General features: G+C 32.8%; 6 protein-coding genes across 7 annotated transcripts; 1 reads left to right on the top strand and 5 right to left on the bottom strand.

Moving 5' to 3' along the window:
* Nucleotides 1-4,836: 4,836 nt before the first annotated feature.
* LOC132066165 (uncharacterized) lies at nucleotides 4,837-5,712 on the bottom strand. The gene has a single exon (XM_059459531.1). The coding sequence runs from the start codon at nucleotides 5,710-5,712 to the stop codon at nucleotides 4,837-4,839; it is 876 nt and encodes a 291-aa protein (XP_059315514.1).
* A 27,735-nt stretch (nucleotides 5,713-33,447) lies between these two features.
* Nucleotides 33,448-34,225, bottom strand: LOC132066164 (serine/threonine-protein phosphatase 7 long form homolog). Its single transcript, XM_059459530.1, has 2 exons — nucleotides 33,798-34,225; nucleotides 33,448-33,711 (listed from the first exon to the last, which is right to left on the bottom strand). Exons 1-2 carry the CDS (start codon nucleotides 33,945-33,947, stop codon nucleotides 33,448-33,450), a joined length of 414 nt encoding a protein of 137 aa, XP_059315513.1. The 5' UTR covers nucleotides 33,948-34,225.
* Nucleotides 34,226-44,961: 10,736 nt separating this feature from the next.
* On the top strand, nucleotides 44,962-48,565 carry LOC132067671 (endonuclease 2). Of its 2 annotated transcripts, none has more exons than XR_009417200.1 (9): nucleotides 44,962-45,416; nucleotides 45,996-46,170; nucleotides 46,876-46,983; nucleotides 47,090-47,145; nucleotides 47,222-47,305; nucleotides 47,379-47,553; nucleotides 47,773-47,840; nucleotides 48,048-48,121; nucleotides 48,224-48,290. XR_009417200.1 is itself a non-coding variant. In XM_059460966.1 (9 exons), exons 1-9 carry the CDS (start codon nucleotides 45,303-45,305, stop codon nucleotides 48,316-48,318), a joined length of 867 nt encoding a protein of 288 aa, XP_059316949.1. In that variant the 5' UTR covers nucleotides 44,970-45,302; the 3' UTR covers nucleotides 48,319-48,565. The 2 variants fall into 2 exon arrangements, 1 of the variants encoding a protein (XP_059316949.1); XM_059460966.1 differs by having other exon boundaries at nucleotides 44,970-45,416; nucleotides 47,379-47,471; nucleotides 48,224-48,565.
* Nucleotides 48,566-49,948: 1,383 nt separating this feature from the next.
* On the bottom strand, nucleotides 49,949-52,867 carry LOC132066748 (heavy metal-associated isoprenylated plant protein 8-like). Its single transcript, XM_059459966.1, has 5 exons — nucleotides 52,821-52,867; nucleotides 52,549-52,729; nucleotides 51,298-51,473; nucleotides 51,094-51,181; nucleotides 49,949-50,363 (listed from the first exon to the last, which is right to left on the bottom strand). Exons 1-5 carry the CDS (start codon nucleotides 52,827-52,829, stop codon nucleotides 50,077-50,079), a joined length of 741 nt encoding a protein of 246 aa, XP_059315949.1. The 5' UTR covers nucleotides 52,830-52,867; the 3' UTR covers nucleotides 49,949-50,076.
* Nucleotides 52,868-59,370: 6,503 nt separating this feature from the next.
* On the bottom strand, nucleotides 59,371-62,268 carry LOC132067668 (universal stress protein A-like protein). Its single transcript, XM_059460964.1, has 4 exons — nucleotides 61,912-62,268; nucleotides 61,568-61,662; nucleotides 60,017-60,135; nucleotides 59,371-59,498 (listed from the first exon to the last, which is right to left on the bottom strand). The coding sequence occupies exons 1-4, from the start codon at nucleotides 62,120-62,122 to the stop codon at nucleotides 59,420-59,422; spliced, it is 504 nt and encodes a 167-aa protein (XP_059316947.1). The 5' UTR covers nucleotides 62,123-62,268; the 3' UTR covers nucleotides 59,371-59,419.
* A 2,172-nt stretch (nucleotides 62,269-64,440) lies between these two features.
* On the bottom strand, nucleotides 64,441-67,158 carry LOC132067670 (universal stress protein A-like protein). The gene is made up of 4 exons (XM_059460965.1): nucleotides 66,827-67,158; nucleotides 65,797-65,888; nucleotides 65,527-65,645; nucleotides 64,441-64,657 (listed from the first exon to the last, which is right to left on the bottom strand). Exons 1-4 carry the CDS (start codon nucleotides 66,981-66,983, stop codon nucleotides 64,579-64,581), a joined length of 447 nt encoding a protein of 148 aa, XP_059316948.1. The 5' UTR covers nucleotides 66,984-67,158; the 3' UTR covers nucleotides 64,441-64,578.
* Nucleotides 67,159-72,089: the final 4,931 nt, after the last annotated feature.

Raw genomic sequence — 72,089 nt, 5'->3', positions numbered from 1 at the left:
GTGCATGGGCAAATTTTGCCTTGCTTCATTTTTTTTTTTTTTTTATAACTGAACTGAGGTTCATTTTTTTTTATTTTTTATTTTTATAACTGAACTGAGGTTCGAACTCACAACCTTGGGGTATTAGGTGAATGGAAAAAAACTCAAAAGACCACCAATTTAAAGGACAAAAGTTAAAGATCACCCCAAATGAAGGGCAATTCGTTCAAAGAAAAGTTTGAATTGGCTTATTTTAGGTGTTTTTAAGCCAAAATAGTTTTTAAGCAGTTTTAGAGTGTTTGGGTAAAATAAAAAAGTGCTTTTAAGCACTTATTTCTAAGCCAAAACATTAAAAATAAGTCAAAAGTAATAAGTTAGAATTCCTAACTTATGACTTTTAGCTTATAAGTCATAAGCCCATTCAAACGGGCTCAAAGTAAGTGGACTGATAATGGGCCTAGCCCAATATCCTCTATTTGGGGAATTTGCGGTTCAGGCATTCTTAATTCTTTTAAGTGGGATACTTGCACAAATGACCTTTTTTTAAGCACAACCCAATAGTTCTTTACCTCCGCTTGCGTCGTGGGTAGGGGTGTCAAATGGGAGGGTTGGGTAGAAATTGGGCATGCCAAAATGAGCTGAATTTAAATAAGTAGGTCATTGACTAGCCCAAAAGTTACTTGGACTGAAACGGACTAAAACGGACTAAAAATCGAGTCATAACCCAAGCTACCCAATTCTTACTAAGTTTTTATTCTTTGTTTGAGTATTGAATAAGCAAATGTCTTTTTAAAAATATTTAAACAGTTTCTCTTGGGTCAATCTGTGTTGTATATCATCCCGTTTCTTAGATGGATTGAATTAAGAGGGTCAAAATGGGCTGAGTACCTTTCCAAACCTAAATGATTGGGCGGATCATGATTTTGTGGATTGATTTACCTTTCAAAAGTTAAACATTTGTTAAATTTGAAGTTTGACAAACCACCCACCTTAAATGTAAATCCACCGTTAGTTCAGGCATTTTTTTGCACGATTTCCAAAGGCGCCTGAATTTTTGTTCCTCGGATTTTAACTTAAAAAGATATTTACGGGTTCAACATGGAAAAAAAAAAAAAAACCTTCAAGTTCAAAAGTTATAAACTTGTTAAACTTTTTCCTGAATAGGCCTAATTTTGCTATGAAATTCTATCTTGTGGATTTTTTTACCCAGAACCTCGGGATATTTTAGATGAAGGCTAAAATTTAAAGACCAGCAATTTGAGAGACAAAAATTAAAAACCAGCCCCGAATAAGGCCAATCGTGCAAATTGTTCATCCAACTAAAGCAACAATATAGCCCATTACATAGTGGAAACAGAATTTATAGACTAGACTTACAACAAGGCCATATAGTCCAAATATCCCTTTTATCTTTCGATTTTTCTTTTTTCTTTTTGGTCAAAATAGAATTTCCTGAATAAATTTATTTAAACCCAACTTCGAAAGGATTAAGCTGAAATTTACTGGTATAATTCTAATTATATGCTTTGGAGAAGTATATTCTGGTCCTTATCAATTCCTCCAACTTTTTCTATTTCTTTCTTGTTTTTTAGGTGTTTGATATTGGAAACTCATTTACCCGACTAGTTCGGATTCATATATAGATAGGACATTAAGTATATAAAGTACCCTATCACCAAAAGGTATTCATTCTAAATGCTTAAACTTAAAACTTCTAATTTAAGGTAGAAAAATCTCAATTATTCTGTCACACTCGTTCGTGGTTTTAATTAACTCCTATATCAAGGTAGTCTTTCACGTGTAAAATGAATCTCGAAAATTCATGCATTTAGTACTGTGACTGTAAATCAACTTCTAAGCAGCATGTTATCAATTAGAGAGTCAGAATTTTTCGAATTTTTCATTTTAAAAGGGATGAAAATGTACAGAAATAAACGCACGAAAAGGTGAAACGAATTTACATATAAATATACTGATACATAAAAACTTTTTCATTTATGTTGTGTAATCTTTTTTACCAAAGAGGTATTGACAAGGATGACTCTGTTACTGCACGTGACGAAATGACAAATAGTGAATCAAAACGATTAAGGCTGTTTGGTTTGCGGACTGAGTTATTCTGGGATTATAGTTTTGAGATTATAATTTTTGGACTAATTTATCTCACCTGAAAGGTGTTATAAAATAACATCAAGTTTGATAGAATATGGTGGGATATTCATGATTAATTTTGACAAGTTTAATTAAAGATATAAATTTACACCTTCAATCAAATGAAATATAAATTAATCTCAAACTTAATCCTAACTTCTAAGATATCTCACCTTACCCCTGAACCCAATGACCCAATTTAATTGAATGAGAAAAAAAGAGGGGCAGCAATTTGACTCGGAAAGCTAAAGTTTTAGTTCAAAAAATTCGTCAAACTTCAATATCTCATCATTGATTGAATGACAAAAAAGAGGGGCGGAAATTTGACAGGAAAAGCTAAAGTTTTAGTTGGGAAAAAGCTACAATCAATAACGAGAAAAAGCTTTGAAATCTATTGTCCCTTACGTACAAGCAGTTATTTCTGATTACTTTTTTTTCTAAAACTTCCACGCAATTAAATGTGTTCAACTTAAGTTTGCCTCGAAATGGATTTTAGGCCTAACTCAACCCTAAAAACTAGCTCATTAAAGGAGAATTATCCAAGTACGTATAAAGAGACCCTATACCTTTTAACCTATCTTAACACCCCACCTCACGCCCAGAACTGGACATCTGGCGTGTGGACAATTTTAATATAATTGGGCGGGCCTAAATCTGACATCATGTAAAAAAATGAATCTTAGACCTAACTCAACCCCAAAAACTAACTCATGAGAGGAGGATTGTCAAGTTCATATAAGAAGATCATGTACCCTTTACTCATCGACATGGAATTCTTAACAGTCTCGGTGCTCAACGGAGTAGTAGTATTTTGTTCGAGTTAAAGTTTTATACACTAATAATATAAAATTATTAAATTATGTACTCATATTAAGTAAAATCGAAGTCATGTTTATATATAAGATCTAAGAAAAGGACCAACAATCAACAATAATCCAACGTTGGAATTACTAACAAAACTGTACTTTTCCTACTTCAACCAAAGCAAGGCCCACTGATGAAATGCTCCACTTAATGCCTCATTTTTTGTTGTTGTTTGCCATCCTATGTATTTATTGTGAGTTGAGACAAATGGATTGTCTGGTTGATGTTGATGAATATTATGGATGACAGCTAAATTCATGTACGAAAAGCATGCGCCCACATATGATTTCTGTTATTAATTGGAATTGTTGTTATCACACATTTTGGTTTGTACAAGCCATGCTGAAAAAGATTGATGTCTATTCGATTGCCATGACTAATATCAACTCTCTTTAGAGGCGAATTCAGAATTTGATATCTGTTAGAATCAAATCTTTTGCCCTTAATCGAACGTTTGAATTTGAAATTAGAACTAGAGAATAAAAAAATAAAATTTGAAAATTTGACAGGAAGTGCTTCACCTTTATATTGATTCAAACAAATATTCTTTTTTCTAGTTTACCATTTAGGTTAAGTTTATATTTTTAAATATTGTGCAGATATAACTTTTAAAAAATTACCTTCTGGACAATGTTAGACTCAGATCTAATATTTAACCTTACAGATAAAATATTAGACAACACAATTTACAAAGTTTAGACTGTGATCTAACATTTTTCTCATAACGTTTTTAGTTTGCTTAAAAAGAATCTTTACATTGTGATCTAAAAAGTCCACAAGTTACAAAACAAAATTTTAACTAGGATTATCCACTACATAGCCGTCTCAAAAAGGACAACCAACAAAAAATTCTATCCTCTTTAATGAGCCAGTGGATTAATCGAACCAATAAATTCTGAATGATTACTTAAAAAAAAAAATTATTTCTTCTTGGCAGAATAAAGGACATGGTCTTGCTTGCTCTTGCATATTTCTACTAGGTTTTATATGATTTTAGAGGGCAATACTTAGACACGTTGAGTTTTGATTTTAAACTTGAGATGCTCAGAAGTCAGAACCAACATAATTTTCTCTTAACAATTCTCAGTAACCATGTGAATTGTCAAACCGGTGTCGTAAAATTGCGATTAACATGACTATTTAAACTAGCTGAGCTGTCTATAAATATTTAATAATGACAAAAGGACCTCTTATTTAATTAATCAAAAGGATTCTGGAAGAGTCACCAGCTAAGCAGACAAAAAAGCAACAATTAAATCACAATAATTTATGAAGAAAATCAGATTACAATATTCATATAGAGACAACAAACTAATTAAATGTAGAAGAAGAAAAGTAAAGCTCGACCAAACATTAATTTATCATTTTCAATAACTATTAAAAATAATAATCAACGGACGGGCGTTCCTTCATCCTTCACATTATGCACAATATTCTTCATTGACGATTTTACCCTTTCAAAGTTTTGTTTTTTTTCTTTTTTTCGTTCCTTGACGACTCAAACCTACAAACTTCGGATTGAGAATGAAGGATGTTACTATTTGAACAACCCCTCTTGTCAACCCTTTCTAGATCATTCAAACAAATACGCAACAATTAAATCACAATATCTAATAATGAAGAAATTCATATAAAAATATTTATATAGGGACAACAAATAAAATGTAGAAGAGAAAAAAGAAAAAAGAAAAAAGAAAAAAACTAATCTAGACCAAACATTAATTTATCATTTCCAATAATTATTGAAAATATAACTACAATATACAGAGATAAACTCACCCTATTGACGATTTTACCCTTTCTAGATCATTCAAACACGAGCTAATACGACTCGTTCAGTTTTCAATCGTCAAAACTACACTTCTCCTCAACAATAACGGCATCTGCATCCCACCACGTGTCATCATCAATCTCCGTTAATTTCTCTAACGGCGTTTTCACATTCCTCATATCACCAACCGCTAACATTCCTTCATTTCTAACATAAACTTTACCGTCACCGTTAGAATTAACTCCGACCAATTTACCCGACCCGGCCCAATCAGCACATATAACAGGTGACTCATTTTTCATTCTCTTATCATAACCAGCCAAAACGACACCGTTTTCATCATTTTTTGATGAAAAAAATAAATTTTCTATTTTTACTTCTTGATTTAAATCCCATAATGAAACTACACTTTTACTTAAATCTTCATATTCATAATCTAATCCTAAACCTAAACTATCCCATAACTTAACAACATTTTTCCCAGCAGAAAATTCCGTCAACCTGTACCTCAAATTACGATTTTGCCCTTTTTCCTTAAAATAAAAACTCGAACCTGCAACTGTAAAATTACGATCTTGCCCTTCATCTAATAATAAATCCTCATCATCGGATTCTTCAGATGATGAACATTTATCATCATCATCGTTGTTGATGTCGTCCACGTCATCATCGGAAATATCGAAGTCTTCACCGAGGTATTGTAAAAGGGGTTCAGTAGAAGGTTTAATTTTACGAATTAAAATGAATAAAACTTTGAGTTTTCGTACTAAACTGCTAAAAGTAGCTAAAATTGCTAGAATTAAAGCACCCCATTTCCAAAAAATGTGAAATTGAGGTACTTTTTCTATAGGAGAAAATGAAAAGAATCTTGAAAAAAGAGAAGGGTTTTGTAGACATTTCACACCTGCTTCAAAATTGCTGATCAGATTGATCTCTGGAAAATCCATGAAGAAAGATATGAAATTTGAAATGTTTGGTTAGAATATTTTTTTTTTTTTTTGGAAGGGAAGAAGGAATTGAGGGGTTTGGAAAAGGGGAGGTGAAGGGGGTATTATATAATAGTGGAGAATAGAGGTTTGGGGAAAATAAAATAATATTTTTTGGTATTTGAAAATGACGTGGTAGAAGGTTATTTGATAAGGAATAGAAAATGGTGTGACACGTCAGAAAGTGCATAGACTTTAGGAAGACCAAAAATAAGTTAGGGATTAGACTGACGAGGCGGATGGTTGAGATCTCTTCCTTTTATATGCCAACCGATATACCGAGTTTGAGTATTAGGAAATGAAAAGCTTTATGCTAAGGCCCGTTTATAATTTAGCCTAAAATTTTAGGGTGTGTAAGTTAGTACGACATCACGATTATAAAAGATGTTAGAGATTGTATGGTTGATGAACAAGTTATACCACAACTATAATAACAAGATTATAAAACAAGATAAGTAATGATGATGAGATTACTAAGAGGGTGTTTGGCTAAATTTATAAGCTGGTCAAATCAGCTTATAAGCACTTTTAAGCTTATTTTCGCGTTTGGTAAAATTAAAAGTGCTTATAAGCTAAAAATAAGCTATAAGCATAAGTTGATCTCTCGCAACTTATTATTTTTGAGCTTATAAACACTGTTAGTTTGACCAAGACTTTTACTATTCTATCCCTAATATTATTTGTAATCCCTAAAATATCTTTACTTTAATAAAAGTTTAACCCTCTCCATCATGTCACTTCCTCACCCCACGTCTTTAAAACCCAACAGCTCTCCTCTACCAACATTAAAAACACACGGGAATTTTAGAAATGCAAACATCGAAAATTCAGAAAATCAAGGAGATAATACCCTTGGATGGCTGCTCGTGATTTGATTGCTCAAGATAATTCTAATAGTTGAATGGTTTGATTGAAGTAGCAACAAACAAAATTTCATTAATTGCATATGTGTTTCTTCTATTCACATATTGTGTACTATTTGAGTATGTTATACTAACAAACTTTAGTATAATTATTAACTATTTTTTTATAGCTTATGATTGTAATTTAGCTTATCATAAAATAATTTATATTCTTAAGAAATAATTTTATCTAATTAATTTTGTATTAAAAATAAAATGAGACATAAATTAGTTTGTATTTTAAATAATTGGTATTTAAAAACTTATAGCCGTAACGTTCTTATAAGTGTAAACGATTTTAAGGGTATTTAAGTCATTGTAACAGAAAAAATGTTTATCAACACTTTTTTTTGCCAAACACTTCAGTAGCTTATTATTAGTTTCAGCACTTTTATTCAAATGTGTAACTGCTTATTTATCAAATCAGTTTCAGCACTTAAAAATACTTATCAACACTTAATGCGTATCGGCTATTTTAAATCAGCTAAGCCAAACGAGCTCTTAGTATATATATATATTCTTACTAGTACATGTTTGGTTCATTCGATAAATGAAATATACTTGGTTTAATATAAATGCGTCTAGCTTTGCATTAAATAAGTTGGAATAAATTTTTATTTTCAATTTTAATCTTGAACTTTTTAAAGTACTCTGGTAGACGGGCCTGAGAGAAGGGCATCTTTCTCATATGTGTATTTAATCTAATCTTGAAATATAATCCCGCATAGATGGTGGTATAAAATTAGTATCACAATGCTAATATCAGAATTATTAATCTTATAATTAACATTTCAATCAAATGCGTAATAACATAATTTCCCATTTTACCTAAATTCTAATCCCAGATGATAAACCAAACGAATTTTAATACTCCATCTGTTTCAATTTATGTGAACCCATTTTCTTATTAGTTCGTGCCAAAAAGAATGACCTCTTTCTATATTTGAAAATAATTTACCTTTATGCAATGATTTGTTGTCATATAAAATATATGTGACTTATTTTGTAACACAATTTTAAAATTTTCTCTACTATTTGAAATTTTATGCCCAATTAAATGAATTTACATAAATTAAAACGGAGGAAAAAATAGATTTACTCTGCGCGAATCTTAATTAATCATTCAATGAATTTCGAATACTGAAGGATTAAAAAAAAGGGATTAGATGGGAGAAGGGGGTGCGTGCATAGTCAGGAGATTCCACGAAATAATGAGAAATCATAGAGTTTGGTCATTAATGAGTCAGCAAAAATAAAACAAGGTTAAATTTTGTGGTGCAGAGTGGGTCCATTGACAGTTATAACCATAGGAATATCAACACTTGGCTATAGCTTATTTATTGCTTGTGGGACACATTTATATTTTTTCTATCGAGTTCTTCTAGTTTCAAGGCATTTTGTGGTCACACTTGCACCAAATGATTTTGTGGTGCTGCAAGGTGACTGCAACATTGTTGTTAGCAATAAGTGCAAGAAAAAACTCGAACAAGATAGGTAAGTTTTCTTAGCTTCTGGGTTTGGATAAAGATGAGAAATTTAAAGGACAAGAATTAAACAGAAGAAAAGAAAAAGGAAAACCCAAAAAAAAGGGGAAGATCATTAGAGAAGAAATAATGAGTATATTGAAAGTTATGATTTTGTTAGGTAGCCTAATAGACCATAGTCATTCTTTTAATTGCGGAATACAAAGATGCTAGCTGTATCATATTTGTGACAGGCTAAGATACTAAGCTACATTTTTTAAATTGTCGTGTTCATTGGCGAAGCAAGAATTTTCATTAAAATAATTTTAAAAAAGAAAAAAGTATACACAAGAAGTATAATCCATGAAATTAGACATATAATATACTTATATATAAATTAATCTATCTACACAGTATTATCTTCCGACGAAAAAACATCAATTGACTCTTCTTGAACAATGATAATTCTCCCGCTAATCGTATCACAAGCTCAATTTTCAAGTAGTTAATCTTTCAATCCCTATTTCATTCATATGGTTAACTCATAACTTTTCAAAACTCAAAATACATGAATTAACTTGTAGTTCGTTTCGACGGTTCTTAAATCCTTCTAAGCAATTAGAAGAACGCGAAATTGATTATAGAATCGAGCATAGAGAATCGGACACGAGCAGGAAGATGTGCTGTTTTACATCCTTACCATCAACTTTCTGATTTATAGTTCAAATGAAAAGAATCAAAAATTTGAGCAACAATCACATCCATGTTCTATTATTTCAAGAGCTAAATATTGTCAAGAATTCATTTTTGAAAGATAGACATAAGTCCCAATATTATTTTATTTTATCTTTCATTTGCATAAATATTCTGAAAACTGATTGTGATAATAAAATATTTTTGTAGGGCACGACATTTTTTCGATAGTCAATACATATTTAGAAATGATTTGACATTAGGTGCTTTTTCTAAGAAGGCAACTTAAGCTTTACACAAGCTGACGTTCTTTTTGGATTAATATTGCTTTTTCAGTACTTATCCCTTGCAGCGAACATATATAATGCACTTTTGTGATGTATCTCAATCTTGTGACCTAGATATATAAAATGAAAGCAAGGTACGAGAGTTTTCTTGTTGATTCTAAATAGTGGCTAAGAGAAAGCATATTAGTGTCTTAGAATCAAAAGTTGACAAGTCTGCTTAAGAAATAGTCGGTTTATGTAACACTCATTAAAAGTTGGAATAATTCCAAGTACAATTTATCTTTACAACTCATTTAACTCTCGTTCTTAATCAATGCCATATTATGATTATTATTTTTTTTGCAAGAGAAATTTTGTATTTCGGTCAAAATATATACTAGAAACACTCTCTTAAATTCTTAACTTACATCGTTCAAATTTTAAATCGTAGCGTCCTTAATTAGAACAACAATTTACATTATTCAGGTTGTTGCTTTTGATTTACGCTTGTTTTCTATCTTGTTCCAAACAAAAAGAATTTGTTTATGTTAACCCATCAATGTAATTAGCACTTGAAAGTATGTAAAGCAAAAAAATTGTAGCGTGTGAAATAGTAGTAGTAACGAGAAGATATGACACGTGAAAATGATGGTTATATATGTTAATTATCCCATTAGCTAATTCAGCAGTCAAATACCTACATCTATTGAAAATTACCGTCCCTAATTCCTGGATGCTTCGAGTATAAATTCCAACCAATTTGAAGTTGACTAGTCTTTTTGTTCACAATTCCAGAATTCCTTGGTCCAGTTCACATGCACTCGTTGCTTGTCGAGTCAATTTTGACCAGTTTTAGAAGATCAATTAACATTTTAAATTAAAATTTACACATTCAAAATCACTCAAAAAGTTTTTATGCGGTACTCTCTGCTCATATCAAAATGACATAAGAATACTAGTCCAATTTACTTCGTTTCAATCTAGTAAAGCGAAAACGAGCAAATATCCTAACAGAGTAATTATTAAATACTCCATCCGTCCCAATTTATGTGGCACTTTTCATTTTTCGATAGTCAATTTGAAATGAACTAAATTGGATTAGATTAACTCAATATTTTAAGATTAAAATTTATATATTTGAAAACTACATGAAAAGCACTATAAGTTGCAACTTTTCCCATGTTAATTTGATGAAAAAATACATCTTAAAATTTTGATCAAAGTTCATATAGTTTGAATTCAAAAAAAGAGAAATGTCACATAAATTGTATATACTCAGTTTACTATCTTTTGGGAAAGAACTTTAATTATGAAACTTTTAAAACTTCAATAGAAGTATATACTAATATATACACGGTAAGTGGTTCAGCACGATCATATCGATCAATCCAAAACAAATACTCCCTCCTTCTCATGTTAGTTGTCCCCATTATTAAAATTATTTGTCCTAAAATACTTTGTAAAATTACAAAACCAAGATAAACTAAATTTTTCCTATTTTGTTCTTAACATTAATTGTTTTTTAAAATAATCAATATTGATTAGAGTGCAATTTATTGGAGAGGGATAAGGGTAATATACTAAAAACACATATTTCTTTATGATTTTTTAAGGGGCGTGTAAAGGGAAAAATTGACAAGCAATATAGGATGGAGGCAGTATTTGGCAAGCTCTCAAAATCCGTTTATTTTGAAAAAAGCTTTTCGTCATAACTATATGTTGTAAAAAAAGATTTTTAAAAAATAACAATTTATATTTGGCTAATCAATTTGAAAAAAATATATATTTTTGTCAATATTAGAACAATTGCTGGTGCTCTTGACCATGATTCTAAAAGTGTTTTAGAGAAAGATTATTTCTCAATAGGTTTGCTACTATAGAAAAGCAAGTATTTCTTTTCTACAAATTTGGTCGAACACTTCAACTCTCTAAAATAATATTGTTTGAAAAAATATAAGCATTGTTGGCTTCTTTGAAACTTCGACTAAACAGGCTACATTGGTCGTATTCCCAAATTAGTTAATGTTGGTTATATATGAATCATTTTGTATTTAATCATTATGGTCATAAAACAACTACTAGAATTAGCCACAACATTTCCTTGAGGAAAAAAATAACAAAAAAGTCAAGGAAAGACGTGTTATTTTCTAGAATAGATTGTTGTTGCTAATAAAATTGGAGTAAGGCTCTCTAGTGTTCAAACAGTGGTTGCTTAGTTGTTCTTGCTTTTATATGGGGTTGCAGTATCTGTCAGATTGACAATCATTTGGATCTTAATTTGCGAATGATTTAGTTTATTAGACGCAGATCATTTTCGTATTTTCTGGACAATGCTTAAAGTTGATTAATTAATTACTCAATAAGAATGGTTTTTGTTTTACGTAATAGTCTTCGTTGCCGTCCACATGAAGGAGACGGTGCTTGCCCAAAACGACTTCAATTTAATGTTTTCGTTGGTAGAATATGTGAATTTGGTTACAATTATATTAGGACCTTGCAATATTCTATTGACCATTGTAGGCATCAAAATTTGTAGGACTATAAGTTGAGCCAAATATCTGTTAGAGTTTTTTGGAAGTTACTCTATCCTAAATCCTGACCCATGTTTATATAAAGGGATACATATTCCCTAAGAAAGAGATCTTGAATATCCTATAAACTCATGGGTATTCACAAAGAGATCAATACACCAAATATTGTCTTTCAAATCCAAATATTGAAATGTTGTTCGACGTTCTTGGAGATCAAATACATAAAGGAGGCCATCTTACGTTCGAGAAATACGCTACTAATGGCCTCGAATTACGGAGAAAATCTAAGAGAGAAGAATCAAGATGATAAACAGATTTGTACCCGCTTCATCAATAAAATAGATGTTTCTTCATATTTTGTTTATGATTGCAATTTATTTTCCGCATATCGAAATTTTTTGCAAACAAATTGGCACGCCCAGTGGGACCAAATCTGCCCTCATCTCTTCTCTCGCATATCAGATCGGCAAAATATGGAGCCACAAAACCCCAAAGATGGAAACTCCATTTTTATGGATAATTCAAGTCTCGTCTTTGAGTTTCGGCAAGTCTACACTCCGACAAACCTTGAAGTAGGGGGCATTTGTAGACATCGAAATTTTGTAGGACTCTACCAGTTGAGCCTAATATCTGTTAGGATTTCTTGGAGGTTACTCTACCCTACACCCTAGCTTAAGCCTATATAAAGGGACACATATTCCCTAAGAAAGGCATCTCGAATATCCCATAAACTCATGGGCATTCACAAAGAGACCATGACATCAAATATTGTCTTTCAAATCCAAATACTGAAATGTTGCATGCCCGACATTCTTGGAGATCAAATACATCACAAGGAGGTCATCTTATGTTCGAGAAATACACTACTAACGGCCATCGAATTACGAAGAAAATCTAAGAGAGAAAAATCAAGGGAATAAACTGATCTGTATCCGCTTCATCAATGACTGTTTCTTCATATTTTGTTTGTGGTTGCAATTTATTTCTACATGTTAAAATTTGTTGCAAAATTTTGTAGGGGAACTTGAGCCATTATCATGACAACAGGGAAAAACTCACGGCCATTTATTTTTATTCCCTACTCTTGAGATGAATATAAACATTAACCCCAAAAAGGAAGAGATGAATATAGACATTAGTATCCTTTCCGTTTCAATATTATACATATCTTGGTTTGACTTAACACAAAAAGTAAGAAAATCTTACTGTCTTAAGCTAAGTATATGTGTATTGTACTAAAATATCAGTTGAATCTTGTGGTCTTAAATATGTCAGTATGATATTGGATTTAAAAAGTTACTATATTTAGAAAATGACCTTTGGATAAACTAAAAGGGAAGTTCAGACACATAAATTGAAACGGATGAAGTGTAAAGATAGTAGGTCGAAAATCTACGAGTCACTAATTGACATGGGGTACAGTTTTTCCGTCAAAGGATGTGGTCAGGGGCATATGTAGCCTTAAAGGTGGGGGTTCAATTGAACCCCTAATTTTCGACGGGAAGCATAAATTTATGTGTAAAAATTTATTAAAATTGCAATAAGTAGTAGACATGAACCTCTAACTTTTAAAATACAATGGATTCAACTAAGAATTATAAAAAGTTGAACGCATAAAATTTAAATCTTGTATCCGCCTCTGAATGTGATGGTAGGTTATAATTCCTCCACCCTTAGCGAAAGGTTTTGGAAGCATTTATTCCGCCTTAATAAGCCTGCTCAGCGCGGATCCGAATTAATCGAGTCAATAGGTTTTAGATGGTAGATGATTTCGGAGATTGAGATTTGTTTTTTCCATGAAACGAAGAAGGCCAATGATGGCCTAGAGTGTGTCTTATCTAAAGGGAACATGCTTTTTTAGTTGTCATGGTATGATTGTTGGACTCTCTCCTCGTTTCGCCCGTCATATTGGGATAGTTGCAGCTTGGGGATTTGCCTGTCTTTCATAACGTCGAATTCATCATCTATCTGCTACAAAAGAGTGAGTCCACTTCAGTTAAACAAAAAAAAAAAAAAAAAAAAAAAAAGAGTACAATTTAATATATGTATAATTTTTAAAATTATTTCATACATAGATATGATCTAAGTCGAGAATGGTGAATATCGCACTTCAGAGTCTTGATTTTTAGTTCCACCCATGTCCAGACTCCACTCTATCCCATTTTTGAGGCAAAGCATTTCTCAAAATGCTGAATAAAAAGAAAAGAAATAATAGCAATCAAACTTGAGTTCAATTATTAATAAAGATAGGTAATTCACGTGTACTTTTCTTCTTCAAACACAATTTCTATAATTAAAAACTCGAGCTACGTGATAAAGTTTGTTTTGCATAAAATTTTTATTTTATGTTTTAAAGGTACATACATGACAGCGAACAAGAAGCGTTATATCAGCAACTAGTCAACTTGCAAAGCAATTTCGTAGACGCGCCATAAGATTTTGGTTATGTTATATTATATGTAGAAAGTAACATTATTATTTATTGTGTTCTGACCCATTGAGACAGTACTTTCTTGTAAGTGCCACATCTCCATGAATCATCGTTCTAATCTCTTTGTATTTTGACTCATTCCAAAGAGTATCGATAAATTCTAATGAGGGAATTGAAATGTGACATGGTTTTGACGAGGTGTGGTCAAGCAGGACTGACAAACTTCTAGATTGACAAGTTTTTTAAGATGGAGTGCACATGACATCTCAAGCGAATCTCATACTGAAATGAGATTAGAAAATGAAGAGCATAATAAGGCATGAGTCATGTTCACATGGTAACGTGAGCTTTAGAGCTCGATAATAATATCGTTCAAGAGATAAATCTATGAATTGGATCAAAGCAGACAAAATGTGGTATGGACTTGCGTTTGACTAAAAAGTACTTCGAACCTATTTATTATTTCAAGTAATTATTAAAGAGAATCAACAACTTATACATGCATAAAAAAATCATTAATCCGAATGTCGTGTATAACTTGTTCGACGAAGAGGATTTAATTGAATTCCGACCGATTGGGTGGACATCGTTTATGCAATATACTTTCGTAGTCTCATTTTATTTGGTGCTTTTCACTTATTAAAAGTCAACAATATGGTTTTTACCTTGTATTTTAGAATATTTAAATTTACATTTTGATGTTTTTATTTCAAAGTATTTACACGATAATTACACAATAATTTGGTAAAATGGAAAACAGAAAACACTCCCTTTGCCTAGTGTGAAAAGAAGTTAAGAGGAAAAAGGAGTAAAACAGTGAAGCACGTAAAGTAACTAAACGTGTAACATGTGAAAATTAAAAAGTAGTAAATTAAGTGGACTTCAATGACTATGACAGCACGTGAAAATTATTATTTAACCGTTGATTTGTTTTTTTGAACATCAAACCATTTATTTAATTACTTACTATTAAATAGTCAATTTCAACTTTTATCGAGAAAGGCTTTAACGCGATTAGAATTCTTAATTTAAAATTCTATTTCAATGTGAAAATTGGATTTCTCTACTTATATTAATATAAAGCTCCTCTCTCCCACTTGAGATTTTTATTTGGCCAAGTTTTTAAAATTATCTTATTTTAAAAAATATTTTTGGCTAAAAGCAGTTTGTGTTTGGCCAATTAATTTAGAAAATATTTTTGAGCAGCAATTAGTGTTTAACCAAGTTTTTAAAAAGTTCTTCTAAGTGTATTTTTCTCAAAAGTACTTTTCAAAAAAATGTTTTTGGGCAAAAACCATTTTTTAGCTTCTGAAAAATTGCTTCTGGTACTCCCCCAAAACACTTATTTTCTCCCAAAAGCTTGGCAAACACCTCACTTTTATTTTTTATTTTTTAAATAAGCACTTATTGAAAAAATAAGTATTTTTGGAGGAAAATTAAGCTTGGCCAAACAGGCTATTATATCAAACCAACTAATTTTATCATAGTTAAATCATAAAATAAAATAAAATTATATATTAATTAATTGTGATTAGTGATAACAATGTATATTTTGTTATAAAGATATGTGTCATGTAACATTGGGTTAGTATGAATATTGAAAAATTAATTGTGATTAGTGATAACAATGTATATTTTGTTATAAAGATATGTGTCATGTAACATTGGGTTAGTATGAATATTGAAAAATTATATCATACAAATTTTGATAAATGACAAATGATAAACAACTTGTGAGATGATATACTTGGTAGCAACATTTTTTAAAAAGAGCTCGCTAGAAAAAGAAATCTCCGTCCAACTAAAGATGAAGTGAAGGACGGCGAGTGGTCCACCATGATGCATAATTTAGAAAGCAAGTCAATATAAATATTTGGTGTGTGGAAAAAGAGTCCATAAAAAGTAAATGTTTTCCGGTATATGTGCTTGCAGTGCCTATAAAATTGACAGTCAATTAGATTTCTATTAATTTACTAATAATTTATCAGATATAGATCAGGTTACGTATTTGCTTGGCGATATTGTTTAAAGATAATTGATTAGTTAATAAAAGTAGTTTTGTTTTATTTGTTTTTGTTGCCGTCCATAAGAAAGAGACAGTGCTTGCACATAAAGATTTACAATTCTTTGGTTGGTAGAATCAGAGGATTTGATTGTAATTCGCTCAGGTTACGTATTTGCTTGGCGATATTGTTTAAAGATAATTGATTATTTAAAGTTTTGTTTTAGTTTTATGTGACCTCCATAAGTTAATATACATAATTGAGAATCAGAGGATTTGATTGTCAAGTGATCGAAACAAATTCACTATTTAAAGTTTATGAGTTATTATGTGACCTTAAGTTAATATACATAATTGAGCACTCAAGGGTGTGATCAAGTGATCGATTTTGGTTGAGAAAAGCAGGTGATTTCGCATAAAACGTGATTTCGTTACGAGTTGTCTAAACCTTGGTGGATTGAGTTACTTAGTACTTGCTGGTGGGAGATAGCAGATACCCCGTGAAATTATTCGAGGTTCAAACTGACAAAAGCAAAAGTGTTAGGTGATTTCTTCATATTTGTCACATCTAGGTGGACTTGGTTATTCGGTACCTGCTGGTGGGAGGTAGCAGATGTTAGTAAAATAGGTAAACATAATCGAACAAGAAATAACTTCTAGGCGTGAATAAATAGACTTTCTTTAACGAGATATATTGCTCGCATACAAATTGGGGAAAATACAAGCAAGTCCCTTCAGGATACAACAAAGCTCATGTTTATACCTGTAGATTTTTCTTATGCTAATACTTCAAGAGTGTCCTTCTATTTATAGAACTTAAGAGATGATTTTCATCAATAGTCATGCTCTTTCACGAATAGATGTGTCTGTTCAATTTAAGACCTCTTATATTGGAATTTAGGGAAAAGGGTCAAAAATGCCCCTCTACTTTGGGAAAAAGGCTATAAATATCCTCCATTATAAATTGAGTCAAAAATACCCCTCTCGTTATTAAAATTTTCAAATATACGCCTTCTTAACGAAAATCCCAACATAACCCGATTTTATTTTTAAACCCGACCCAACTACATAAAAAATCCATATGCGACCAATCTGTTCCCGAGTACTACATCTGACCACTAGGCACAGGAGCGGGTAACCCATATGAGTTTTTTATTTAGTTGTGTAGGGTTTAAATGGAGCGGGTTTAAAAATAAAATCGGGTTATGCTCTGGATTTTCATTAAGACAGAGGTATATTTGACACAATTTTATAATGGAGGATATTTTTTGCCTTTTCCCCAAAGTAGAGGAGTACTTTTGACCCTTTTCCCTACAAATTATCTAACAACAGATGCCCGGTGAAACTAGTCGAGGTTTAATTCCCGACAGAAGCAAAAACTCTGGGTGCTTTCCTTCCATCTTTCCAGACCTTGATTGGTTGAGTTATCTGGTACCTTTTGGTGGAAGATAGCGGATACCTCCCTAAAATTAGTCGAGGTGAGCGAAAATATTTGATTCGGGAAAATCGGTTACCAAAAAGTTGATTTTTATTGAGTCTCTTCCTCCTTTTAAGAGATAATATCTCAGATGGTCACTCAACTATGATTAATTCACTCAAAAACTCCGTCAACTTTATTTTTTAACCAGAAAGTCACCCAACTATGACTAGTTCACGCAGAAAGTCTCTTAACTTTATTTTCTAACTAGAAAGTCACTCAACTATTGGTGTTTCACCTATAAACACCCAACATATTTAAGTGATTTTTTAATCAAATTTTATTAACATGAAATTTTTACTTAAAACCAAAATTGTAAGAAATAAGAAAGTACTTATTTTAATCATTTTATTGATCCGCCCCACTTGACCCGACCCACTAAAAATTTATTGATGAAGACCTTTTATTTTACGCACAGAGTCGAATTTAAAATTTAAATTTGATTAACAAAGTTTTGGTTCCTATTAGGATTTTAGGATTTGATATAGACGAACAGGGAGAGGATTAATAAGTATCGCCCTTCATATTGAATGCTTTTTGTCCGTTGATACGTGCCCTTATTCCTAATTTCGATTTTTATTTGAAAACATCTTTATGTTGACATAATTCATTTTTGCTACGAGTATAAATTAAAGGTCTTGGTCAATATATTTTTAGTGGGTAGGGTCAAGTGGGGCGTGTCAATTAAATAATTAAAATGAGTATTTTATTTTTTACAATTATATTTTTGCTTTAAAATAAAAATTCTACGTCAATAAAATTTAATGAAAAAATTGCTTAAATAAAAATGGCAGGTATTTTAGGGAAACACCAATATTTAAGTGACTTTCTAAGTTAAAAAAAATTGAGTGACTTTTTGAGTAACTACTATAATTAGTGGCTTTTCTTCTGATTACAGTTGAGTGACTTTTCTCGAGTTGAATACTAAAATTGAGTGAATATATGAGATATTATCTCTTCCTTTTAACTCTGAGGGGTAAAAAAATGTTATTAAGTTCCAATCAGATGTAACGAGTATCTATATTCAAAGTTATGCTAGTATTCACGCAACTAGAGAATTAATACCAATTCTTTTTGGTGTATTCCAATCCTGTTGCAGTGGCCTAGATTGAAAATCCAAAATTGGTACTGGGAATTTTCTTGGTGCTTCTTTAGGATAGAGTAGAATAAAAGCAATTAATGCCTTGTAATTAAAATGAAAAGTCGTCTAAGCAGCCTAATTAAGAAATGTCAGGTTTAATGTAATATAATATACTTATTAAAATATTACCAAAGGGTGGAAGATTCAAAAGAGATCATATATTATGAGGGGTGACAAATTCTGAAACAATTTATTTAATGTTTTGAAAACAAATTTTTAGAAGTTTTCTAGCCTACAAAGAAATTTAAATGGTCGTGTCTATGTAGTACAATTGTCACTAAAGTGTTGGATTGTTCCGGCTGATTTTGAGCCATGATATTAATAGCCTCTTTGAGGAAAAGGAGACATATTCTAATGTAGTAACGTATGTACAATTCATAACCAATCACTACCATCAAGCAGGAAGTATCTTTTCATTTTTAATTAAATATTATGATTTGAATTTTGAGAACAAAATATCGTGTTCGATAGAAAATATTCTATATATTTTGCATTTCAACTTTTTTTTTTTTTTTTCAAACATGAACAACTTAAAGAGTGTTTGTTTAATTAAGCTTATACGCAAGTCAAACTAATTTATAAAAATGCTTATAAGACAAAATCAATCAAAAACCATAAGTGGGTTGTTCCTAACTTATGATTTTACAGCTTATAAATTCAATTGATTTGACCAAGCGTGTTTTATCATTTATTCCCAATATCTTTAATAGGCTCCCAAATACTCTTTCTGAAACATAAATTTTAATTATTTTTCTATTCTATCTCCGTCATTATCTCTTTTTTTTTTTTTAGTGTAAAATTATTTTTAAATTTATGTTTTTGGTAAGTAGCTTTAAGGTCTATCAACTTAACAGAAAAAGTGCTTATTAACACCTATTTACAAACACTTATATCAATTTAAACACTTTTATCAAACACGTAAATATTTATTTATAAAAATTAATTTCCTTACCTAAAAGTGTTTCTCAGTCGTTGATGCATATCAACTATTAATTAGCTATTCTTAGGCGCAAAGTAGATTAATGCAAACCCAAATTAATCGGGCATCAAAATATGAAATATCAAACACCGAATAAAAAACAAATCAAATGCATCCTTAGTTCCCACAAGCTTCCTCATTTGCGGCGGTGGTTGCATCTTTCATGCAGTTGCTTGTGATTGAGGTTGTACGACCTTTTTTGACATTGTTACAACTTTAGAAGTTGGAGAGACTTTTTAGTGTTAAAATAATTGCTTCTTAGCTATAATTGCTTCTTAGCTATGTGTTAGCTGTACCTGTCAACTTCTCAATCATTGGACCTTAATTTGCAACTCACTAATTTATCAGATTGAGATGTTTTATTCGTATTTAGAATCAATGTTTGAAGATAATATAGTTAGTTAGTTAATCAAATCAGAATGGATTTTTTAATCTTTACCTTCATTGTCGTCCATATATGAAGCAGACTGCTTACACAATAGGATCGGTGGATTTTATTATACAATCTCTTTGCATTTTAATACATTGCAAAGAATATGAAGTCATGCTTATTATAATTGATATATGTACGCTGTAGCCTGGCAATTCTATTGAAGCTAATTAAATTAGTAGATGAAATTAGTTTTATGTTCTAGTACACATATTCTTTTCGTTCTATAATTGTACGAAGTTAATGACGAAGGAGGGTGTGCCGAGAAAGGCGGATGACAAAAAAGGACTGAATAAGCTCCATGTTGGCAAACTTCTGAAGAAGGAGTTCACATAGCACGTTAAGTGAATCTCTTCTGAAGAAGGGGTTCACATAACACGTTAAGTGAATCCCACATCAGAATAAGGGAGAAAAGTAAAACAAAATTACAAGTTCAAATGGTATACATATTTTTGAGCTTGATAATGCAATATAAGGCCAAAACAATGTGTCGTGAGCTTGGATGGTGACATTTTTTTTTTTTTTTGCTTCCAAAAATCGGTAAAATATAAATATTGAAGATTCTAGTGTCCAAATAATTTAGGCGTGTTCTATTTTTTTTTTTTCCTTTTGCCGTCCACTCTAACGAGACAATGCAACCACCAAGAATTCAATTCATTGGGATTAGTGGATTTGGTACTGTAGGGGCTTAATCTGGGTCACAATTATGTATCATGAGAATAGTGGGAAATCTAGTATAATTTGTTTTTTATATTTAGTTTCTTTCGGTATAGCATTTTATACAAAAAAGAAGAAATCCACCATCTTTGTCTTGTAGTAATCAAATGTCACTCGAACTACGCAATAATTTTTGGTTTTCCACACACACACAAAAAAAAAAAAAAAAAAAAAACAGTTTTTTTTTTCTTTTTCTTTCTATAATGATCTTAAAGCACAAGATGCAAAGCGTTATTTGATTGAGAAACGGCTGATTTAAGCTAAGCAATCCCTAAGGAGTTCAATTAGGTTACAGGTTGTGGAAAAAAAAACTTAATTATATACATTTTGTTTGATTGTTAGTACGAAGGAAGGTAATTCTATGCTACTTCTTTCATAGGCTAATGGAAAACTATGAAAATATTTTCAAATTTTCATTTGTTTAAGTTCGAAATCCATAACACCGTATTGACATTTTCGAATAAAAATGACTAGTTTGTGGCAAATTTTACAAACATCGGCTATTTTTCAAAAGGTGGTTAGTCCATACAATTTTTACCACACCCAGCGGGCTATGATTGACGGCCCAAAACTTTCAATTTTCGAGAAGCTTCATTGGGATCGTAATAAAGGGCCAGCCCCGGAATCAATGAAGCCCATTAATGTAATATAGGGTGAACTAGAAAAAGGAATATCTTTGTTTTTTTGCAATAATTATTAATTACTTGGTATAGTTATCTCTAAGAGGTAATTATTGATAATAATTATCTTTTAATTTATTTATATTTAGTAGCTACAGTGATTTTACAAATTACCATTCATAGCTATATCAAAATACATTAGATTTATAACTTGTATTTCTCCCTCATTCCTCTTTTCTCCCTCACCTCTCTCTCTCTCCCTCTCCGTTCCTCTCTCCGGCCAAATACCTTTCCCTCTCTCCTTTTTGCCTTTCTTTTCTCCCTCGGCCGCCGCCGTCTCCTCTGTCTCTGCGGCCAAATACCAGATTTCCGGCCAAGTTAGCTTTCTTATGTATTGTTGTTTCAATGGTGGCCACATCTTCCATGGCTTCTTCTCCTTGCTGTATCTTAGATCTGAGTGTATGTGAAATTTTGCATCTGAAATTTTATTGAAATACAGTCATTGGCTTATTGTGTTTTGGGGGGCAAACTAGATGTATTTGACTGTATGTGTTGGTTGAAAGATCTATGTATATTTGTTTGTATACAATTTTTCGAGTAACTACAGTATATTTGAAATTTTGCATCCAAAATTTTGTTGAAATACATTCAAATACCGTCATTGGCTGATTGTATTTTGGTTGCAAACTAGATGTATTTGACTGTATGTGCTGTTTAAATGATCTATATATATGTTTGTATACAATGTTTGGAGTAAATACAATCTATTTGAAGTTTTGCATTTGAAATTTTGTTGAAATACAGGTAAATACAGTCGAATACATTGAACTACACCCAAAACAAAAGGATACATCAATATATAAACTGACTAAAATACACAGTCCCCGTCGTGTATTTATATGCACTTAAATATATCATTTTGAATACACATGTATTTAGAGAAATTAAGGTTGCATGTATCCAAATACATCCAAATACATGTGACATCAGATGAGGTTGGATACAACTGAACAGTGTATTCAAATACACTGGAATACAGTCAAATACAACGAAAATGCCTAAATGTAGCTACGAATTGTAAAAGGCAAAAGGTAGTTACGGATTGAAAGCAAGCATTAAAAGGTAGTTATTTTTGTAGTTGACCTTATTATTATTTTTTTTTAAAAAAGAATTAAGACATTATAAGTTACTATAATTCTAAAATTGAATTTTCATATAATCCATGTGTTAAAGCTTTTCTTAAATGCTGATAGATGAACCTTTCCTTGTCACCGGGATGAGGTAGATGCCTCCCAATCAGCGGATCAAATCGGAGCTCCCTTAGATAGTGAAGGATTGAAAAATGTAAAATTGGAATTGTGATGAATTTCTTGTGTATTACTTCACTACCACACAAAGTGTACGTATATATAGTTTTTACAAGAGAATCAAAATAATAACCAATGTATACGGTGTCCTATACTAATTGGGTATTGTCTAACAAACTAATAATTACAATTCCTATTTATTAATTCTATATATCGTGAAAATGAAATAAGTAAATACAATTGGAAAATTTCAAGGAAGGTTCCAGATGCAGCTGCCACTTGTCCACGTAGCTGTAAAAGAACAAAATGGTTCCATTTACTTTTCAACTTTACTCCTTGACCGTGTACTTCTCTTCAAAAATACCCAAAATCAAAACTTTAACTTTCTTTACATTTCTTCTTGTATTTGATTTTTACGTGATTCATTTACGCCGCACCCCCTTCAAATTGGAGGGGAGGAGCAGCTACCAATTTGCCCAAAAGAGAATGATGCGAAGTACCAGGAAGTGGTTTGGTAAAAATATCATTTGAGAGGAAGAAGGGAGAAATGAGAGAGAAATCGATCCCGTCATGCTGTTGGCGGACAGTGACAATCGAGTCAACATGCTTAGGTCCGTTCATGAAAGACTGGGTTTTTAGCGATGTAAATCGCAGCCTGGCTGTCGGAGTGAAGAGGAATTGGGAGAGACAGTGGAATCGTCAGATCGGAAAGGAGGCGCACTAACCATGTCAACTCGGCAACCACTCTTCGCATGGATCTATACTCGGCCTCAGCCGATGACAAATAAAGAGAGGGTTGCTTTTTTGATTTCCACGAAATGGGACTTCCACCAAGGCTAATGTAAAAACCACTAACGGATATCCGGAGCGTGTAGCCCAATCGGAATCGCAAAAGGCTAGTAGAGTGAAAGAAGGAGAAGAATTAAGAAAGATCCCTAAACCTGGGTCAAGAAGAAGGTAGCGAAGAATATGATGAGCAGCAGATAAATGAGCTTGATGTGGAGACTGCATGTACTGACTCAAATGTTGAACGGAAAAGGCGATGTCGGGTCTCGTATGGGTCAAAAAATTAAGTTGGCCTATCAAATGACGATACACAGTTGGATCTTGGAGAGGAGAACCCATGTCATGGTGCAACCTTTGAGTCGGATCTAAGGGAGAAGGAGCAGGCTTGAGATGATGACAATCATATTCAGAGAGCAGTTCCAAAACAAATTTCCTCTAGGTAAGGATTAAGCCTTGAGGCTCACGGAGAACTTCAATCCCTAAAAAATAATGTAAGTTACCCAGGTCCTTGATCTTAAATTCTGAGTCAAGAAACAGTTTCAAAGCGTCTAATTCATCTTGATTATTCCCAGTGAGTAAAATATCGTCAACGTAGACAGCCAATATAGAAACTGATGAACCATGAATTTTGTAGAACAGAGAATAATCGTTCAAAGAATGAGTAAAACCTTTAAAACTCAAAGCTGCTGTTAAACGTGAATACCATTGTCGCGAGGCTTGTTTTAATCCATAAAGAGTCTTCTTTAAACGACAAACTTGAGTAGGATCAACCACCTTTAAGCCTGCTGGAAATTTCATATAGACTTCTTCGTCTAAATCACCATGTAAGAAGGCGTTATTAACATCAAGCTGATAAAGTCCCCAATTTTTCTTAACTGCAATAGCCAAAACACATCTGATGGTGGTAATCTTTACTACAGGGCTAAAGGTTTCTGTAAAATCGACACCCTCTTTTTGAATATCACCTCGAACCACCAAACATGCCTTAAGCCTCTCAACAGTCCCATTTGAGTTTAATTTGACTTTGTAGACCCATTTAGATGGAAGTGCCCTCTTACCAGGAGGTAAAGTCACTACCTCCCAAGTGTCATTGTTGATCAAAGCCTCTAGTTCTTTTGTCATGGCAGCCTGCCAACCTGGGTAGAGAATGGCCTGGGAAAAACTAGTAGGTTCTTTGATTTGTGAAAGTGTAGTGAGATATTCTTGGTTAGAATTCGAAAGGGCAGAAAATGCAAAAGGGGAAGGAGAAATGGGTGTAGAAAAACAAACATCAGATACTTTAGAAAAATGCACAGCATTACAAATATAATCCTCTAAGTAGGCAGGGGTCTTGACTGATCTAGTAGAGTGCCTTAAGGCATTAGAAGGAGGTACAGAAGAGATGTTAGGGGCAGGACAAGAAGGAGGAGTATATGTTGATGTAGAAGTGGTAGAGGTATTGGGAGGGGAAATAGGACTAGCGGTGGAGAAGGTGATGTAGGAGGTGTACTGTACTTAGGATCGAGAGGTAGTCGGGAAAGAAACGGGTGGTGAGGAAGATCGGACTAGAAGTGGGAGGAACAAAAGGAAGCAGAGGAACAGTAGGAAGAGTAGTAGCAAAAGGGTAGGTATCCTCATAAAAGGCAACATTTACGAAATAAAAAATTTATTGGATTTCAAACTTAACAACTTATACCCTTTCTTTCCAGAAGGGTAACCTAGAAAGATACAAGGTTCTGCTCTAGGATCCAACTTAGACCTACCATGAGAAAGAGTAGAAGCAAAAGCAAGACAACCAAAACACCTCAAATGGGAGTAAGAAGGAGGATGATTGAAAAGTCTCTCATAGGGTGTTTTGAAAGAAAATAATCTGCTAGGACATCTATTTATTAAGTAAGTAGCAGTCATAATAGCATCCCCCCAAAATTTGTGAGGTAAGTGTGATTGAAAAAGTAATGCTCTACAAACTTCCAATAAATGTTTATGCTTCCTTTCTACCACACCATTTGTTATGGTGTAGCTACACAAAGAGTTTGATGAATAATACCTTGAGAAGTTAGGAAATTGGAATGTTCAAAACTGGATCCTAATTCCCATGCATTGTCGTCTAATGATTTTTACTTGCTTTTAGTCTCTCTACCATTGCCGGAAAAGATTTGAGTATAGGAAAGCATTACTTTTAGTGGATAGGAGAAAGTCCAAGTACCCACCACTAAAGTCGTCTACAATGGTCAAAAAATATTTATAACCATCATAGGTAGGTGTTTGATAGGGTCCCCAAGTATCAATGTGAATTAAATCAAAAATAGCTTTGGAGGAAATTTTACTGATCTGAAAAGGCAGTTTATGTTGCCTGGCCAGTGGACAGATAGAACAAGGAATAGAAAACTTAGAAAACTTAGAACAAACATCAACTGATATTTCATTAATATTCTGAATATTTGAAAGGGGCATATGGCCCAACCTTACATGCCATAACTTGCTCTTACTATTAGAAAAAGAAATACAAGACAAACTGGATACAATATCCTTCTTGGAAGTAAAACTAGACTTAGACACTTTAGAACTGGAGTTTGCATATCGGGAAGCAATATGAGTCCTATTCTTGAGGATATAGAGAGACTTATTTTGACTTTCACACGAGGAGCATTGGCCTCTTCATTGAAGGGCCCTGCATAAAACAATGAGAAGAAGTGAAAAACAAAATGTTAGAAAGCTGTTTACACAACTTATGGACAGATACGAGATTAAAGTGAAAAGTAGGAACAAAAAGGACATTGTGAATGATTAGATTGGGAAAAAGCTTGACTGATCCTGAATGGGAAACATTGACCCTTTGTGAATTAGGAAGGTTTACAGAGATGGTCTTAGGTAAGAGTTTAAAATTGAAAAAGAATTCCTTATTATAACTCATGTGGTCTGAGGCACCCGAGTCAATAATCCAACTTGTTTTACTGTATTTCTTAGAATCAACTTTCAAATTTAAAGAGAAAGGACTATGACATAGAGTTATACCAGCACAGTTAACAGAGGCTATGACATCAGAACCAGAACTTTGATCAGCATTTTTCATATGCTGAAGCATCTGCATGACTTGTGCCAATTGCTCAGGGGTAGACTTCTTCCTAACTGTCATAAAACCATCTCCCGAAATTTTCATTAGAAGTGACTGCATTACCTTGAACAGAATTTTGAAAGTCCTTTGTTTAGTGAATTTGAAATTAGATGGAAATCCATAGTTTTTCTCATAGAATGTCTGGCTTCTTACAATACTTACAAATGATTGTCATTTCTTATTGTCATAATAACAAGACTTAAAATCGAGCAAAGATTTTTGTCCAACATTGTCAATGATTCACCAAATTTTGGTGTGTGATGTACTTCCCTCTGTTTCTCTTCTTGAACTAACGGTGCATAGGCATTTGAGATAGTAGGTAAAGGTGAGATCGTAAGAATATTTCCCCTAACTTTTTGAATGAATCATTCGGTCCATCAAAAAACTTAACTAGTCTTTCATCTTGTTTTGACTTAATGTTTTCTCCTTTGGCTTACAGACAATCACAAGAACATGGAGAGATAAATGAGATAATTCATCCCACGGACGTTTAATTTTTAGTGAAATAAGTGGCTATATCAGATGGACCTTGAACAAGGTCATTCTTTTGTGCAAAATCTAGCCTCCAATTCCTCCCAAATGTCTTTAGCAATAGCATAATAAAGCACACTCTCGATATCTCTAGACAAAGAGTTAAAGAGATTACCATATTGTTGGATCTCCCCTTTATTTGTAACGGGATACGATCCACATTGCGTTTGGTTGATCCATGTTGTTCTTCGCGATTAAAGCTATCCACATAGCTCTTTTCCACCCACCAAAGCTCTTTCCACCGAAAACTGAATTGACAAGGAGAGTACCAGGTGAATCTGAAGATGATATGAAGCAAGGATGAGAGGAGTCAATGACCTCTTTTGAACCAGTAGCATCAACAAGGGTTTGAACTTGAGACTGTTCACCCATTGTAGAAGAGATAAAATGCTATGAAGATGATAAAAGAAAGAGAGGAGCTGAGATTGGATCTCAATGCTCTGATACCATGAAGGATTGGAAAATGTAAAATTGGAATTGCGATGAATTTCTTGTGTATTACTTCACTACACAATGTACGTATATATAGTTTTTACAAGAGAATCAAAATAATAACCAACTGTACAGGTGTCCTATACTAATTGGGTATTGTCTAACAAACTAATAATTACAATTCCTATTTATTAATTCTATATCAGAAAATGAAATAAGTAAATACAATTGGGAAATTTCAAGGAAGGTTCCAGATGCAGCTGCCACTTGTCCACTTAGCTGTAAAAGAATAAAATGGTTCCATTTACTTTTCAACTTTACTCCTTGACCGTGTACTTCTCTTCAAAAATACCCAAAATCGAAACTTCAACTTTCTTTACATTTCTTCACTGTATTTGATTTTTCTGGTGATTCATTTCTGCCAACAGATAGTCACCAATCTACAATTATCTAATCCTTCTTAGATCATGAAGTACTGATTATTTTGATTGTCTCTTGCTATTCTAGCTCTTACTGGTGCATATACAGTATTCACGTCTTCTATTGTGATTTTTTAATCATAATAAATACATGATCAAGATAATTATAATGACATTGGACTAATATTGATTGTTGTATTCTATAGTATGGACAATGCAATGCATATACAGTATTCACGTCTTCTATTGTGGTTTTTTAATCATAATAAATACATGATCAAGATAATTATAATGACATTGGACTACTATTGTTGTATTCTATAATATGGCCAATGCAATAACGCTGTTATAGTATCTACAATCCTAAATAAGGGATTAGTCCATTGGATATTTTTGTTTCGAAGCCAACTAATAATAGACCTACTTGTCTTATTTGTAGACCTGCTGCGGAGTTAACCCTTATTTTATTGGTTTAATAGTTGCTACCAAGACGATTCATGTCAATCAAAAGACCTTGAGATGTTAATCCACGAAAATGTCACAAGAAATTTTAAGAACGCTTGCACGGAACTAGGGCGATTCCTATAAATAAATTGCGGTTTCTTACTTGTGCAAAGGAACTATTTCTTGACAAATTAGACTATTTATAATGATGTTTGTGCTGTGTCTCATTAAGAAGATTGGAATTGGAATCCTTACAAAGGGCTTTATATGGTTTAACATATTACCTTAACTAGTGAAATTGTCCGCATTTCGCGCGGAAACATTAATAAATTTAAGAAATTATACCTTTATATGTTTAGCTGAGATGAAGAAGAATTGATATATTTACTTACATAACTAATTCTGTAAGTTAGTCAACTCAGTAATATGAGTATTTTAAATGACTTCCAATTGCCATGGATGCAATTTTCATACTTTAAGCAGGTTACATGTCACAAGCTGTAATGTCCCAATTTCTATAAATGAGCCAATTTACACACTACCAAAAAAAAGGGGTCTTAGCTGCGGTTTATTTGAGGCAATTTCACCAAACTGCCGGTAGATATTGATCTCCAAGCGGTTGGCTTAGCGGTTCAATTAGAGCAGTAAATTACATAATTTTGAACATTTGATTTTAATTAATAGTAATTTTTTTTCTTATAGCTGAAGTTAGTTTGAAATGTATGTGTTACTTTTTTGTTGGTTTTGCTGCTGATAAGTGGAAAATTCAGAATAGGAAATGTAAGTGTTATTTGAGTTCTTACTTGAACACTCGAAAAGGAAAATACAAGTTGAAATGTTATTTGAGTTCTTACTTGAAATGTCGGTGTTTGATGGCTTTGTTTTGAGGTTCTGATTTAAGCTACTTAAGATATCCATACATGTATGGTTACTGGTTTATTTGATTTAACACTTGTTTAAATACTCAGATTTTTTAAGTTTTTAAATACTCAGATTTTTTAAGTTTTTAATTAATTTATCTATACAATATATGGTTGCTGGTTTATCTAAATTCTTATTAATTTATTTTCTCACAAATCTTTGTTTTTTTGCACTTCTGCAGGCATTTGTTTCGAGTAACAAAGTTTTATTGGAGCTGACTGGGTTAGGGTCTAATTTATCGGCTTAATCGGTAATCTACATTACAATAAACATCTAGTAGTATTAAGCTATTTGACATAAAGGGTAGTCTAATTATCTGTTTTGGTGCTTTTTTGAAGTTGAAATTACTTATGTATGGTTTGTTAAGCTATGATTTGTTTTGATGAGTAGAGATTTATTTTTGTTTATAAAAGAAATGAATGTAGATGTAATTTTTCTTTTAAAATCTATTTGACTCAAAAGGTTAGTTGAATCTCCATTTTGGTGATTACATTGTGATGAAAGTACTTGGTTATATTTGCTTAAAACAGCACAATAGGAAAGAAATAAGGTTATACATGAACTTGGTTTTTGACAACAACAATAACATACCCAGTGTAATCCCATACCCAATATAATCCACAAGAAGAACTTGATTTCTGACATGGTATTTGATTAATGTACTGGTCAATCTTTTGGTTTAGATGTTTTTTGAGAAGAAAAACTATCATGTTGACTCGTAATTTTTTTGCCTGACTGGTTTCCAAGAGTAGGGTATTGGTAAAACCAAACTTGTGACGTGGATTAATTTTTTTTTTTCCTCTTCCCATTTCTTTATCGGTTCTTTTGCCTGTTTTGATAAGGGGTAGCTCAGGTACATTTTGTCAGAATGATGTTCGGTCTAATAATGCATATATTTAATCATTATTATCTTACATTTTAGTATTGTTAATTGTCTTTTGAATATTATTATATTGATTTGTGCTTATATTACGTAGAAATAAATCGGTGTGATGAAAAAGATATTTGGAGCAAAATAGAATAAAAAAGGGATGAAAAATAAAGGAATAAAGATGGGGTACAACTAAGCGAACGCTATAACTTTTGTGTTCCCTAGGTTGAAGACAAAAATTAAAAGAGAAAAAAAGATGAAAGAAAGAGGAATTACCTGGAAGCATGGCATCCGTGGAAATAAGTGACGAAAATATTACTCACTGGAATTGTGGCTGTATGCGCCGCCTGGGGGGACGCCCAGGGCATCGCACTAGGCCAAGTTTCGTGCATTTTTTTTCGGTTTGAATTGGAATTGATTTTTAAAAATTTAATATTTTTGGTACTCTATAAATATATATTATATATGATTTTTCACTAACTTTTGATCTGTAGAAGGCGTGGAGCGCCGTGAGTTAAGGCTATAGTAGCTTTATCTTCTCTGTAATACTTATATTTACGTTTTTATTCGGATAATTTGTTATTTTTCTTTCATGTCTATGTAGAGCTAAATTATTTAGTTCTGGGGTTATGGTGAAAGACATCATAGTTGGTTTGATGACAATTTCTATCAATTAAATTTCCTACGAAATGAATGTTGGAAACAATACATTGACACTGAAACAATTCAGTAAATTTGAGGGGGGCTTTTTCAGAATTGTTATTCAACTATTACATTAACATGAATAGTCAAGTCTGAATTTCTGGCTCGGATGATATCGACCACCTCTAAAGCCTGTTACTGATCTATTTTGCGATCTCGAGAATATCATCTATACTCTATGCAATGAAAGGCGGCAATTCAAGTCCCATGCTCCAAGTATGTGCATAAACAGGTTGCCAGTTTATTGCGAGTCCGGAACCAAAATAACTCAATAAAAATAGACTAGAACCAAAATACCAAAAAAAAAAAAAGTGGCACAAAAGTACCTTTAACGCAGCATTTCTTCGCGCTTAAAGGACTTTTGCTTGTTCTTTAAATGAAAATACTGCACTATAAGACCTATTTATTTTGGTTAAACTCTCTTTCTTTTACATTTTCACACTTTTTTACGTACTTTAGCCATATATTAATCATGCTTGAGCAGACTAACTTCAATATTTTATATAGAACCCTACTTATTTTTGTGCGATTAATAAGGTAAACTCAATACATCAAGGATACACAAAATTTCAGATTGTCGTTTTAGTGGTTGAAAAGTGCTCGAAGTCTATTTGTTTTTAAGACTTGTTGTCATTAGCTTTATGTTATTTATGTTTTAGGGTTTCGTGTTATTTTTAAATTAATGCGTAACTTTATTTCGAATATGTCACGATTTTTTTTATTATCAATTTAGGAGGTGACACTATAAATGATAATAAAGACTAAGATAATATTTGTAAATGTAAATAGATACGCAAAAAATATATAATGTTTACTTAAATTATACAACTTAATTGTATATATACTATCGTGAATGGGTCCCACATATGTTATGCCTGAGACCATCCTTAGGCCTAAGACTCATACTATCCCCACCGCCGTCGCCATGATCTCCATCCCCCTTTTTCTATTAATAAGAGGGCACTCTAAGCCATGATCATCCCTCACCCTTGCGCCCTTCTGCATAACGTGCTTTTTCTTGAGATCTAATATAACTGGCATGCTCGGAATCTCAGGCTGATCTGGGTCTGGAAACGAGACCTCATCCTCGTTAGGAGATGCCACTGCAGGCGCCGAAGGATGAACCTGAAAAATATATAAAAATTAGTACCATTTCTTATTTATATTGAATACATTAACGTTTGTTGAATAATCAAACCTGTGTATCGATGGGTTCCTGAGTAGACTCCTGAGATGGGTCTTGTGCAGAATATGAAGTAGTCTCATGGACGAGATGCTGTTTGAGGTCCAAATAAAGGTTAAACAAATTAAATAAGTATTCACCTTATACTGAATAAGATTAATTTTTACTAAAAATCTTACCTGTGGCTCGACAGTCTCATGAGAAGACACCTCTTGCTTGGTAGACCCGTGAGAAAATGCCTGAGTGGTCGCTTTGGTAGACTCACTGGCGTCGTATCCTAAAATATAAATAATTACGAAATAATAAGTAACATATATATTTAAAATAAGTACTTTAAATAATCAAATAAGTATTTTAAATATTCACCTTATATTGAATAAAATTAATTTTTAATATAAATCTTACCTGTGGCTCGACAAATTTTACGAAGACACTTCTGGCTCAGTGCCCATGAGAAAACGCTGAGTGGTCGCTTTGGTGGACCCACTGGCGCTGAATCCTAAAATATAAAAAATTACAAAATAATAAGTAACATATATATATATATTTAAAATAAGTACTTTAAATAATCAAATAAGCATTTTAAATACTAATCGAGATTAAAAAATCATCGAAGTCAAGAATCCTGGGACCGTCTAAATTTCTCACTAGCCGCTCATCATCTAGTGATGCTCGAAACGCTGCCCAATCAATGTCATCAGGTTCCTCCATGTACGCATTCTAACTCGGCTGAGATGAAGACCCAGGTATTTCCGCAAGTAGCGCGCAGAACGTAAACGTAGGTGACCCCGCCCGAGGCCGCCACCGGCCCGGAAAGGTCGCGAATGGACTAGAATGGGAACGACCTCGGGAATGGAAGCGGCCTTATCTGCCCCATCTGCCAGATGGTGTCCTCCACTACCAGGTCCTCTAGCAGCACTACGTCCTCCTCCTCGTGTCGCCTGATACTCACCCTCTTGAACAGGATCATCCATGCGCCTAAACTCTCCTGCCTGCCGGATACCATTCTCGGATATCCGTACCATCTCCGCCGCAAGCCCCGCAACCCCGGAGTAAGACATATGTTCTAACCCCAATATGCGTAATCGTTGTACGGCCACCAGCTGCATTTGTGTTCAACAAAGAAAATATAGTTATTTTAAAACGTAATAATTAATACAATTAAATAAATCTAAATATGATAAACTTATCAACGCCTCGTACTGCCCCACGAGCGCTGTGTATCCTACATCCCCTGCGGGATACAAAGCTGGGTTGCCAATCAATCGGCTTGTGATCCCATGATACCAGTGCATGTAATCCATGATGGGAGTTGTATGACCGACCACCGCGCCAAAGTCCCCAACCTGTCCTGTCAACGTTGGAGTTGGGCACCCATGAAAGCCAGAAATGCATCATCGATAATCGCTCGATCGTTCCGGTAGTGTTGGAGCTCATGACGAACGTTGGGGGGTATATTCTGAATATGCCCAAACTGTTGTAAGACGCGCTCGGGCATGTGGTCCTCAACGATGTCTAGGTGTGTCAATGGACACCGCGACCTCCACATAGCCTGACTAGCCTTGCAAAAGGCCGACAACCCATCCAAAATAGCAGCATACGACGTCCATATAAATAGCTGCATAAAATATAAATACAAATCAGTGATCACCAAGTAGAAAAGACGTTTAATTAAATTAATAACGTAAAGTTAAATAGTTTTACCACATCGTCCGTCATCTGATCAAGCTGGTCCCGGAATGGAAGAATACTGTGGTGCATATCCACATCCCGATCAAAACCTGCCGTCCACTTCCTCGCATAAGGCATGTCAATGCCAAGATGATGCCTAAGTACGGGCTGAAAAGGCAGCATCCTCTCCCACGCCCATAACTGAAAGCGATATTAGAAAATTCAATTTTTTAGTCGTCGTTTCAAGAGGTTTGTTTACATTAAAGGAACGACACTTAAAATATTACCTGGAAATAGCATAAAATCCACACGCATCGCTAATATGGCCAATAGATGCTCGGCATAGGCATCGGTAGAGGTACGCCAAAACAACACCGCCCCAGCTGTAGTCTTCCAAGCTATCCAAATGCTCCAAGAAGATAAAATATCGTAAGCTGACATAGGCAACCGATGTGTTCGGGAACAAGATGCCCCCGAATATAATAAGCAGCTACAAACGGGAATGATGATCAACAATGTCCTGAGGAGTGCCATCCTCAATAGGAGGCTTTGCGAGCAAATAAGTGCAGAGTGCACTAATCCGCACCTGACTCGATCTCGAGACCTGGGCCGCGGCACGAGGCACGGTGCGAGCCTAGTCAACTCCGACACCCATGTCCTACCACGGCGAGGCTCGTGCTCCGATCAGAACGGCTCTCCATCTACCCACAATCCAAACAAGACCTCCACTTCCTGGCAGTAATTGTGGCCTCACTAGTGTGTAGATGGAAGGTATGTGTCTCCGGCCTCCACCGCTCAACCATGGCCGTAATGAGCGCACAATCATGCTGTACCCAACCAACGGACACACAACTATAGATACAACCTTGAAACAATATCTCTAAGACGCGGGGGTGTGAGGGGAGCTCACATAAAAGAGCACACGCTCTCTGCAGCCTACGGGGACGGAGCCTAGTCGCTATCCCTATAGCACCAGACCATAATAACTCGGACCTATGATTGTCTTGCAAAGAAAGTATTGATCTATCATCGGGCCCTGGGTGAACATTCGGATCCATGAAAGAGTCGTGTCTGTAGAAACTAAATTATTCATTATTCTTGAAATTACAGTGAAATTATATTAACTAATTAATCATTTACAGAGAATATGTGAATTATGTTGTATTATATTTTGTGAATAATTATATCTAATTACAATTGTTCTCTAACTACAATTAAAGAAATAACGAACTAATTTATTTAACGATTAACATGGGATAAATAAATAATTAACATAGGATGAACAATTTCACAAATAAATAAATTAACAATGCCATAATTAAAAATATTAGGATTGATGATGTTTTTTTCTCTAATTAAACAATTAATAAAGAATTAACAAATTAATAATTCATAATCAATTAACAAAATATCAATTCATAATCAACAATTAAAAACTAATAAATTAATAATGAAATATTTTACAAATAATAGTAGATTACTATATTCAACAATTCATAAAAAATTAACAAATTAACAATTCATAAACAATTAACAAATAATAAATTAACCAAAAAAAAAAAACAGTAGCAAAAAGCTACTGGCAACGATCAACTACAAAAAAGAAAAAAAGGATTTTTTTTTTGAAATTCACGACTATTAAACGTTAAACATGCTTAGGATATAATGTATTTAACAAAATAATAAAAAAATTCATAGTAAAATATCTTGATCGAAACTTGTTGTAGGGTTGTTTTAATCGAGTTGTACGCTGCTTTTTTCCAAAATTCAACCTTAGAATCTTAATCTTGGACTTGAATATACCGAGAATATAAACTTTCCAAAGAAAATTTAAATAGACAATGACGTCTTTTGAGGTGGGCCTGCTATGTTTTGGACCTTCACTGGCGGATTGAGATTTTTTTAATGGAAGTGGGGGACCAGTGGTGGTGGAACCCGATGGTTTATATGGGGCTTCTATAGCGCAGTATTTTACGGCGCTAAAGGGCAAAGGCAATATCCTTTAGCGCAGTCAAATACTGCGTTAAAGGTACTTTTGTGCCACTTTTTTTTTTTTTTTTTTTGGGTATTTTGGTTCAAGTCTTTTTTTATTGGGTCATTTTGGTTCCGAACTCGTTTATTGTTCTTATTTGTTTTTTATTTTTATGTTTTTAGGCTTCAAATAGGCCAGTTTCACCAAGGTTCAGACCATCTTCCTCATCCAAATGTTGAAACCCAACTCGATGCTAATCATGCTGTTCAATGTGGATTTTGCTTGTGATGGATTTCAATTCTATTTTGTTAGCAGTGAACTTTGTTTTTCTAGAACCATTAATTTTGCACCAATTTATCAGATTTTAGGTCTTATAATGGACAAAAAGAAATTGTTCTGTAAAGAATTCACCAAATTGGAGCTTTGTTGCTTTGTCTTTGAATCTATTATTCTAGTTATTTGAGGTTTTCTTTGATATACTGGTTGGTGGATGTACTATTTAGCTCAGCTAACTTTTGTTATATGACCAGAAGCTGTTATAATTGAAATGTGCTATTGTTTGCAAAATAGCCTGTTGTATGATGCAAAATGTAGTTAAAGTAGTTTGAATGTTATATTTTATCTGAATGTGTGAGTTGGTTGAATACTTTGAAAAGTTTTTTTGTTACTTAATTGCTATGTTGCTAAAGGTTGGAATATGTAAAAAAAAAAAAAAAAAGTAGGAATTTTTTTTTTTTAAAAAAAAATTGGGTGAAACCGCCGCAAAATGAAAGACAAACCGCCACTAGTGCATTTTAATTTTACGGGTGAAACCATCTTAAAATGAACCTAAACCGCCACTAAACAAGTGTTGTTAGATGGGGTAAAAGTGCAGGTAAAAGAAATAAAACCGCCGATAAAGAGGATTCTCGGTCAGGGATTCAGGAAGTTTTACGTAGGTTGCAAACCGCTACTAAACAAAGCTAAATTGCCGCTGTATATTAATTTGCAGTGGTTATTCCAGTGGTTTGTCTAAACTCTAAACTGCTGGGAAATAGTTTTACCATAGCTTATCAGGCGACAGTTGAAAACCGTCGTTATATTTATTCTGCGGCAATTTAAACCACCGTGAAATGAAGGAACAAACTGCTATAAAGAAGAGTTTTTTCTGTGGTGACATATGGAAAGTTGATATACGTATATCCTACTCAATTAGCCTTTTAATTTCTTAAAAATGAAAAAGAGTTTGAGTAATTATAATAGAATTGGTAATTATAAGTGTGATTCCGTTGAGAAAGAGATTATGAAAATTCACTACGTGATGGGGACGAGAAAAGTAAGTTAGCTTGAAGCATTGGCAAGACTTAAGAGTTGAATCTCGCATTTGTTAGGTATCCAAACTTTATTATAGAGACATATCATCACACTATCAATTAGAGTTAGTAGGGTTAATGAGTAATGTAATAGGATTGATAGCGTAGTTTAAGTAATTGTAATAAAATTAATAGCAACAGCCAAGTTCAATGATTCATTATTGTGCATTAAGCGTTTTTGAGAAATGAGAAGAATGGACAATTGGACACCACCAAAATCTATCAAAAAAATCTTCCTAGCTACATGCAAATGAAAAAATATTAATAATAAATAAGTAATTCAGACATTCCTCATTGGTGCCCAAAGTATAGTTTTTACCAAACTATAAATAAATTCTCACTTGAAAGTTGGAGGTATGACCCAAGTTTTGTTTAGTAAAAAGTACTTTCCCTAATCCGATTTGTATTACACTATACTACTAGCTATGATTTTAAAATATACCTTTATAAAAAGTTTTACCACTGATATTGTTAATTTAGATTTACTATATTGTAGAAATCCTATACTTACTCCCTCCAATATAAATTTAATTTATAAATATTTTTTGCTACTCTAGGATTTCGAGCTCCAAGGCTTAGCTACTACTAGATCTAAGTGTGTAGGCCGCAAGCTTTTTTAGAAAAAAGCTGAAGCACTTTGAGGAACACAAAATTATAAAATTAGAACTCTTAGTATAGTAGTAGCTTTTAAAAGTACCCTATGAATATCAGTACCAAAGGGCATAATAGTTTGATTGGAACGAAATTTAAGAAAAAATAAAGACTTTTGAATCTTGTGGTTTAAAACAAGCCAAAGATATTTGTGTGGTTATAGATTATATCGTTAAGCGTAAAATGTAAAATTTAAAGTTGAATTTTTTCCAAATAAAAAAATGTTTTGGGACAGACTAAAAAAAGAAAGTTTATCGATAAGATTAGGTCAACTTAAGATTTTGGTGCTTCTTTTGTACTTAATTTGGAGGTCTTAGTTATCTATACAACTTTGGTTGCCAAATTGGGTCTTTAGTTGTGTCAATCTAGTTATCCTTTAATTTCTTGTCATTTTATTGTATTTTTGTTTTGATTATTATATCAATTGGTATCAGAGCTTAGTTTAGGTTTGTCCTATAAAATCTAGTCTGGGGTTTTGTAACTAAAAAAAAAATCTGGAAATTTTCCAACAAAACCCCCAAAAAATTTGTGTTTGTTTTGTTGATTTGATAGTAGAATCTTGTTCCTTAGTATTAGTAGAGTCTAGTTCCTAAGTTTCATGTCATTTGAGTCACTATTGAAGGATCTACCATTGTTGAGTTTAAGCTTTGAAGAACACTTTGGTGGGTTTTGAGATTGGGAAGAAATTGAGTGTTAAAAACCAAACAAGTATCCTAAGTCGATTTTACCATTTGGATATGATAAAATTTATGCAAATTGCACATAACTCTTACATGAAAGATGTAAAATTTGTAATTTTATGCCAGGGAAGATTTTCTTTTACGTTATCCAATATTTGGTTGATTATCAAGTCAACGGTGGAAAATCATTCAACAAATTCAAGATTTTTTGGATTCATAAATTAAAGCAATTTACTCTATTATACCATGGTCTCAACTTTATTTAAAAAAATAACAGTGTATAATGGACCTACCAAAAAGTCTAATCATCTAAGAAATAGGTATGTAATTGTATACAAACCTGTCGAAAACTCGAATTTGTTACACCTCGTAGTTTTATACATTTAGATTCGTCGTATGTTAGTTGCCTTAGTCTTGGACACCGGGATTGTTTTCTAGGTTATATGGGGTTGGACATGTCTATTTTATGTTTATAAGGGTTTAAGCTCATGTTTGGTAAGTTATGGAAGGATTAGAGAATAAGTGAATCGAAGAGAATACGTTTCGACACAAGTTGGTTCTGGAAATGTGAAATACGGATCGTATTTATAAAATATGATTCGTATTTTGTGATATGGACTGTATTTAAGGATTTGAAAATTTTACAGAGAAGACAGATTTTTTGGTGGTAAAATACGGACCAATTATACGGTCTGTAGGACTATATTTTCTGAGGCGGTGGGATTTTTCTGATTTTATATATCACGAACCCACTTCATTTTTAAGTCATTTTAACATAACCCAAGTGGGGTCGTGATATATTCAGTCACTCTTCCAAGTGAAAATCAAAGATCAAAGTGAGAATTGAAAGCCTAGGGTTTTCAAAGTATTGTTGAAACTTGTCTCTTCTTCTTGTAGAAGCTTTGGAGGATATCTTAAAATGAAGTGGTCTTGGAATTGAAGTGTTCTTGAGTTTTTGAGGTAAGATTTCATCTTATTTCCATGATAAGTTGGAGGAAAGGTTCAAACATGAATTTGATATTAGTTTGAGTTGTAATCTAACATGAGATATGATTGTTAGTGTATTTTGAGTGAAATCTTGTTATGGAAGATAATAGTTAATGTTGAGAATGTGTTGGGGTTGTTATACTTGGTGTATTTGGAAGAAGGAAAGTATCGTATACAATTGTATATGGGGCTTCTCAATTGTATATTTTTAAATGGTGTGGACATGAGTTTAAAGAAGATCATATGAGGTTGTTGTGTTAATTATGGGTTGTGGACTCAGTGGGAATGATTAAGGAATAAGGAAAATGTTGCCCGTTTCACTTTTGAATCGAGTTATTATTGATATACGTAATATACTAGGGTCATCTAGCGCCATCTAAGATGTATATGTATTCCTTTTCTATAGGATTGGCGCTCTAGAGGTGATAAATTTGTTGTTGGACTACTTGGAAGACTTGAGGTATGTTTAGGTTAGCTTTCCTTCTTTTTGGCATGATCCTTACGAACAAGACGTACACGTAACGTTAATCCATAATGATTCTATTTTTAGAAGCTAGGGATAATTCGTTTTGATTCATGTTTTAGAATGTTTTCTTCAGAAAGTCTTTCTTTAGATTCAGTATGGTCTCTAGAGTTATTCGTTGATGGAAATGCTATCCCATAATGATGTTCGGAGGTATACCGACCTTACGTCACTATGGCAGATTCAGAATGTACTCTTATCATGTTTATGCATTACATTTCATTTATAAATATGCATGTATGCACTGTGACCCCTCAGGCGTTATATATGTGTATATTATGTATTATGTATATGTATGGGGTATGGGGAAGGTGACATCGTTATATATATATATATATATATATGTAACACACACACACATATGTATATATGTATGACCTCGTGCATTCATGCACGGTGTTTATGTACATCATTGGGCCAAAGAGGTAGTTCAGACATGCAGGCTGCATTTATTTTATCCTATGTTTCTCATGTCTCTTTCATGCCTTACATGCTCAGTACTTTGTCCGTACTGACATCCCTTTCTGGGGGGGTACTGCGCTTCATGCCCGTAGGTGCACATAGACAGCTTGGTGATTCGCCCCCATAGGTTGCCGTTTAGCTGACATTGGAGCACTCCTCTTGTTCCGGAGTCATTGTACTTTTGGTATGTTATTCTTTTATGCACATACGGGTATGTCGGGGCCCTGTCCCGACCTCTTTATGTTAGATATTCCAAAGAGAGGTTTGTAGACAGTCATGGTTTTGGTTAGGCTTGGCATATCCCCTTCGGTCTATATTTTGATGTATAGTTTTTCATGACAGCCTAGTTGGCTTGAATATTTTTGTCCAGCATGGTTGTGTAGTATATCTCCTTGGGCTCATTCCTTTTCAGCATATCTCTCATATGATTCAGCAGATTTTCATCTTGTTTATGGTCATAGTAGTAAAAGCATGTTTAGTGGTGCTCGGCAGGTAGGGCTCGGGTGCCCGTCATGGCCCCTCTAGTTTGGGTCGTGACAGAATTACACGGATCAAAGAAGACATACATGTACAGATCTCTCATTAGCTTTCAACTCCCGTTGGTTTTTTTTTGTTTTTTTTGTTTTTTGTTATAGACTTTAGTGCTTTAATTTATAGTATAACTGTATAAGGCAAGATACATGATGAGACTTTTGGGCTTTTTGATTAGGCAACGAATGCTTCTTATTTTGCTTCATATTCTGAGCGCAAAGTAAATGTCAAATCTGTTACAATAACCATTTAAGGTGGCATTATTCAGAGTACTAGTATACGTACCCACGCGATGCGCGGATGTTTAAAAGAAAAAAGAATGGACAGAGATAATAAAAATCCCATGAATATATTGTCCTAAGTTCTTTCTAATTCTGTCCACATGTAAGTCTGAGCATGTATAGTTTTTGATACAAATAACTCGAACATATATAGAACATGATTCTAAACAAATAAAAATACATTATGATTAAGAAATTATATGTTTATTTATGTTTTTTACGTAAATATGGACATATTATTGTTAGCTTATTATGGAACCTAATATTCTTGCCTATAATATAATATCAATATATATATTTAAATATTATAACTAACACTTTGTATTAATCACCGTTGAAATAGTTACAAATCCATGTAGCAAGGCCATCCAAGCCAGCTATCTAAAATAGAGCATCAACAAAAGATCAGAAAACCTCATATCATAACTTCTCACCTGAAACCTAAGTCTTTGCATTTGGGTTCTTATGCCTGGTAAGGCTCGAACATAACAAACATAAACTATCTCTTTTGCTATACATTTCCAATTTTACTCTTCTTTTCAAAATTCTAAGGTTTTTCTCAATCCAAACAACTTATGGATAACATTGCAAATACCGCTCCCACCGCAGCTCTTACATCCCGTTTGTGAAGCCATTCCATTAGTCTAGCCATACCCTCTTTGTAAATTCCATTGAACAAATAAGTGTTCCATTAATTCATCGTGCATCTAACAACGTGAACAACAAAAATCAATATTTAAACTCCATTTATTTATCTACAATGGTTAACAACTTTTTAACCACATAGTTTACCTTGCTTTTCGATAAATTTTTTCCATGCTTAAAATTATTTATGTTTTAAAATATTAAGTGTGTAACACAAACTTACCTTAAATTCTTTTCGTACCCACGCCAATTGATTTTATTTGTTTTTAAACCATATATATAATAACACACATCTTAAGTTATTTTTATTTATTTAATTTTAAATATCATATCGTAAATTTTTAGTATTTTTTAAATACTCTTAGTCTTATAAGATTTCATTAATTTTAAAATTTATTCTTAGTCTTATGATTATCATTTTAATAGGCTAAAATATAGGTAATCCAAGTTGTCATGGTAATATCGTATCAAGATTTTGAATTAAAGACTTGACGAAATAAGTAAAAACTCATTGCAATGAAAAAATGTCATGATCCAAGACGGGAAATTTTTATGTTGCAAACATTTAATACATCAAAAGACTTTGGAAAAATAATAATATTGCCAAAAAAAAAAACCGTATATATAAAAAGTTAGAAGTTTAACCTGATCTACTTGACTTCTTCGTGTAGAGAAATAAAAAATTCACTCACGCACTGATCAAGCTTGCATATTTTTATTCTCGCTCCAAAACCTAAATCACCTTCAAAGGTGGCAAGAAAACTATAAACTTTACTGTAAAAAAGAAAGAATAGGTCAGTTTGATAGTAGAAATCAGAGTAAATTATTAAAATTTTTGTTGCCTTTATGTGTAGGTGTCGTAGCCTTGTAGGCTTACCGCTTTCAATTTCTTGCTCTAATCTTCCACATCTCCTTCTTCCATAATGATCTTATTTCTCCATTTCTACTGCTATGTCGGCAAATCGACCTCTTAAAGAAGTCTTCTTCGATTTCTACAACATAAATCAACAACAAATTAGAGATTTTGAAATAGTAAATGCTCTACAAAAGCTTGATTTTTAAACATAGGTTAAATAAAAACAAGCGAGAGCGAAAAAGCAACAAATGAAAAAAAAAAAAAACAATTTACATTTGTCTGTTTTGCATGTCCGTTGCGCATGTGTGTTGCTCTATAAATTTGTGTGTCGAGAATGATGTAGGTTGTGCATGTATGTGTGTGATCGTGCAAAGGAAAATGGGGACGTGGTGCAAATGGGTAAATGTGGGCTGTTTAGATTAGTTTTTTTTTTCCTTTCTGATTTTGTCTTTATAAACAGTAAAACTATAATCCCATGAGTGAAGTTGTGATCAATGTCAAATTTAAAATCCTCAACCGGTTAGGATTTTGATTTGATTAAATACAAAATTAAAAAAAAAAAAAAGAAGATTTTTCTTCCAAATTAAATGTCATTGCATAGCTTTATCCTTTGCTCTTAAATTTAAAAACAATAATATTTATAACTATAAGCCAATTCACATTGATAAGGTTTCAGTTTCAATTCAAATATTCTTATCTTTTAGTTCAAATTTAATTTATTTATATAATAGATAAGATAGGCGTATACAGATAATATAGATATTAAAAAAATGAAAAATAAAATACAGTAGGTACATGGTTCTTGGTACTTTTAGGAAGTTTATTTTTCCTAATGTTTAGGAATTGAAAATATGTAGAATTATTTAAGAGAAAAAATAGGAGTTTGTGGAAGTGTGAAATCGTGCAGCATGCACTACTATATATAATATAACTTCCCTTTTATGAAGGAAAAAACTACTTCCTTTTCATGTAATTTTTTTTAGATTTAAATTTAAGTGTAGATTAAAAGAAAATAATTAATTATTAACTAATTAACTATTCTTTGTCCTGAAACTATCACGTGTCATTATCTTACGCTGACACTTGTCAAAATCTTAAGGCAAACTATCCTCTTTTTAATTATATATAGATGAATGATGGAGACTTATTGCTACATTTAATTGAGCTTTATGAGGCTTTTATTATTCCATTAGTTAGTAGAATAAATTAACCAAAAAAAATAAAAAAAATGGTGAAAAATGCCAGAAAAAGGAGAAAAAATAAATAGAAATGAAGTTCATGTAGAGATCTTCATCACTTTGTTATACATCTAGCTTTATTTATATTATATATAGATGTTCTTGTGAAACCTGTAGTTCGAAAATTCAGGTGCAAAAGTAAACAACCTTGGTAGCAAAAAGGCCAACAAATAAGCTAAAACTGAGATTTGGCGTTGCTTGTGTTTTTCTAGTGAAACAAACAACACCAAAATAAATGATCACATTTAGCTGTTACATCTCTTAATATTTACTTTTTAATATTTTGAATTTACTTAATTAATGGAAACTATGGCATCGCCAGTGGTGCACTATACTCGTTTGATGAAAGTGGTTGGAGTTTGCTGATTTTTTGAGTATAAATGGAGGAATGGAGGACTCAAATACAGTGAATATCCAGAATAATCCATGTAACCAAGGGCGAAGCTAGAGGGCGCAAGGGGGTTCATCCAAACCTCTTTAATTAGTTGAAAATTACATGATTATATAAGATCAAAATTAATTAGTATGCATATAATAGACTTTCCTTGATTTCTTTGTGTATTTATTTCTTTATATACATATTGAATCCCTTAAGAAAATTCTACCTGCCTGTAACAACTTTATGACCATGCGTTATTAATTCCGAGATAGAGTATGTCACCATTATCCCTCTTATAAATACTGTTGTTTTTCCTTTATGAAAATGAAATCGATTAAATCAACAGAATCAGAAAAAAAGTATTAGAATCACCATTTGAGCCGTTACGCCATCTCTCATTAAGTTGCTTTCCTTTACAATCACGATTACCAAATCTTGCAACTTTTTCATTCTTTTCTTTCTTTTAAGAGTTAAAAAGAAAAGCATCTTTAAAAGTTTAAAACAATAAAGGAGATTCCATACAGATAATGATACTACTTACGACTAAAAGTTGACAAAACAAGTAGCCAAATGTGAACAGGTTGAAGTTGAGGGACTTGTGTCTTATGTCACACGTTTGAACCTACGTCAAGCAAACTTAACTTTGATACTATAGAAAAACGTAGAGGGGGGAATCCATTAAACCCGAGTTTCGAAAGTGGATTAGCCCAAAGGGTCAGCTCCAGACAGATTTCTCGATCATTAAAGATATTAGCAAAATCTGAACCAAGATTCATTAAATCATTACCCTTTATTGTCATTCCTCAAATCAAGCTTGTCCTTATCTAACTTGGTTGCCTCATAAATATTTTCTTGATATCTTTTCATGCATTCATACAGTTCACACCAGCCCCTTTTGGTTCTTTTCTAAGTAGTAGTAGTTTTTATAGGACTAAAAAGCAGCTTCTGAATTTGGTAATTTTGAGTTTGAGAGTAGAGAAAATGGGGTTATACAGTTTTCATGTATTCTTGGCAATGGTGGCTGTCTTGTTTCTTTTTCCAGTAGTTCATGGATGGGGACTTGATGGCCATTACACTGTTTGCAAGATTGCACAGGTTCTAATTTTTTTTACCAAATCCCCTTTTATCAGATTTGAACCAATGACTTACGCCTCTGTTATAGATTATGCTGATCTTATATGTGTTACAACTTTGACTAACACTCACCATTTTTGTGGTATTAATCTAGACCATCTAATTTGAGATAAGTCGTATTGATAATATCATCTTAACTAGTTTTTCCATTGATTGATTCTACAACTCTAAAGTTTCTTATGCTTTAATTTAGAATAAAATATTCCTAGTGTTCTAATATAGTCTTATATTTTACTGTTAAATTACTCATGTTGTGATTTTCTACACACCGCGTGTTACTCTACAACTGAGTTAAAGGCTATGTTGCTCTAACTCTAGTAAAATGTTGTTGTACTCATGTCGAATCCTCCAAAAATGCACAAGTTTTGGAGGATCCGACACACATCCATCGACATTTTTGAAGACTCCTACAAACATAGGTTAAAAAAGGCCTTTTTAAATTTTATGTCTTGATTTTTTTCACTGTATTTCTTGAAATGGGGTTAAGGTACATAGCATCTGTGACTTAATTTGTTTTATTTTTTATTTTATTTGTGATAGTCAAGATTGAGTCAAGCTGCTGCAGATGCAGTTGAGACGTTGTTGCCAACATCTGCAAATGGTGATTTGGCAAGTGTGTGTATATGGGCAGACCATGTCAAATTCCATTATCATTGGTCATCAGCCCTTCATTACATTGATACCCCAGATAATCTTTGCAATTACCAGTATAACAGTAAGTATTTGATACTTATGCCTTTTCCCTTTCTAGTACTAATAATAGAATGTATGATGGACTGCTAGTAACTTGTATATGTCCGTACGAAACATAACGAACTTCTCGTACTTACTGTTTTTGATTTTATGTTTATAATGTTTATCCGAGATGAATTTAATTGGAGAAACATGGTCAGTGAGGATTCATATAGTTGATCCAAACTTGTTCGAAATTGAGCATGAGCAGAGCTAAAAGGAGGCAAGTGGGTTCAATTGAATCCCCTTTGCCGGAAAATCGCACGGTTAATTTTTTTTGGCTATATATGAACTATCGGATCCCATTGACATAATCCCTCTTCCTTTTCTAATATTAATAGCAAGTTTTGATGGGCTAATTATTTTGTAACTTGTACATGTCAGTAGAAATAATAGAGAGCTTCTGGTACTTTTTATTTTATTTCCATGTTGTACAATATTGGTCAATGGGAGCCTTAGCGCAAGGTAAAAGTTGCCGCTGTTTGACCAGGAGGTCATGGGTTTGAATCTTGGAAAAAACCACTTACAGAAATCCGGACACCATCTTAGCGGGGGTTTAGTGCACCAAACTGCCTTTTTATTGTATAATATTGGCCCTAGATAAGTTTAAATGGAGAAACATGATGAGTGAGAATTCACACAGCCCAGTTGTTCGGCACTAAGGCGTAATTGTCGTTGTTGTATACAGGGGACTGTAAAGATGAAAATGGAGTTGCAGATAGATGTGTAGCTGGAGCAATCAACAATTACACTGACCAGCTCCTCACTAATAGCAAAGGCAATGATGGTTCAACATGTAATGTTTATGTTAAATCTTTGATGTTTCATTCTTCTATATCAATCAGATTGATATATACTATATATTAATTGCATTTTGACTATGTATTTTGTGTAATTATCAGATAATTTGACAGAAGCACTTCTCTTCCTTTCTCACTTTTTTGGAGACATTCATCAGGTAAAGTGTTGAATTTTCAATATATGATAATATATTTTGCAGTTTGAGGCATAGGTTTTTTTGTTCATATATGCAGCCACTGCATGTGGGATTTACATCAGATAGAGGAGGCAATACAATTGATGTTCATTGGTACACTAGAAAAGCAGTTCTCCATCATGTAAGCCTTTTCTTGCCTTGCTAAATTTTCCAAATTCACATAATGTTTTCCTCAAACTAATGCCTCATAACAGGTATGGGATTCCAACATAATTGAAACAACAGAGGAACGATACGATGATTCTAATGTAGATGAACTCGTCGATGCACTTCAGAAGAACATCTCGGTACAAACAATTACTCTTAAGTCCTATACTATGATGCTCGTATCCTCCATAAATGCCATCAGGTGTTCAGAAGAACATCTCGGTACAAACAATTACTCTCAAGTCCTATACTATGTTGCTTGTATCCTCCATAAATGCCATCATATGTGTATCAGATCCTCCAAAAAATGTTACGAACTTTGCCAGGATCCGACTCTGGTGCAGTGACAATTTTTGGAGGATCCGAGCAACATAACACCTAACTTATAGGAAATAGACTTTTATCAGTGTTCGCTATTCGTTCGAATTTTGTCTTGAACAGACAGGATGGGCAGATCAAGTAAGTACATGGGAGAGCTGCAGTGGCAACAACACAGCCTGCCCTGATATGTATGTTTGTTTATTCTTAGAAAGACATAGAAGCAATATTTTCTCAATACGCTTATCATAAACAGAGGCGAATCCAAGATTTAAAGTTTATGTGTTCTGAAGTTTATTATACGTACATATTCAGTAGATTTCTCAACAAAAACACGAAGCTTAGACTAAAGTTACTGATCATAAAGTGGTAATAAAGAAATTTGTTGCTTTCTGCAGATATGCAACTGAAGGTATAAAAGCTGCTTGTGCCTGGGCATACAAAGGAGTCACTGCAGGCTCAACATTAGAAGGTAAATTACGAAATTTCTGCAAAATTGTCTGATTATTTTTGCACATAATTTTCATCAATCTAGCAACTTTTAACTGTTGAAACACGTATTTGTGGAGAACAGATGACTATTTCCTCACGCGTTACCCGATAGTTCAATGGCGCCTGGCTCAAGGTGGAGTCCGTTTGGCTGCTACACTTAACCGCATATTCAAATGACAACATATTACAAACCACTTGATGATTTTCTGTGATTGCAGCAAACAAGGACTATATTCCTCTCAAACTAGAAATGCATTCCTTGTTTTAATGTCAGAAGCAATCTACTACATTGTCACCTGAATTAATACATCACTGTATTTTAGTAATCTTCATCGTATCTTTTTTGTGCTATGTCAATAGCTATTGTTAACTTTGAAAATTCATATAACCTATTTCCCCTTTTTCTTATCTTGTTCACTAACATTGGCTTATTTTATCGACCATATAAGTCAGTTACACAATTATATTTATTAGCACGCCTGCGTCATGCCCCTCAAGTGGCATGGTCCGAATCCTGTTCTCAGTTTTGACAGCAACGTAGCACTTGTGACATAGTCTTCGCCCTTGTATTATTTTTTTCCTGATTAAGCTAACAGCAGCTAGTTTACGGACCATCTTTTACATATATATTTACGCAGACATCTGATCCTTTAAAGATATTTTGATCACTATTGTGGCATTACAATTCAACTGTAGAAGAGGGAAAAATAGGAAAACTGAACACAAAATCGCTTCTAGAGGCCTTATTAGACTCTGGTTTTATATGGGAAAATCTTATATTGTATCAATTAAGTTAAATACTGAAGAGAGAACAAGACATTGCTCAACTTAGAGATTTGAGTTAAATAATGAACATAGTGTGCAATGTTCCAATTTTACCAACACAGGATGTAAAGCACCAAAAACGTAAGTTAGTTAACTTGATTCAAGTCAATAATCTTGTCCTATGTTAAAACAAGATGGATTATTCACAAAGATCAATCTAACTCTGAATTCTGAAACATATCATTTCAAAGAAAGTGGTAAAATGTGACATAATGTTAGTGGCAGTGAGGTTCTAAATGATAAACATGGCATTTTCACTTTCTTAAAGGAATTCACAAGCATTAAGAGAAATTACGAAACTCATTTTGGTGCAAAAATTGTTGTAGAACTTGAACAGTCTGCTAACCTGATCTGTTATAAATTTAGTCATGTTATTACGTTTACTTTAGATTCAATGATGGCTAGGCGTCTATTAGACTTGTCAGAAAGACTTATAATATGCCACTAAAAAATATAGAGAAGTCTAATTTTAACTTGCAATATTGAATTGAGTTTAAGTAGAGCGATATAGATTGTGAAGATCCATCTAAACGATCCCAACTTCCTTGCAATTAAGGCATGGTAGTTGTTGTTGTAAGTATCCTTTGTTCTAATTAGAAACCCTATAATTGTTGCTCTACTGTAACAAAGAATCACTTAATAGTCATAGTTAAACAAAAAATTCAGTAGAAAGAGAGACAAAAAGTCACTAGCAACTAAGACAATTCCAAGTTCTCTTTGATTTGTGAGTACAGATGCAGATTCACGACTTGAACATTATGTGTTAAGAGTTCGAAATTCTACCACAACTCATTTGTTTTGACTAGGTTCATATTCTTCTTCTTGTACCTAATTCAGTGGAATTTTTTAACATATATATAAAGTTCGAACTGAAGCTATAGAGTTCGAACGACTTGTAAATACTTAATTATATCCACCTTAATTCAAATATGTTAGTTGAAATAATGGGGCTTCCTATATCGATTGGTTAAATAAAAAAAAATTAGTCATAGCAATATAAGGAATTCCATTAAAATCAAAACTCAGCATTTGCATTTGTGCATATACAAGGGTTGATATCTCAGAGTACATGACAAAATTTGTATAATCTTAAAATCAAACTTCACTATCTCACGTGATGGAACAAGAATTAGGATTCTCATCACTAAAAAACTGAGGGGCATAAACAAGTTGAAGATAGTCATGCTGGCAAGTGCAACCCTTTTTATTATCTGATGCATTTTTATTATCAGTTGCTGGCTTTTCATCTTTCTCTTTGTCAATTTTGTTGATGGACTTGACAATCTCAGCATGCCTCCCTGCTTTTTTGCTGATGAATTCTACTAGTTTTTGAGGATCCATTGATCCTTTCACTTTCACAATGTTGTTCTTCATTTCTGGATTCACTGTTTGAACACCTAATGTATTATTCACAGAAAATAATCAGAGTTTAAGTTCAATGTTTCAATAAGAGGATTAACTGGTAAATTCAAGAAGAGAATTAACTGAGGTTTAAAAAATGGTAATCTACCTACTATAAAAAATAAAATAAAAAATAAAAAAGAAGGCAAATTACAGACTAAGCTCCCACTACGTATGTGCGGGATTCGAGGAAAACCGACCACAAGTGTCTATACGCGATCTTAGGATCGCATTTATTCTATGAAGGTTGTTTCCACCGCTCGAACCCTTGACCTCCTGATTACATAACAAAGAACTTTACCAGGTAATCTACCTACTATAATAGGTTAAATTACAGTCATTGCTGTAGAAAAATCTTTACATTGTAAGTTTATACTTAAATCCAATGATCAATTGGTTTGTTTTAAAATTAAGAGTGGGAGTTTCTCTTCCCATGTTGCCTTATCTTTTCTTTTCAGGATTCATATATCAAGTAAGACAATTTCAAGGGCATTTTAATAAACTACAACTATGATGAAAAAAAAAATCTTGGACAAGTGGAGTGTTTTTGGTCAATTTTCACTTTAAAAATTGGGAAAATGCTAATTCTGTTAAATAATAAACCACAAAAAGGAGGATTAATTTAAAACAATTATCTTTCCTACTCTAACAATTATACAATTCCGAATAAGCCATGATTGGCTATATGACAGAGCATCTAATTATGAGAGAATAATATATACATACCTGGCATTTTGTGAATACACTGCTTGACATCTTTGGCACATCCTTCACAGTGCAAGTATAGTTTAAGAATTACTTCAATCACCTTAGGCTTCATCCCCCAAAAAAACAAAATTTAGTGAATGAAAGAAAAATAAAAAAATATCTTAGTCTTGAGAAAAATGATAAATAGATGTTTAGTAAGAACTTTAGGGAGTTTAATTACACCTCTTGTTTTTTCTCCTTCTTCTCCTCTTCTTTCTTTTTAGGTGGAATTGGAGAAATTAACTCCACATGTTTACCACTTTTCTTCCTCAGTCTCTCTGCCACCTTTAGAGGATCTGCTTTCTCCCCTTTCACCACTACTTTGTGATTTTTCTCATCAATCTCAATCTCCTCCACACCTAAATTTAAATTAAAAGTACATCAATATAATCCGTTTAAGGTAGTGATCTACCGGTCAATAAAATGCATGAACATTTAAAAAATCAAAGTTTAACTTCTAGCGGAGACAAGCTTCCATCGTTAGCGGGATCGAGATAGTGCGGAATTAGACAAAAACGATCAATATAAAGACAATAACAAAGATAATAGGAGACAAAGATTTAACATGGTTCTCAAATTGACCTACATCCACAACCAAAAGAGGAGCAAATTCTACTAACACCGGTTAGTACAAAAGAGAAAGACAAAACAATAAAAGAGAGTACAAAATTAGAGTAATTAAATCTCTAATATCCCAAAACCCCCAAGAGAATAACGAATCCAAAGGGGTTCGCACAAATTTTTCCAACACAACTCTACAAATATTTATAACGCAAACTCAGCTAAGTCTTACAGAAATTGGTGTATTTCAAAAGGAGGAGAAGTGCCCTCCTTATACAGGGGCAAAACTTGGCCTCCAAGTTGTGCAAAAAGAAAAGAGAAAAATTGCCAATTTTTCTCCTCCACATCACCAAACTTTGGCTCCAAGAAACAATCTCTACCAAGAGATCTCCAATTAGGCTCATGCCTATTACAAAGGTATAATAAGCCAAAAGATAACCATATTACAGAAACAATGCTAGGGGATTTCTCACAATCTGCCTAATTAACCTTTTCGTCTAAATTTTGACGCATGGAGTTACTTAATATTTATACACAGGCCGGAGCTAGCATAGAAAGTACGGATTCAGCAAAACCCAATAACTAATTTAAACCAAATCAGGTATACTTATTCAAAGATCTACTTAATATATACATATACTAAATTTTAGGTATAAATTTTAATCACGAATCCATTATATATATATAGATGCCAAAATAATGGTAACGAGGTAACGATGAACTTGTGAGGTAACGAGGAGCACTCTCGTTGTAAAGATACCAAAATAATGTTGCCAAATGCCAATTGAGCAAGTTGCTAAAGTTAAAAATTCAACAAATATCGAAAGACTAAAAGAAAAGCTATGAAATAAGGATGGAAATATTATATAATACCATCAAAACCTCGAAGGGATTTAAGTACTTGTTCTTTACACCCTTGACAATGAATATAAACACCCAATATTATAGTAACTCCTTTTGGATTAGTGTTCTTATTTTCTTCAGTTTTGCTCTTCTTCTCCGTCGTGTTATTGCCATTGTTGTATTCTTTGTTTTTTCCTTGTTGATTCATTTGCTGCAAAAAGAAATTGCTTATTAGATTCACAAAAAAATTATATTTCTCTAAAACGGCAAAGAAAATTATATTAAAACTTCAGTGGAAGTACCTTTCTCATTTTCTCTCTATTTGCATGAACAAAAAAATAAAATAAAATTAGGTCCTATGCATGTAAGTTCGTTTATTTATACCTGTAATTTCACCTCTTTATAGAAAGTTTATAATGTACAAGCCAAATCAATAATTTGTTGCTTCGATATAGACACTGATGATTTCTATTTCTTTTTATTAAATCATGGATTGAACTGAAATAGAACTAAACATAATGCTCTTGGTACTTTCCGAAATAGAATTATGATAACCAATTAATCATTCGAGTAACAGAAGTATTAACAGTTTTCTAGAAAAGGAAATTGTTGAATGAGTATAAGAGATTATTATATACTTTATTTAGTTTTGGAATAATGTTTTAAGAAATAATATCATGACAATCAAAGCAAGAAATAATATTTGAATGGAAACTCTATGGTTAAATGTTGCTTTAGCCAAAGTCATGTGCTAGCTTTCGTATCATTAAGTAGAGACAAACGTCACATTATTATTCCTACTTGTGAAAGAGAATTGAAAAAAAACGAATTTTATGCCTATGCTTACTGGACATCTTTAGTCTTTTGTTTGAAAAGAAAACGAAGACAAAAGAACCCCTAAAATCGAACATATTTTTTAAAAAAATATCCTTGCGTTCTAAGCCAAAAGATGACCCACGGTGACATGTCATGAACTAGACCAGTTACCAAGTACTCCTTCCATCCCAATTCATGCGAGATTTTTTACTTTTCCAGAGTTAATTTGACAAGCTTTTGAAGCTAAATTGAATTAGATTAACTCAATAATTTAAGATTAAAATTTATATATTTGAAAACTACATGAAAAATATTATAAGTTCCAACTTTTCTCATACAAAGTTTAGTGAAAAAATACATATTAAATGTTGTCATACTTCGTGTTGTTTGAATCTCAGAGCGAAAAGTATCGCATAAATTGAATAACTTTATGCTACGACTAAAAGATAAAACTAGAAATAGTTTAGTAAAACTAAACAAATTAAGTTTTGAACCGTTATACTGTGCTTTATGATAATATTTTAGTCAAATCTCACTATGAAAATGTCACGACCCAAACTGGAGGCCATGACGGGTACCCGGACCCTACATGCCGAGCACCGCTAAACATGCTTTCTTATCGTAATCGTACGCAAGTGTGGACCGCGTGGGTCATTAGGTGACAACCCGCTAGATCATAAGAGATCTATACTGAAAAAGGGACGAGCCCGAAAGAACATATGTATATAACCATGTTGGACAAAATTGTACGAGCCAACAAGGCCATCGTAGACAACTATCCAACAAAATAGGCCAAGGGGGTCATACAACGTCTAACTATTCCACAACTGTCTACAAACCTCTACTAGAGTGCATGACATAATAAAGTCGGGATAGTGCCCCCCCACACCCATGTGTACAAAAAAAATATACGTACCAAGACACGACAACAACTCCGAACAAGTGGAGTGCTCCAATATCAGCTGAACGGCAATATACGAAGGCGAATCGTCACCCTGTCTACTTAAACTTGCGGGCATGAAACGCAACGTCCCCAGGCGAAAGGGGCGTCAGTATGGACAAAGTAATAACTATGTAAGGCATGAAAGTAACATAAAGGAGACATAAAAGTGCATAGGATAAAAGGAGCGCAACCTGTATATTTGAACTGCCTCTGAGGGACAATGACATGCAGAAGTACTGTACATATATATACACACATATACATATATAAGATGGGGAAGGTTACGTATATACATAAATACATATATATTATATAACACCTGTCAAGCCTCTGTGGACATCCCATCTTATCATATAGGCCTATGTGGGCATAATTATCATCATATGATTAGCTAATTAGGTGGTAGTGCCTATATAACACCATAACCTTCCCCATAAACCATATAGATATAATATAAGTATACGCGTATATAACGCCCGTGGGGCCATAATGTATGTGTGTGTGTGTGTGTGTGTCTCTCTCTCTCTATATATATATATATATATATATATATATATATATATATATATATATATATATATATATATATATAATATGATAAAAGTACATCCCGAATCATCGGAGTGACAGGTCGTTACACCTCCGAACCGAGTTATGAGATAGCATTTTCATCAATAAGTGGCGCTATGAAGCACACTAAATTTGGAGAGGAGCTTGCTAAGAACAACATTACTAGGACATGAATCAACATAGAACATCCCTAGCTGCTAAGAATAGAATCATTATAGAGTAGCGTTACATTTACGTTTCGTTCATATGGATCATGCCAAAAGAAGGAAAGTTAGCCTTAACATACCTCAAGTCGTCAACACAATCCCACAACGAATCTGCCGAACTAGTACTCTAATCCTATAACAAAGGAAGGCATTTACAAGCTTAGATAGTACTAGTATATCACGTATATCAAATGATAATCGATTCTAAAATGAAACGGACAACATTTCTCCTATTTCTTAATCATCACAACACATCCACATCCAACAATCAACACAACAACATGATCCTCTTTAAACTCATATCATCAACATTTAGAGATGTACAATAAAACAATTCGATATATGTTTCGCATACGACACATATACACCTCCTTCTTCCAAATACACCAAGTATAACAACCCAACACAATCTCAACATCAACTACTATCCATACAACAAGATTTTAGCTCAAAAATACATTAACAATCATGGCTCAAAATAGATTACAACTCAAAATAAACTCAAGTTCATATTTGAACCTTCCCTCAAAATTCTTTCCTTCCAAACCTAGTATAACCATCACATAAACTCATAAACATGGAAATAAGATGAATTCTTACCTCAAGGACTCAAGAACACAGCAACTCCAATATTACTTCACCTTGAAGTATCCTCCAAAGCTACTATAAGGAGGAGAAACAAGCTTTAACAACACCTTCGAAACCTTTGACACTTGATTCTCACTTTAATTCCTTAAATTCACTTGGGGGTTGATCACATATGCTGGAGAGGGTTTCTAGAAGTGTTAAAGGCCTGGGGAATGAAGAAAAAATTGAGATAAAATGAGGGGGTACGAAATATATAAAAAAGAAAGTTGGCACCGACTTAAATTTACGGACCGTAAAAATTATACGGTCCGTATAATTGGACCGTAAAAGCCAAAAATGACTCATCCCCACCATTATCAAAATATGGTGGGGGTCAACCAAATATACGGTCCGTATTATTTATACATCTCTATTTCTGATCGTAAAACCCGACTTTTCCAAAATACATTCTTGTCGATTCGTTTAACCTCCAATTCTCCCAACACATAGTAAGCATGACCTTAAACCCTTATATACTCAAGATGAACACGTCTATTCTTCTAAAACCTTGATGATAATTCTGCTCTCCAAATCTATAACAACCAACTCATGAAGATACTTAATGTATAAAAGTACGGGGTCTAACAGAAAAGTTCAATATTTGACTCACCCCGAGTATAGTCAAATCAAACTACGAAAAGTTCGAAAATTCGATCCATCCCGTCAATTGGATACCTAATACATAAGTCACAGTGGCTTCACAACTGCATTGAAATGCGAATTATGGTTAAAATTAAAAATGGGGAAAAATCACGCATACCCCCTCACATCAAAATATTTACCCGCCCATACTTCTATTACTTTCGTATCCCCAGAAAAAATTAAAAATATTTATCCGAGATTCCCCCCAGTTTTGATATCGACATGGTACACAAATATCTTGAGATGGTTTCATGAAAGATGCTTAGATCCTCTTCCATGATACCATCATGGTATATAAATATCCGAGATGGTATCATGGAAGATGTTTTAGTCCTGCTCTTAGCCCTCCATGATACCATCATGGTATATAAATATATCGAGACGGTATTAGGAATGATCATGTTCATTATCTATTAAAAGTGACACACTTTTCTCCAAAAAAAACCTCTATGATTTCTTATATACATATACTGTGATGGTATCATGAAGGACTTTAGTCCTTCCATGAGACACTCCTCAGGACCATGGTACCATCATGGTATATAAATATATTGAGATGGTATCATGGAGGATTGTTTCGGTCTTTCTTTTAGTCCTCCATGATACCATCATGATATATAAATATACTGCGATGGTATCATGAAGGAAGGGGTTTGACCGAGAGTTACATCGGGTAAATATTTTCAATATGGGGGGTATCAGCGAAAATAGTTTGGGAAGGGGCATAGATGGGCAAATATTTTATATTTTAGGGGTATTCAATGATGTTTTCAACACTCTTTAATAAATTATATAGTATGCTCAAGTTTAAATTTGGAAAAGAGGCAATTAGTGCAATCTTGTGTGTTACAAAACATGTAATAATTCGTTTATCTTTAAAATTAAAATTTCACATTTAAAAAGAGAAAAGACTTACCTGCATGTAACTAATTGTTTGCTGTTTAAACATTGTGTAGGCAATTCATACCTTCAAATATGGTATTTTTATCTAAAATTTTGTATGTAAGTTATTGTTTGCCGTATAAACATTATGTCGGCAATTCATATCTTCAAATATGGTATTTTGATCTAAAGTTTTGATACTTCCGTATTTTAGCAGTAGTATATTATTGTGTTCTTTCTTCCTAAAAAAAATGGAGGAAAACAAACGTCTCAACCACTATATTAATTTTGTTGCTCTCAATCCTCTTTCATAATTGTATGCGGGTAAAACCGAGGACACGGGCACGCTCGGTTTCCCGTTGTTATGATTATGCTCGGATGAAGCTCAGTACCTCACCGGGATCGAGAAGCTCGAATACGGCCAATGCAAGGCGATAACGGAAGGATGATCGAGCTTGCCATTAATGAAAGCAGAAATATTCGCCCTTGGATATTCCGCGTCAATCGGCGCGCGGTATTTTTACTTGCTTTATTTAGAGTTGTACTAGGCGAGCTCTCTCTATATAAAGAGGAGGCCTCCATTCATGAAAGGGATTGGCAACCCAAAAGAGAGAAAGAATTCATATCAACAATCACACGAATATATAGCATTTTGTTTCCATCTGTTCTTGAGCTTTATTTTGTTTGCGTTTCTTATTAGCTCGTAACAAAGGATACCTACCTCGACTTCCCTGGCAGGAGGTCACGCGAATCCGGCACTTGGTTAGATTCGATTCTTTGTCCATTCGCCATATATCACATTGTTTAAATCCTTAATTGAATTTAGCATTTTAATATAAATTTAACTGTTCTACATTTGTAAGGTTAAACAATAATCACATTTCTTTCCCGCTAAAAAAAGAAAAACTCTTTCTAGTGATACATGAATCGATTTTTTTTTTCACCCAGAACCTAATATTAATAAAGTGATTTTACACTAACATTCTATAACATAAACTCTCTTTTTAATAAAAATCATAAAATGCAACAAAAAAAGATAAATAAATACATAAGAGGATAAACATGAAAACAAATGTACAACCGACTTCTGTTTCTTCATGGCATTTTCCTCACAACAAGAACGGGACACTTGGCATTGTGAACGCAATAGTTGCTATCACTTCCCAGAAATGTCCTGTTCCCATTTACTAAGAGATTAAAATTTATGAAATAACTTGTAATTATAAAAATCTTACGTTAAATTTTTAATTAATTTAAAATACATATGCTCCTTAATACGGTATAACTAGTTATGAATTTATTAGTCACTTTAGTTTTTATTAATGAAACAGAAAAACCAATCGATAGTTTAAAATTAACAAATATTTTGTTTTCGGTTATAACATATATAAAAAAAGTATAGAAAAATAAATTTATGCGTAGTTTTGTTTATAACAACTAAATAAGGATTCAAACATTAAATATCAATATAAATATGTAGCGACACCTCACTATAGCAGTTATAAAATTTTCAGACAAACACTACCACTATAGAGAAATTTGACTATACATGATATATTATATAGTATACACAAGTTAAAATTTGGAAAAGAGGCACTCAGGTTAATCAGACACATTTGATTACGTGTGTGTATAAGTGTATATATGTCCCAAACAGAATGTTCATCTGAAAAACAGGGTGCAATCCTAAAAATGAGAAGAAAATTCGCATACACAAACCATAAATAAAATTTAACTACACTAAACACCCTTGTATTATGACTCAGTTATGAATAAACCCCCTATATTTTAAAATCAAATTGTTATACGATGTACTATGAAAGTCCTTCACTTACATCTCCTACGAAAAGTTTTAGCGTGCACATCATCAAACAATTTTTTTATCTCCTATGACAAATTTTAACGTGCACATCATGAAAAAAACATTTATAGTATCATGTCATTTTTACTTGTTATATTTCAAAATTCGAATCTCACATTTTTAAGAAAGATGTCGTAAATAATTGAGTATGCATATAAATTAAACTGTAGGGATCTAGTGTTTAATACAAATCATACAATACAACCCCAAAAATTTTTTTTTTATAAAAAGAATGCATATAACTTAAACACGTTGTTTAATACAAATCATACAATACAAGCGCAAAAGATAAATATTATATTTACATAAGAGAGGATAAACATGAAAACAAATGTACAACCGGCTTCTCTTTCTTCATGGCATTTTCCTCACAACAAGAACGGGACACTTGGCATTGTGAACACAATAGTTGCTAACACTTCCAAGAAAGGCCCTGTTTCCACATCCAAAAGCAAAACCAACATTATTATCCAAAAATAGAAAAATAAAAATAATTCATCTAAGCTCAGTAAAGCCTAATTCTAATGTCACTTATTTCCGTTGCTAACACTTTTGAGCTCAAGAGTCTATAATTACCGCAGCTTATAGTACTTTTAATGTTGTTTTAAAGATCTAAATTTTATTTTGAAAAATTCTTATGCCAGTAGTCGCGCTCTAAATTTAAAAGTTGTTGGGACTATCAAAATCCGAATGGAACCAATAATATTTTTCAAAAAGCTACATAATATTTATAATAATATTAGTAAAACCTAATTTTAAACATTCTTAAAAAGAGATTTCGAAAAATTCTTATGCCAATAGTCGCGCTCTAAATTTAAAAGTTGTTGGACTATCAAAATCCGAATGGAACCAATAATATTTTCAAAAAGCTACATAATATTTATAATAATATTAGTAAAACCTAATTTTAAACATTCTTAAAAAGAGATTCGTAATATTCCCAAGACTGACCTTTGTATAGCACCCTTGTTATGGCTACCTAACACAAGCAAATCGACATGGAGCTTCTCAGCTACTTCACAAATTGATCCCTTTGGATCTCCTACTTGTGTCGCTGTTTCAGTAACTATCTGCACAAATAACCCTTTGCATCTTAAGCTTATGTAGCATGCACCACTTCACGGAATAGCACCATCAAAGATTGTGATGTGAGGGATTCTAGGAGGATTCCGATTCGAGTCCCAAAATTTTAATAGGGAGCGTTTCTCCTCCCCTATAATTGAAACTTAGGCGGTAAATTTGAATTAGTCGGGAACCCCAAAACGCAGAGGCAGAAGCAATAGCGGAGCTAGAATTTTTAGTCTTTTTACTTACCCTCTGTTTGGATGGTTGTTTCCCGTGGTTTATTAATGTACAGTATGATATGGTACAATATGGTGTTGTATTGTATTGTACTGTATTAATGAACACAATGTTTGGATAGACTGTATGATTTGTTTTGGTTTAATAACATTTGTATTCTTTGATTTGATTGTATGGTATTGTATAATAACTTATAAGTTTACTAAAATAACTTTTAACTCTTAATTAGATATATTAATAAAACTTAAGTAAAGAATAAAATAGGAACTTTAAAAAATAAGTAAGTAGTGAGTGGGGGTGGTGGAGGGGTGGGTGGTTGTGGGATGAGGGTGGGGGCGAGTGGTTGTAGGGGTGGGGTTGGGTGGTGGTGAGGGATAGTGGGTAGGCGTGGTGGAGGGGTGAGTGGTGTGAGGTGAGTTGTGGGATGAGGGTGGGGGTGAGTTGTTGTGGGGTGGGGTTTGGGTGGTATTGAGGGGTAGTGGGCGGTGGTTGGGGTAGGTGGCGCGGAGCGGGGTAGTTAGGGGTAGAGTGGGTGGTAGCGCGGGGGTGGGTTAGGGTGAGTGGTGGGGTGAGATGGATGGTGGAGGGTGGGGTATAATGGAGAAATGAAATATGTAACTACGAAAAAATCATCAAATTTGTAATTATAAAAATTGGGACTTTTCATGGTTATATAACCATGAAATGAACCACGAATTTATAACATCATACCACATAATTTTAAAAATAATGAAAACAAACATAATTTCATAAAAAATCATACATTAATGAACCGCGGGAAACCACCATCCAAACGGGGCGTTAGGGGTTCAAAAATATATATATAAAAAATAAATAAATAAAGATTCAATATCTACTATATATACATTCATACATAAATAATAATTTAACCTTGTATAGATAGGATAATTTTTCATCTGCCCCTTACTGGCTCCGTCCCAAAAGGAGCTAACCTGCCTGGGACACCAAAACCAAACGGAGCGGCGGGTTCGTCCAAATCCCTTTCATCAAAAAATTACCCTATGTATAAATTCTCAACACTTACTGCTTCTCCTAATGAAAATTTTGGTTCTGCCGAGAACCAAAACGAATATAGAACAACAAGTGGGACTAAAAAAACGTTAACAGTAAGTCAGACTTTATTTTGTCTAAAGTCTGAATGATGCAAGTTAATTTTGACTACAAGGGTAGATTAAATACCGCATGTTGAGCGCAGAGATCCTTAGCTTTCTGGAGGAGAGCATTGGCTACTTTCCTTTGATTTTCTTCTATACTTGCCATTAGTTCTGGCGGAGCTGCAAAATAAACCACATATGCCACACACATAAAAAAAACATTTTTGAGAAGAAAAGTAAAAAGACATGGGCAACCGTCCCGAGACACTAGGCTCGCCAGGAAAACGCCTCTGAAAACACTGGTATACGCCATATAATGGCTTCATAACTAAAAACCAATAGCTTAAATCGTACCAAACACGTTCGAGAAAAAAATAATGATATGTTGATAAATCATAAGCAAAGAAGCAATCACTAAAATGAACTTACAGGCAATAGCAAAAGATTCTGCATAGATATTCATATAGCCATAATCAGCAATGGGCTGGGCCGTGAATAACACAACTTCAGCATTCAACAAAGATTGGTAGAGATTTTCTAAGGCCCATTCTAATGCATAGAAACTGCATTCACTTTCATCAATAGCCACCATCACTTTTTTCTTCTTCTCTTCTCCAACACTTCTTCCACCTTCTTCCATTTTGTTTTTATGTTTCTATTCTTCTGATTGCTCAAATCCACAATATTTTCTCTTCTTGAATAGACAATACTTCTCTATAACATAGATTAAAAAAAAAAAAAGAAGAAAAAAAAAAGGTATACTAGTTCATTGAACTTGAACTATTGAAGTGTCTTGTCCTTCCAAGTGGTAGTTAAAGTAGTCTTTGTTGCCTTGCTACATGCCACGTAGGGAAGAGTGATAGTGCAAAACATAGCCTTTGTCTTTTTCCAGTATTACGCAGCTCGTTGAAAATTGGATAGTTGATGAGACGACCCGTCGAATCAGAGACGAACCGTCGAGTCTTTTTCTTTCTTTGCTAGATCAAAATAGCTAGTTCGGTGTTAAAGTATGTCGTGTTAACAGGGTATTTGAGGAAGGATTTAATTTCAAGGAAAGATTTAATTCAAGGAGGGTGATATAAGCAGTCCATTTTAACATAATGCAATATTAACGACTATTTTCGTGATTTGAATTTATGATATATAGATTACATAATTTTACTGTTGCTCTAAAATTTCCTTTCTTTTATTTGCTAGATCGCACTTTTTCTTCTTTATTAATTTTTGGCTGATGAAATGCTAAAGCCAAGTTTAAGTTTTCCTTGGACACTTCTTGGTATTTTTAAAAACTTTTGAGGCTCACTTTAAACCCAAAAAATAAATTGAATAGGATGAGAAATACCTATAACGTATGAAAATTGACTTATATATACTCTCCGTTCTCTTGATCTAAAAGTACACTGAAGCAATGCTTTTAGCTCAAGAATACTTTTTAAACTGACACCCTAAATAGATTCTTTTTTTATTATATCTGAGGTATCCCATGTCAAGCTTGTGGGTGAGTATGGATTTGCTCAAACATTTGGAATTAACGTGACCAAGTCCAAGTCCTTATTCCGTAATCACAGCTTCCTTTTACGACATGTGTGAGAGTATGCATTGCTTCTGATATATAGATTGATGATTCTCTTTTACCTGTAATAGATACTGGATAAACTGAAATACAGCTAAATATAATGTTATTGTTACTTTCCGAAATAGAATTATGATAATCATTTTAGTAACAGAAGTACTAACTGTTTCTAGAAAAGGCAATTGTTTAACTAGTATAGGAGACTATTCTATACTTTATTTGGTTTTGGATTATTGTTTTAAAAATAATATCATGACAATCAAGGCAAGATATGATAATTGAATGGAAACTATGGTTAATTGTTGCTTTTGCCAAGTCATGCCATATCTTTCTTATCATTGATTAGGGAGCAAACTTTACTACGTTTATTAATTAATAATTTCCCTTATTGTCGGAAGATTAAACTAAAAAATATAAAAAAGAAAAATATAAAAAAGATCCATGCTTGAATTTTATGCATTTTTCAATTGAATATCTTTAGTTTTACGTGATAAAAAATTAAAAAGAAACGGAGACAGAGAGAGCACCAAATTTTTGTAATATCATTTTCTACTACTGAAAGAGAAAAAAAGCTACTCCTATTTCATACATTTCCTCCCTAACGTCATCATATTCTTTTTCTTCTTCAGTGTCTTTGTAGCCTTAGTTTTCGAATGTTCTATGGCAAAAATGATCCAAAATGACCTGTCAACGCTCAACACTTAAAGATAAAAACAAACACTTGTGACGAGAAATGCTTTAAGAAAATTGAATAAGTTGAACTACAACCCGTTATAATGTCGCTGAATTACAAATAAGACCTATTATATTTTATGCTAAATTACATATTTAACGCACGCCATATAAATGGTTGCGGTGACTATACTATAGTCAATTTTCGCTGTGACAAAGTTCAGTATTTAATTCATACCGACCATTTGGCACCTCATAGTGCCTTCAAAGATATATAGATGATGGCATAGATTAAAAAACGTCCCGATTCTTTACTACATTATATAGTTTACTCAAAGTTATAATTTGGACAAGAGGCACCTTAGTGTCAATAAGAAACATTTGATTTTGTGTGCGTAAATATATGTTACAGACAAAACGTTCTTCAGAAAAACAGGTTACAATCCAAGAAATGAGAAGAAAATTCACATACACAAACCAATAAATTTAATTTAAGATCTAACTACACTAAACAACCTTGTATTAAACAACCTTGTATTATATTATGTCTCGATTACGAATAGATCCCCTATATTTTAAAATTAAACATGTGCCTCCTATGAAAAATTTAAACGTGCACACCGTCAAGAAAAAATTATAGTATCACGTCATTTTTACAGGTCATATTTTTGAAATTTTCAAATTTCAAATCTCACATTTTTAAAAAAGATATTGTAAATAGTTCAGTATGCATATAACAGAATCACGCTATTTAATACAAATCATAGAATAGAAACCACAAAAGATAAATATTTATTTATTTATATAAGAGGATAAACATGAAAACAAATGTACAACCGCCTTCTCTTTCTTCATGGGATTTTCCTCGCGACAAGAACCGCACACTTGGCATTGTGGACACAATAGTTGCTAACACTTCCCAGAAATGTCCTGTTTCCATATCCAAAAGAAACACTGACATTATCATCTTAAAAAAACAAAAAAATGAAATAATCCATCAAAGCTCATTAGAACCAAATTTTAAAATCACTTATAACATGTTTGGCCAAATTTATTTTTCCCTAAAAATAATTATTTCAATAAATACTTATTTAAAAAAAATGAAGTGTTTGATCAAGTTTTTAAAAAAAATAAGTGCTTTTAGTTGAGTAAAATTATAAGAATTATTTATAAATTTTTTTTTTTTGTCTAAAAACACTTTTTTGAAAAATACTTTTGAGAAAAATACATATAGAAGTACTTTTTAAAAGCTTGATCAATACTAATTGCTGCTTAAAAATACTTTTTAAATTAATTGACCAAATATAAATTTTTTAAAGAAAAGTCTTTTAAAAAAATTACTTTTTAAAATAAAGAAATTGTTTAAAATGCGCTATTACTCCCTCGTCTCAATTTATCTGAAACTCTTCGCTCTTCGAGAGTCAAAACTTATTTTGATGGTATGTTTGTACATAATATCTTTAGAGTTTTCAAAATAAAATTAATAAAATTTATTTATTTAAAAATTACAAAAATAGTAATATAAGTCATCATTATTAATAATTTAAATTAAAATATTTATGAGACTTTTCACTTTTCGAAAGTTAAATTTATTTTAAAAATTAATAAAATTTATATATTTAAAAATTACAAAAAGAGTAATATAAGTCACTATTATTAATAATTTAAAAATATTTAAAAGCCATGAGAACAAATTCATTTTAGTCTCGAAAAATAAAAAATGTGAAACAAATTGGGACGGAGACGGAGGAATAATATTTCTCAACAAACTGATGCTACAATTAATAACCAAGACTAACCTTTGTAGAGCACCCTTGTTATGGCTACCTAACACAAGCAAATTTACATGAAGCTTCTCAGCTGCTTCACATATTGTTTGTTTGGGATCTCCTACTTGTGTAGCTGTCTCTGCAACTATCTGCACAATTCAATTTTCCATACTTAAAAAGTTTCTGTTTATATGATTTATTTATGCCGTTAATGTACATATGTTAATTAATCCTTTACTTTAAAAGCACTATGAAAAATATTTCAAGTGAAAATTACAAGACTTGATTGGGAATATATACCGCATGTTGAGTACAGAGATCCTTAGCTTTCTTGAGGATAGCATTAGCTACTTTCCTTTGATTTTCTTGTACACTTGCCATTAGTTCTGGAGCTGCAACATACCACATATGTCACACCCATAAAGTAAAACATTTTTTGTTAAAAAGACGGCAAAAAATATTCTTTAAAAAGAATCAAAATCAAACGAGGAAGAGAAGAAAGAACATCAAATTAAGAGTGTTTGGTATGATTGAAGTGATTTTTCCTAAAACAATGTTGTCCATATTTGGATGGTGAGCGACAAATTACAAAGATAACAAATTATTAGAGAGTGCTTTAGTGCAATTTTTGAAGTTGGAAGAAGTAATATAAAGTTGAGAGTGAAAATAATTTTATTGAATATGACTCCAGTTTTAAGTGAGGGAAATCATTTTAGTAAAATTTGATTGGAAGCGTGTCATACGGGTGATTTTCTTTCTGACTACAGATCCCATACTACCCCATAAATTAAAAATCCATAACCCTTAAATTGAAATTCAAATTCAAAAAATGTTATAATATCGATTCAAACATTAAAAAAAGAATCAAGAATACTAAGAACAAATTTAAACTTGAAAATGGTCTACCTTACTTTTCCTATTTCAACAAGTTCCCCACAATCGATAACAAAAAATAACTTTTGTCATACCAAATAAAAATATAATATATATATATATATATATATATATATATATATATAGAAGAAATTAAATAAAAATTAAATAAGTAGCCGTTTGGCCATAGATATCAAAAATAATTTTTTTTTTTTTTTGAATTTTTGAAATTGGAGTTGGAATTGGCCATAATTTTTGAAATTATAGTTTTTCGTGAAATGTAATTGTAAAAAAGTGAAAAAAATATTATTTTTTTTAAAAACAAGCTTTTTAAATTTTTGGTATTTCAAAATACAACTTTAAATTTTATCCGAAATATTTATGGCCAAACGGTTAAAAGTAAAAAAATGAAAAAAATTTCCGTAAAAAAATGAATAATTTTTATGGCCAAACTTACAGGTAACACCAAAAGATTCTGCATAAATATATCCATAATCAGCAATGGGCTGGGCTGTGAATAACACAACTTCAGCGTTCAACAAAGATTGGTAAAGATTTTCGAGGGCCCATTCTAATGCATAGAAACTGCATTCACTTTCATCAATAGCCACCATCACTTTCTTCTTCTTCTTCTTCTCCAACACTTCTTCCACCTTCTTCCATTTTGTTTTTATGTTTCTATTCTTCTGATTGCTCAAATCTACTATATTTTCTCTTCTTGAATATATAATACTTCTCTATAAATAGATGGAAAAAAAAAAAGATGAAAAAAAAGTATACTATTGAAGTGTCCTGTCCTTCCAAGTGGTAGTTAAAGTAGTCTTTGTTGCCTTGCTACATGCCACGTAGGGAAGAGTGATAATGCAAAACATAACCTTTGTCTTTTTCCAGTATTACGCAGCTTGTTGAAAATTGGATAGTTGATGAGACGACCCCTCGAGTCTTTTTCTTTCTTTGCTAGATCAAAATAGCTAGTTCGGTGTTAAAGTATCTCATGTTAACAGGATATTTGTGGTGGGAAGAAACAAGCAACAATTAAATTGTATGACGAGATAACAGTGGAAGAAATACTTAAGTTAAAATTTTAACAAAGTATTTGTGGTGTGAAAAAAGCAATGCACAATCAAATCGCATTTATGAAGAATAACAGTGGAAGAAATATCTAAATTAAAATTTCTTCCATATCCAACACTTCTTCCGCCTTCTTCCATTTTGTTTTAGGTTTCTATTCTTTTGATAATTCGATCAAATCTACTATATAGATCCTTCTTGAATATACAATCTTATCTATATGGAGAAAAGAAAAATAGGAAAAAAAAAAAAAGTAGTTGTAGTTTCAATATTGCCCTTGAACAATTATAGTGTTTTGTCTTGCCACGTGGTGGTTAAAGCAATTCTTGTTGCCTTGCCATATGCCACGTAGGGAAAAGTGATAACGAAAAACATAGCCTTTGTCCTTTCCCAGTATAGTGTGCCAATTTGGAAGAATGAGTTAAGACAAGTAGACAATACCTCAAGTCTTCCAAATTAATAATAATTAAAAAAATCGGCATATTTCAAATAAATTTACGCACAACTAAAAGTTAACACATTAAAATCCAAACCCTAAAAAGTATAATAGATAAATCTAATGATAACAATAGTTTCTAAACAAAATTTATTTCGGGCACTTTATAATTCCTAAAACGACGATTCGAACTATTATGTATCCTTGATATATTGAGTCTATATTATTGTTCAAACAAAAAAATATCGAGTTTTATATAAACTATTAACGTTTCAGAATCTTTAGACATGACTAATGTTTGGCCAAAGTATGAAAATAGAGTGAAAATGTGGTCAAGTGTTGGAAAATATGGCCAACTATTTGAAAATTATACCCCTGTAACGCAGCAAATTGTTGCATTAAAAGAGTTAGCCGTGCCGTTATAACTCCTTTAAAGCAAAAATTTGCTGCGTGTTTGGTAACAACGTTTTTTTCTTGAGATATTTGAGTTTATTTGGATTTTTATTGGGTCATTTAGGTTCCAGACTCACGATTTGTCTTAACTCATAAAGAAAGAATTGAGTGTTTGTCTGAACTCATTCTTCCAAATTTCAACACGCTGCGGTATACTGGAAGAGGATAATTTTGCACTTCTTTTAAATTTTTGACTACTGAAAATGCTAAAATCAAATTTAAGTTTGCTCGGAGATTTTTGATAAAAACTTCCGGGGCTCTTAAAACTCACTAAATAAATTAAAAAAAGAACTTGCAATTTCGGAAGAAGAACCTCATCGGCCATGATGCTTCTTCTTCTTTTAGAATTCTTCTTGAGATTCTATGTGTTTAATCCACGTCGTTGGGAGCTAAACTTGAAAAAACATGTAAGCTTTGGTTCCTAAAGAAGCATAAAGAAGAAGTTGAAAGCCATTGGCAATCATTAACAAAGCTTTGAAGTTGTAGTTCAAAATTTCGATTTGCCGCAAGTAAATTTTATTTTGGGTGATATCTCAAAAGAACTGAAACGTCGAGGGGAGTTCATATCTGAAATTTGAAACAATTTGGTTGAAGTTTGACGTGATTTTGGATCGTTTTGCAACAGCTCGTCAAAGATAGAAAAAGACGAATGTTCAAGTTAGGGTTGCTGCAAAAGAGACCCATTTCGAGTGGGTGACACCTCAAAGGATTCGAGACGTCAAGAGGAGTTCATATTTGTGAATATCTGTGAAGAACAAAACTCCGTTGAAGCTTATTTTGAAGATTGATAAAATGAGATTGACCATTCATAACTAAAATTGAAATAACTAATAAAAATCAGCTGTGATTTAATGGATAGGCTAGTGAAGCCTTTACTTTAAGCCTCCAAAAATTTGATTCCCTATTATTTTTAATTACTAGCGAACTTTATGATATTATTTTTTCTTACAGTACTAAAATTTGTATAAGGAAAATTTTATAAAAAGAAAGAATGAGAAACTATCTAGTCTTTATTTTAGAAATATTTTAGAATTTTGAATTAAACTACTCACATCTTCATATAAAATAAATCAAATTTTATACAATGTCATCCAACAAGTTGCATTGAAGATACATGGCTAACATCTTATTTATTTGAATTTACTATGCGAAGTTAAATGCTTTATGTTTTGTTTAAGGAAACTACACTGTAAAAAATGTGAGGAAAAAGGAAGAAGGAAGATAACCCTCTTATTAAAAAGAAAAGCAGATATTAAAGATAGAGTTTGTCCCATAGTTTCAAAGGGGAGGGTTGCATTAGAAGTAGAAATACAGAATACTAACCATAATTTCTAAGACAGTGTTTAAGCAGTTTTTGGCCTCAACTAAACTTTCCCGCTTAATTAACTGATTTTATGTCGGGATGCTTATTCTATTTTTTACTCTTTATCTACAAATACTATATATTTATTGTCTCTTCACATCTACTTTGTTAAGTTCCTACACTTAATGCTAGTTCTATTATCTCTTCACATCTACTTTGTTCAGTCCTGCTCACATCATAACGTTGTCTTTTAATAGATTAAAGAAGGTCATATTGTGACCATCTTCAAATACAATTGCAAGTTCATCAGTTTTATATGGAATAATAAGACAAGTTTATATTATTTTTGCACTCATTCTTATAACTCTTATTTTTCAGTTTTAACTCATTTAGATTTTTTCTGTAAACTACCATACAATAAATGTATGATATCACTTAAAACACCTAACTGATTCTTGCTTCTTCTTTTTTTTTCCCTACAGCACTATATGTTCAAATGTGTGCAAGTGCACCTTGTGACAAGCTTTAGTTGATGGAAAGTTCTACATTTCGACCCTACTATCCGTGGACCGTCGCGTCGAAGCTTGTGAAATAGTGGAAATAGTGACCTGTAAAAACAAGAGGATACTGTACATACATTCCATACAAGTTACATGTGATTGCACATACATTCCATACATATTGAGTTACATGTGATTGCATATCCAGTCTCTTCCTTAATCTTAATTAACATTTGTAAATGTGCTGATATTTGTTGTTGACACTTTGAATATCTAGCATCTCCTGTGGAGATGTCAAGAACTTTTGCTCTTATTTTAGCAAGTAGTGAAATTTCAGGTGCTTCATTTCTTTTCATTGCCAAATCCTAGCATAGCAGGTGATTTAGAGCCCGTTTGGATTGGCTTATAAGTCACTGAAAACAGCTTATAAGTTGTTTTTAGTTTTTTTGAGTATTTGGCTAAATGTTTAAAAGTCATTTTGTCTTAAAATAAGCTTAAAAAATAATTGGGCCTATCTAACTTATCTAAAGCGAATAAGTTGAAAACAAACATGATAGTAAAAAAAAAATAAGTTGGGCTGCTTTTTTTAAGCCCATCCAAACAGGCTCTTATTCATACCTCTGTGATGCCTGCCTGTCACCAATGAAATTTGTTAATCACCTTCTTATTGCAATCATTTACAAATTTTATTCGGAGGTGAAATGTGCACATGAGTCTGACATGCTATATTTGATCTGCGGGCTGTAGGAACCACATGATTATAAGTTAAAGGCCAATTCTTTAGATGAAGAAATGTTGTAAGTGTATAAAGAACAAGTCAGGTACCTCAGATGAGCCTTAAGAACATTATTCGTTGTAATTTTTTTAACACGACTCGTGCTTCCTAGTCCAACTATTTGCAGGAAAAAAAAAAAAGATACTGTCAGAAATAGGCCTAAAGAGTCTAAACATATATTAAAATAACTTTCTTCTTCTTGTTCTACCCCTTATATCCAACACTTCTTTCAGATAAAAACGGATCTCACCACTCAACAGTTGAATACCCGCATGTACCTATCGAGAAAGTCTTCAAACCTGCTCATCTGAATTTGCAATGTAAATACAGCGTCCCAAAGCAAAAGGAATGTGAGTACAGAAAGAATTGTACTCGTATGAAAGACAGATAGAATAATATATGCAAATACTGAAACTCATATAAGAAGCAAATGAGACATAATCAAATGAGAATCAGAAAGGTATGAAACAACCTATAGAATTACACGTCACGTCTTATTGTACTTAAGTTATTCTAAACATTCCTTTAAGTCTTTCTGGTGATATCTTTGGGTAGCTATATGTGGCAACGTTCTGGGATCATTTGCGGTAGCATTTGAGATCATATACGTTATTCTACTCAGAGCAATGTACATAGATCGATCTTTACTTTTTTCTGGAACAAATCAACCACATATGACACATAGTAAATAATTTGTGGAGCCACAAGAATCACGTGCACATATAGCGTCTTTTAGACTGATTCTACATGGGCTATAGCTGTAAATAATACTTATAACTGCCAGACTGATGATATCTAGGCTATCAGCTGTATATAATACTCAAAACTGCCAGAGTGATGCCACGAAGGCTATCAATTGTATTAAATTCTATCAATTGTATTAAATTACTCATACACATATGATTAACACTTTGTAATTTTTTTTCATTAGCTTATAGGTAATATTACACATGATTATAAGATCGTTCACTGTAACACTCAGAATCACATACTTGTTACACTTGAATCACTGTACATTAGATTCCTTCTTCATTTCTTTTAGGCCAAACCCATCGACAAACAGCTGTGATCGTCCACTTCTTTCACTTGAGTACCTAAAGTGGCCCTTGTTCCATTTAAGCACTTCAGGTGGGCCATTCCTATTCCACTTAGACACTTTTTGCACTGTTATCGGAGCAAAAC

Source organism: Lycium ferocissimum, chromosome 8 (assembly GCF_029784015.1).
Source record: "Lycium ferocissimum isolate CSIRO_LF1 chromosome 8, AGI_CSIRO_Lferr_CH_V1, whole genome shotgun sequence".
Classification (NCBI taxonomy): Eukaryota; Viridiplantae; Streptophyta; class Magnoliopsida; order Solanales; family Solanaceae; genus Lycium; species Lycium ferocissimum.
Note: the sequence above shows the minus strand (reverse complement) of the source record. Positions and strands in the feature narration are given on the sequence as shown.

Bases quoted from the DNA above. Each gene is read 5' to 3' on its own strand.
- LOC132066165 (XM_059459531.1), bottom strand. From the start codon at position 5,712: ATGGATTTTCCAGAGATCAATCTGATCAGCAATTTTGAAGCAGGTGTG.
- LOC132066164 (XM_059459530.1), bottom strand. From the start codon at position 33,947: ATGCTGCCTTTTCAGCCCGTACTTAGGCATCATCTTGGCATTGACATG. The intron at 33,712-33,797 runs GTAAAACTATTT...TATTTTATGCAG, and splicing joins ATCAGATGACGGACGATGTG to CTATTTATATGGACGTCGTA.
- LOC132067671 (XM_059460966.1), top strand. From the start codon at position 45,303: ATGGGGTTATACAGTTTTCATGTATTCTTGGCAATGGTGGCTGTCTTG. The intron at 45,417-45,995 runs GTTCTAATTTTT...TATTTGTGATAG, and splicing joins CTGTTTGCAAGATTGCACAG to TCAAGATTGAGTCAAGCTGC. The intron at 47,306-47,378 runs GTAAGCCTTTTC...GCCTCATAACAG, and splicing joins GAAAAGCAGTTCTCCATCAT to GTATGGGATTCCAACATAAT.
- LOC132066748 (XM_059459966.1), bottom strand. The intron at 51,474-52,548 runs GTATTATATAAT...ATTTAAATTTAG, and splicing joins ATCCCTTCGAGGTTTTGATG to GTGTGGAGGAGATTGAGATT. The intron at 50,364-51,093 runs GTATGTATATAT...ATAATACATTAG, and splicing joins GTGTATTCACAAAATGCCAG to GTGTTCAAACAGTGAATCCA.
- LOC132067668 (XM_059460964.1), bottom strand. From the start codon at position 62,122: ATGGAAGAAGGTGGAAGAAGTGTTGGAGAAGAGAAGAAGAAAAAAGTG. The intron at 60,136-61,567 runs GTATTTAATCTA...TTATTTGTGCAG, and splicing joins ATCTCTGCGCTCAACATGCG to ATAGTTACTGAAACAGCGAC. The intron at 59,499-60,016 runs GTCAGTCTTGGG...ATGTGGAAACAG, and splicing joins AACAAGGGTGCTATACAAAG to GGCCTTTCTTGGAAGTGTTA.
- LOC132067670 (XM_059460965.1), bottom strand. From the start codon at position 66,983: ATGGTGGCTATTGATGAAAGTGAATGCAGTTTCTATGCATTAGAATGG. The intron at 65,646-65,796 runs GTATATATTCCC...TGAATTGTGCAG, and splicing joins ATCTCTGTACTCAACATGCG to ATAGTTGCAGAGACAGCTAC. The intron at 64,658-65,526 runs GTTAGTCTTGGT...ATATGGAAACAG, and splicing joins AACAAGGGTGCTCTACAAAG to GACATTTCTGGGAAGTGTTA.